The 72,089-nt window shown below is 41.3% G+C and overlaps 2 protein-coding genes, 5 non-coding genes and 3 pseudogenes across 10 annotated transcripts; 7 read left to right on the top strand and 3 right to left on the bottom strand.

The window, feature by feature from the left end:
* Nucleotides 1-2,306: 2,306 nt before the first annotated feature.
* On the bottom strand, nt 2,307-5,268 carry LOC133923757 (uncharacterized; annotated as a pseudogene).
* A 4,126-nt stretch (nt 5,269-9,394) lies between these two features.
* Nucleotides 9,395-10,342, bottom strand: LOC133923397 (probable small nuclear ribonucleoprotein G; annotated as a pseudogene).
* Nucleotides 10,343-16,813: 6,471 nt separating this feature from the next.
* On the bottom strand, nt 16,814-27,357 carry LOC133923859 (laccase-15-like). 3 transcript variants are annotated; one of them, XM_062369136.1, is made up of 8 exons: nt 27,228-27,357; nt 26,710-26,766; nt 20,389-20,549; nt 20,085-20,236; nt 19,622-19,869; nt 19,292-19,411; nt 18,148-19,203; nt 16,814-17,232 (listed from the first exon to the last, which is right to left on the bottom strand). In XM_062369136.1, the coding sequence occupies exons 3-8, from the start codon at nt 20,506-20,508 to the stop codon at nt 17,024-17,026; spliced, it is 1,905 nt and encodes a 634-aa protein (XP_062225120.1). In that variant the 5' UTR covers nt 20,509-20,549; nt 26,710-26,766; nt 27,228-27,357; the 3' UTR covers nt 16,814-17,023. The 3 variants fall into 3 exon arrangements, with proteins under 3 accessions (XP_062225120.1, XP_062225119.1, XP_062225118.1); XM_062369135.1 differs by having other exon boundaries at nt 20,389-20,539; XM_062369134.1 differs by having other exon boundaries at nt 20,389-20,552; nt 27,228-27,356.
* Nucleotides 27,358-49,231: 21,874 nt separating this feature from the next.
* LOC133923857 (uncharacterized) lies at nt 49,232-55,167 on the top strand. Of its 2 annotated transcripts, XM_062369132.1 has the most exons (6): nt 49,232-49,534; nt 49,631-49,733; nt 51,492-51,565; nt 51,693-52,367; nt 52,801-53,024; nt 54,644-54,780. In XM_062369132.1, the coding sequence occupies exons 1-5, from the start codon at nt 49,313-49,315 to the stop codon at nt 52,807-52,809; spliced, it is 1,083 nt and encodes a 360-aa protein (XP_062225116.1). In that variant the 5' UTR covers nt 49,232-49,312; the 3' UTR covers nt 52,810-53,024; nt 54,644-54,780. The 2 variants fall into 2 exon arrangements, with proteins under 2 accessions (XP_062225116.1, XP_062225115.1); XM_062369131.1 differs by lacking the exon at nt 52,801-53,024 and having other exon boundaries at nt 49,235-49,534; nt 54,644-55,167.
* Nucleotides 52,802-52,908, top strand: LOC133925691 (small nucleolar RNA snoR103). Its single transcript, XR_009910963.1, has one exon. It is a non-coding gene; the product is annotated as a small nucleolar RNA snoR103 (small nucleolar RNA).
* On the top strand, nt 53,141-53,246 carry LOC133925688 (small nucleolar RNA snoR103). The gene has a single exon (XR_009910960.1). It is a non-coding gene; the product is annotated as a small nucleolar RNA snoR103 (small nucleolar RNA).
* LOC133925689 (small nucleolar RNA snoR103) lies at nt 53,388-53,493 on the top strand. The gene has a single exon (XR_009910961.1). It is a non-coding gene; the product is annotated as a small nucleolar RNA snoR103 (small nucleolar RNA).
* Nucleotides 53,667-53,769, top strand: LOC133925690 (small nucleolar RNA snoR103). Its single transcript, XR_009910962.1, has one exon. It is a non-coding gene; the product is annotated as a small nucleolar RNA snoR103 (small nucleolar RNA).
* Nucleotides 53,957-54,062, top strand: LOC133925687 (small nucleolar RNA snoR103). Its single transcript, XR_009910959.1, has one exon. It is a non-coding gene; the product is annotated as a small nucleolar RNA snoR103 (small nucleolar RNA).
* A 433-nt stretch (nt 55,168-55,600) lies between the features above and the next one.
* On the top strand, nt 55,601-58,576 carry LOC133923856 (uncharacterized; annotated as a pseudogene).
* The last annotated feature ends 13,513 nt before the right edge of the window (nt 58,577-72,089 follow it).

The following is a 72,089-nucleotide window of genomic DNA, read 5'->3' as shown; positions in this document are numbered from 1 at the left end:
TGTTTGGAAGAGGAGGATTGTTCCAGGGGAAATTTTCAAATTCTAGTTTAAATCGAATTAGAGATTATAAAAAATATTCACTCAATTCAATATGATAAAACTAAAATCAATTTCTATCTCAATGTGCTTTAGTTTTATCTAGTGTGGCTACCCAAATCTCTCTTTATAGTATGATCAAAGGAAACAAACCTATCTACACAAGTGATCCTCTTAACATTATGATCACTTGTCTAAATGATAGATCATTATATCTTTATGAAGCTTTTTTTTTTACCTCAGTGTTCATCCCTTTGAAGTGTTTAGAACCCCAAATTTATCACATAGCATCCATGAGAATGAATCTTGTATACTAGCAAACTATGTTAGTCACATTGACTATGTTAACTTTAATCACTAAAATTATATTGACCTAATGCTAAGATCATTGATCTTTCAATCTCTCCGTTTTTGGTGATTGATGACAACATAACCAAAGCAAGAGATAAAAATAGAATTAAATCCAACTACTTGCTTGGATACATGATAAGAGCAAGAATTAAATATACCAATTCAAAATACAAATTTGAAATAATGCATATGCTCATGCTTACCTTGCTCCTACCTATTTCTTTAATCTTTCATCCCTCTTTTTGTTCATGATGAATATACGACTCCCCCTTAATCTATTGACCATTTCTTCTCTCCCTTTGGTCCCAATCATGTAAGTGCTCTTGATATTAATTAAAATGCCCCCACACCTTACTTGCTTTTGTCCCAAAAATTCTCCCCAAACACTGAAAAGTGAAAACATTAAAAGCACAAGAGAGACCTTCATAAATCATGATCCTTTGGATGTGGAAGGCATATGTAACAAACCTCAAGTACTTTATGCAATTCACTCAACGATGGTAGTAGATTTCACTCAATTACAGGGTACAATCTAGAGAGTAGCAATGGAATATAAGATAGAAGAAGCTAGAAGGTTATAGAAGAAGCAGATAGAGATAGAACAGAGCCAAGATAGAAGAAGAAGGCCGGTATCTTCTATTCTGTTCAATCCCCCTCGCTGATGTTGCTCTCCTTTTGTACGGTGAAGTCAAACCAAAGCAAGCCCACGGCCTGCATCGGCCTTGCCTCGTGGCCTAGCCCAGTCAAATACGTGACATTCCCCTCCCCTTAAAATGCGACTTGCCCCAAAGCCGTTATCGCCAAACCGCCAGGATCCCATGGTACTTGGATTCTCTGATTCTTGATGTCTCCTGTTGCTAGTTCCTTGTCCCTTATAGTGTATTGCTCCTCCGTGTCAGAAATCAATTCAGGCACAAACTGGTCAACCTCCCAAGATAGCTGCAACTCGGTGATCTCTTGTTGTGTAGCAAGGTAATATGAGTGGCACCGGATCCCATGGACAGAAGATATGGCAATAAAAAGAACTTCCTGATGCAGTTGATGCCAAGAATCCAGAGATATGAGGCCAAAAGGAATCATGTTATCACTAGGATCCCAAGGTAGCTGCATGAACTTATTCGGAATGGTCTCCCAGTGCTCAATATGTGTTCCCTGGTTTTACTTGTTCTTTTTTTTTGTGCTGAAAATGAGCAAACTCTTCTTGGACATTGCAGTAGCTGTTGTTAGCAAGCAACAATTGTTTTGTGGCCGAGAGCAATAGATACACTTCCCTTCTCTCGTGCCATGTGTTTTGCTCAAGTTCATGTAACATAGGAGCACTCAAGGGATGAATGAGTGCAGCACCGTGCCCCCACTGTCCAGCCCAATCATCGGATTCTTCACAAATAGCAGTATCACACATAACCCTGCTCAGGTAGTTCTTCTTTAGCCCATTTTGAAATTTTGCTCCAGAAAAATCAACAACATTGCACCATGCTTTCACAACAGCAAGAATGACCTCAGAATAGTTCCCATTGCTAGTGAACAACCCAAGAATAGACCACTTAAGCACAGAGGCTCGTGACATTTTCACAGTGATAGAACTGAAGGAATATAGCTCAACTGGCACCGTGCAATAAGAGGGATTTCAGAGTGCTCACCAATTAATAGTATTGCCCTCTTCTTAGTCTGAATTTCGCTAAATAATATTAGCTTCAGAATTGCCCTCTTATGCTTCCCCTGGTGCAGGGCCGTCTCTAGGAATTTGAGGCCCCAGTACGAAATACAAAATAGGGCCCTAAAATTAAAAAATTCATATAACCAAAGCATACTTTCACTTAATTATATAACTTCAAGACATGTTATTTGTTACAATACTTAGGAATATATCAAATATTAATGCTAAACAGTAAAAGTAGTACTCAAGCAATAAACTGACCTCATGTTCTACTGAAAAGCACCATCCTTTTAGTATTTCTTGAAATAAAATCTTCAATTATATCTTCATACTTAATCTTCTCCAAGATATCATTTTTAAGTGCTATTGTCGCCAATCCATTGAGTCTTTCTTGTGTCATAGTAGAACGCAAGTAGGATTTCAACAACTTGAGTTTAGAAAAACTCCTTTCCGCAGATGCAACAGTCACGGGAATGGTTAACAAAATTATGTATGCAATAACGGCATTAGGGAAACAGCCTAGCTGTTTCAAATATTTCAGAATATCAAGAGGGCTCATAGATTCCTTAATAAGATCCTGGATGAACTTTAACTCCATATACAATTCTTTTCCGTCAATATCTGAATGTTCTCCACTCTTAAGTGCTACCTCAAGATTAACAGAAGAAGAAAACAAACTCTTATCATCCAAGGAGCGTAGCTTATCTGAATTAAACAAGAAACCAAAAGTATTTTCATACCCCTGATATTGCTCAAATCTCCTAGTAAGTGAAGCTATAGCTTGATCAACAATAGCTATAAAATAATTAACCCTAAATGACTCATGTGCAGATTGTGAAGCAATAGATACATCATCATTGCTCTCATCAAATTGTCTTTTTCTTTTGATTTTACGCTTGGTGCGGAATTCTGGAGCAATATCCATCTCAAGTGCAATTTTTTTTTGCAGCTTCTAATGCATTTGAAAAGCCAGTTTCTCTATACTTATTGAACAAGGAAATCAGCCCCTGTACTTTCTCAATTGCAATATCAATAAGCATATCCTTTGCTTGTAGTTGCTTACTGACCAAATTAACAGCAGATAATATTTCATACCAGATGATTATTGCCACTAAAAATTCAAAGCCACTAAGTTCATTGTCCGCCAAGGATTTAGCTTCACTACTTGTCAATGGATCATTATCATTTTCAGCCACTTGTAGTAAAGCCTCCCTTATTTCTTGAATCTGAAACCTTATAGCCTTAACACTATCAACATGACTCTCCCAACGAGTAGATGACAATGACTTGAGAGTCAATCCTGTTATGTTATCTTTAAGAATTTGCCATTTCTTAGTAGAATTAGCAAATATTGTATAGATACGTTGTATAACTCCAAAAAAATCTTTTGCATTACCACAAGACTTTGCCATATCACATAGTGTTAAATTCAGACTATGACAACCACAAGCTGAATGGCTCTAGGATTTTTATCCAATAGTTTCTTTTGTACCCCTTGATGTTTTCCTTTCATATTTGACCCATTATCATATCCCTGTCCTCTCACATTGTCTACATCAAGGTCAAGATTTTTCAATTCATTTTGTAGAACATCAAACAATCCTTGCCCAGTTGTATCATTTACATCCAAAAAACCTAAAAAGGATTCTTCAATGCAAATAGAACCTGAAGATGCATCAACATACCTTATGATCAAAGACATCTGTTCTAGGTGGCTTGCATCAGGAGTACAGTCAAGGATAACTGAGAAATACTTTGCTTCTTTAACCTTTCCAATGATTTGAGACCTGATTGCAGCAGCTATCAAATTTATTAACTCATCAAGGATGCCAGGACCAAGATAATGAATATGAATTTCATCATTCGTGATGCGTTGAACATGCTGTTGGATAACTAGATCAAATTCAGCCAACATTTGAATCAATCCTAAGAAATTACCATTGCTGTCTTGGTACAACCTGCTATTACTGCCACGAAATGCTAAATTATGTTCTGCAAGAAATTTTACAATCAAGATAATTCTAAACAAAACCTTTCTCCAATGGTCCCTTTCTTTTTGAAGTTTTCGCTGAGCAACTTTATCAATTGTTTGATTCTTTTGCAACCTGAGACGCAAGTCATACCAAGTAGCCATATTCATAACATGTTCTGTACTAGTTTCATACTCTTTAAGTCTAGTGCCAAGATGATGCCAGTCATTGAAACCCTCATTTGCTAACTGACATTTTCCATACCCCTTTCTCAATAATTTGCAACAAAAACAAAATACTCTGTCAAGCTCTTTGCTGTATACAAGCCATTCTCTGTCACACTTTTCTCTATTTGAAAAGAACTCTAGTGTATGATACTACAGAAAACTTTCTAGAGAATTTGTCTTTAGGACCTTTCTCAATAGACAAATCTCTTTTAGGACCTTTTTGCACCAAAATATCAATCATTTTAGGATCAAGTGCATCCCAAGTTCTTGGATCAAATATATCAGGCTGAAAAGAAGTATTGATGTCATTGTTACTTTCAGTACTTGGTGATCTATCTAAGCTGAGATCAACTCCATCAGTATGTCCACTAACTTCATCGGCAATATTGGTATCGTCACCTTGAACAATTTCTGTAGCGTGAGCCTCAACTTCTACTGCAATCTTAGCATCATCACTATGAACCCCATCAACATTAGCAGCTGCAGTTTGATTTTCATAATTAAATTGAGATTCTTTCATAACAAATCTATCAAGAGCACCCTTTTGAGATTGAGCTGCTCCTTCTAGTCTTTGTTTCTTCTTACGCTTTTCATAACCAGAATCATACTTCCTATTTCTAGAAGACATGATGAGGATTGAGAAAATAAACGTCTTCCTATTTTATAAATCAAACAACACTAATGATTTAAACAGTACATGAATTCTAGACTTAGCAAGATAAGAAAAAGATCAAAAGAAAAGAAGATCGAACCTGCGTGGAACGTGCTGCCCAGCACTAGTTCGTCCGTCGGCGTACCGAGTTGGACAGTGGTCGCTGCCGTTCTCGTCTGTGAATCCAAGGGAATTTTTTAAAAATACATTGATGCATACCAATTGCATAGCCAAGATCGAATTTATTTAAACATGCAAGGATGCATACCAATTCTGTGAATCCAAATTAAAGAGCAACAACGTGCAGTTGAAGGCCAGGCGCCCAGGCCAACGTTTCTCCAGACTCCAGTGCCTCCCGAGCAGTCCGTCCAGCTTACCTGAGAGCAATTGAGGATTGGCAGCGTGGAAGTGGCCAAACACAACTCTGGTTATGTACTAGATAGATATGTGAGTTCCTATGTAGCAAGGCACTGTGTGCTCTATAAATTCAGCAGAAGATGAAGGAGGTATAAGTTACGCAGAGATATGTAAAAAATGAACTAATAAACCAGTAGTACCGACAGTTCAGTTTGTAATTGTTTGCCGTTTACAGCCAGCAGTACTTTCAGTATTTTCCAAATTCTACAGAAGATTTGAAAACATCCTTTATTCATAGTTTACATGTCCATATGATGGCAATGACTAGATACAACACGCATAATAGATGAAGAAACAAACGTATGCATGTATTTCACATATACTTCAGAATGCAAGCATGTAAAACAGTACTTGCAAGTTGCAAATGAATCATATCCGACATAAAAAAGAAAAATAGTACTTGCAAGTCGAAATCGAATGAATGTGCATGCTCACGTGATCACGTCGGCGACTCGGCGACGCCGCGATGGGACTCGGCACGGCAGGTGCGGGCGTGCGGCAATGCGGCTGCGGCGGCAGGGGCGTAGGGTGGCAGGGGCGCAGGCCGCAGGGCACTAGCCACTAGGGCCTCGACGACCTGGGAGACGGAGTGACGGACGATTGGACGAATACGAGTATACGACCAGTCGATCAGGCCCAGCCGAACAGCGCCAGCGCCCAGCGGAACAGTCGAGCTGCCGAGCTGAATAGAATTTGGGGGCCCCAATTATTTGAGGGTCCTGTGCGACAGCCCACCTCGCCCCTGCTACTCACTGAATCGTCTTTGTGCATTTTCTCAGACACCTTCTGTGTAAATTTTAGGAATTAAAGAAACACTAAAAAGAATTAAAACAGATTATTCCAAATTATTTTACTAAAGGAAACTTATTTTCTAATTATTTACCATTTTTCCATAATTAAAAACATAGAAAACCTATTAAAAAATTATTCTAGATTCTCTAAATCATTTTCATAATTAAAACATTTATTTTATTATTGAAAACATATATAAAAGATTAATAGAATTAAAAACATTTTATTTTATTTATTTCATCAAAGAAATCATTTTTAAAACCTTTATCTAAATTATTAAAGAATTTACATAATTTTTATATTAAAGAAAACCTATTTTTCAGATTATAAAACTGCTTGGGGTGGTTTTTGCAAATCAAAGTTACTGTTGGGGGGTTTTGCAACAAAACAAGTTATGGGGGAATCTCAAAATCGAGGTGACATATGGGGGGTTTTTGCAATTTTGCCAATATTATGAGGATGGATCAAACTATAAACACAATTAAAAACATCAAAGGTAAGAGATGAGAATAAAATACTTCTAACTATAACATGAATTGTAACTCATCTTTACCGACTTGTGTAGGATTGTTAGACCTATACAAGGGGTTCATGCTGACATTTACCACCCTCTAAACAGCTAAAACTTTTGCCTCAAGATAACATGACCTGAGGATCTTTCAACAGAGGAAGTTTGTACAGTCAAATTGAGGAGTCCTACCTATATCCATCCCATTCTCGGATATCACTTTCTCACTAGGCAGTGAAACCTAAAAACGCCCAAATGCAAGCCGTATGCTCTAACATAAATTTATTTACACAAGTGATGTTTTCTACACTATGATCACTTATCTAAACAATGTCTTTTTTTAAGCTCTTCTTTAACATCGATGTTCATCCCTTTGAGGTGTTTGAAACTCCAAGTTTATCACGCATTCATAAGACTAAACCTTATATACTAGCAAACCATGTTAGTTCTATTAACTATGTTAATATTAATCACTAAAATCATATTGATCTAATCTTAAGATTATTAATCTTTTACATGTAAAGGTCTCAACAGCCTCACAGTCATACCTACCAGCACTAGATAGTCCCTGATCGGGAAGCAGCTTGCAATTCAATTTTGCAACGAGGTTTGGCTGGTAAGACAAGTTAGAATAGATTATGGGAGCATCTGATTTCAAGCGTTTCAGTTTGATTGGCACACGAGGCCATATCTTTGTCTGGCTAGCTGCTTTGTATATGATCCCTTTTTATTCCTTGGTTTATCCGCTTCTCTTTGTTCCTGGACGATGCGAGTTCCGGATAACTTCTACCATTTCTCTGAAGTGCTTTACTCTGAACCTTTAAACGTGGCGTCCAAGTAGCTAGTGAACCAAACCGGTGTCTCCTTTTGACTGGGATCTTTTCCTGAGAGACATATCTCTTGAGGTTATTGAATCCCAGCCTGCTCTCTCAATGCTTGATGGAATCTTGCTTTTGCTTGATTGATCTCCAGTAGAACGAACCTATATATGCTGCGGTGATCTCCGGTTGACCGATGGAATCGATCCTTCCATTATATTTCCACGCTTTAATTTGTTGGATGGATCATATCATTATCCGGAACAGGACCTGATCGATGTTCTCTTCTCCTGTCCTGTCCTGCATGTTGAAGTGGCTCAGCACGGTGACGTGGGTTTGAGCAGGGAGAGAGAGGGAGAGAAAATGGGGTATCTACTAATTTCTAGTTGGACCCACCTGTCAGCCTTCTATCTCCTCTTCCCGTTCAGCTCGGTCAAGACCTGGATGCCATGCAGCCACCGCCAGTCAAGCACCACCCATGCCGGCCAATCAGGCCATTGTGCCCTCTCACCTTATCCCCTCCCCCTCCCAGCACTCTCACTCCCTCTCTCCCTCACTTTTTTGTCACCGAGCACAACAACACCCAGTGGAGCCGAGTCGTCATCGCTGAGTAGATCCACCATGCTGCTGACAAATCCATCGTGCCCGAGACCAAATCCAGCAAGCCCGAGCCGATAGGAGCACAGAGAAGTGTCTGGCGAAGCTTCTCTAACGCTCTTTTGCGAGAATCCGTCGTCTTTTCGAGCCGAATCGAGTTTCCACCATCTTCTTCCTCGCCTCTGGTAGGACGCTCCACCACCTCCCGTCGTGCATCTGCGTCTACAGCTCCTCCACCCCAACCAGAAGCTTGGTGAGCGTCGCCTGCTCTCCCTTGAGCTTTCGCGTGTGCGAGCTAGTCGACAGCCCGCCACCAGCGCGGCCATCCACAAGCGTTGACCTCAGTGGCCTCTCTGCTCATGCCGCCGACCACCGTCAAGTCAGGCTAACCATCTCGAGTTTGCTCTATTGTATTCCCCATATCACACTCGCTCTTTTGATGTTGGAGCTGGGCCGAGACATGGCCGGAATTGCCACCAGTGTTAGCGCCGGCGAGCTCCCTGCTGAGTTGACTAGGAACAAAGCACAACATGTGCTGATCTGGACAGGAGGGGGCAAAAACCACCTTCCACGTCAGCTAAACCGGAGTTCAAAACAGCCTAGGGTTAAAACGACCAAAAACAATAATCTCAGAGTTAAATAAACGGTTTTAAAATTCGAGGTTATCTGGACAACAGGCATAGTTCATGGGAGTAATTAAGATTTTTTTCTTTTTCTTATGATGGCTATTTTCTTTTTTTTTAAAAAAATAGTTTTTCTTTCCTAGCTTTATTGTTTTTTTAACTCAAGTTTGATCTTTTCTTTCCTAGCTTTTTCACTAAAGTTGTTCGCTTGGCTTTAGTTTTTTTTTTCAATTTTCTTTTCTTTACGGATCCCCGAAGTAGGAATAATATCAATTGCTTATCTTCTTCTGTTTCCTATTTCTTGTTTTTACAAATCTCCTCAAAGTAGGAATAAGATCCTCTCAAAGTACCAATAATATCGATGGTTATTTTCTTTTTTTAATTTAGTTTTTCTTTCCTAGATTTATTGTTTTTTAACTCAAGTTTGATCTTTTCTTTCCTAGCTTTTTCACTCAAGTTGTTCGCTTGGCTTTAGTTTTTTTTTTTTCAATTTTCTTTTCTTTATGGATCCCCGAAGTAGGAATAATATCCATTGCTTATCTTTTTCTGTTTCGAATTTCTTGTTTTTGCAAATCTCCTCGAAGTACCAATAATATCGATTGTTTATTGACAGTGTAGGCATAGGCATACGTAAGCAGGAAATTCTAGACACCAAGCAGATGAGCTTAATTGAGTTATTAATCCGTAATAGCTGATGAATACAGAACAGCAAGCACTGTCACGTGCAAACAGGGATCAACCTTCCACATCCAAAGTTATATTACTGTGCAAACACATTAGTCAAGGTACAAAAAGTTCACTGATATCAGATACATCAGTTTTCACACTGCAAGCGCTAGATCTACTGAAGCAGAACGATGCTTGTGAGTTCACTGCGACTTGGCAACAGGCTCCAACGCCTCAATCATGACAACACTGTTTCCCCTGATAACCTACAGATGATTTCAGGTTATCAGCATATGATGCATATTAACTAAAGCACTTAAAAAACTATATTTGATAAGTTACTGATTGAAACCAGCACTACAAACTGCTTCATACTACGTTCAAGAGACAATCTAAAAAAACCATCAGTAGTAGAAAACTTACCACCATCCCAATATCAGTCTTGTCATTTCCATTGACCTCCACAGTGTTGTCCACCACCAGATTCATGAACTGATTAAATCCTCAGTGTGCCAATCACAACACGATTTGCATTCAGCTTGACTGAAAAAGGTCGGACAGTGAACACATAAGCCACTATATTTCATCAATTGCAACATCTAAAACCCAACCACCATCATAGCCTCCAACATCATCTAAAACTAACAATGAAGTGGCAAAACAAAGAGTGCAGTGATATCACCGTTTCTAGCTACAGACTAGGCTTTTATAAAATTAACTCAACAATCAAAGCTTCATCTGGAGATAAATCCATAACAAAGTGTAGAAGATATACCAAATACTTAGAAACTTGGACGCTCAACATTGAACACTAGGTCTAGAAAATTGGGTGCCGCCCTAATAATCACATTTAGCATATTATCGTTAATGCTAGCCAAACTGGACACACAGGAATCCCCTTGCTACGATTAAATAAATTGGATGCACACAATAAACTCCTTAGAAGCAAAACTACAAGTACTTTTTATAGGGCTTTAGATTCGGAGTCAGAAATTTTGACTTTACTCTGAAGCTTCTTGTCCATGTACCTGCGATGCGCACAAAGAAAAATCGGAGAGCCCAAATCAACATGACAGCATCCAAAAATCCGGACGATAGAACAAAGAAATTGCGAGTGGAGAACGCAACAAGGCGAGATCTAGCGAAGAGCAGAGGCACATGGATGCGGATGCTTACTTCTTGAGATCCGGAGGCTGCCCCGATCGGCTGATGGCGGCTAGCCGGCTACCTAGACTCGAGCGCGAGAGAAGGAAGGGATCTCGGAGCTTCGCCTCGTCTTCTCCACGTGACGACGGGCGGCTTGAGAAGTGGAAATAAGCCTAACCAAATAGTGTCTAAGATGATTAAGTTGTTTCTGATGAAATATTGCTAGCTAGTTCTCTCCGATCAGACAAGTTTATTTCCGTAAGGAATTGAGTTTGACTCGGTTCGTTGATGGTGTGAATGTACATCTATTTTCAAAAAATGGTTATGTGTATTCTGTATATTTTATATCTTGTTAGTACAGAGATCGAAAGTTATATTTTTATTATCTAAAAAAATTATTTCTGCAAATTAAAACAAGCATGCATAATGTGCCTTTCCCAATATATAGAATGCGCAATCATAACTGCGGACCTGCCAACCAAAAGAAGACTAGAATAACAAAAAGCTAACAACTTTTTACCTTCCCTTGGGATCGATCTCGGTACGTTCCCCGCTCTTAATCTCTATGCTCTCGTTGTGCCGAGATCTGGTGGTTACCGGAATCGATCCTGCCATCCTTCCAGTTCTTTATTCTTGGTTGATTATTGGTGGGGTAGAATGAGATAGATGGGAATAACAAAAAGACCTCATCTTCTGATTGCAGAGAAACACAGTTCATTCAACTATCGAGTCTTGTAATCATTTCCTGATGTTTTGATATTCTTGCATCAGCAATGTGTAGCCTTGCAGCTGTCTGATTACCTTTTCAATTTGCTTAATTATTTTACTCATGCGCTAGAGTAATTGAACATGCACCCGTGTAATTTGGTCATCTTTCATAGTATCAGTTGTGAATCTCTCCTATTTGTGTATCCCCTGTGTGTTTGCTGATGCATGCTCTGCAGTACGTCATTATTTCCTGATGTTTTTATATTCCATACCGCAAGTTCACATTGCTGGAATATATTCTCTTTATGCCATGTCATAATGAGGATATCTTTATCGGCATGCTATGAACCTATGCCATTCCCTCCTTACTGTTGTGCATTCCCATTCTGAGGGATATGTGAATTGGTCCTTTAGACTCCGTTTGGAAGAGTTCTGGGAGCTGATTTCGCTCCGGAATCACTCCTAGCGTTGCTAAACGGGTTGGTCGGGGAGTGATTTCGCGCAAGAATTACTTCCCGTTTTGTATAGCGAGGTAGGAGCTGAAAAAACTAGCTTCCACCTGATTCCCAACTGATTCTTCTCGATTTCAACACAATATACTCTCAGGAATCACTTCCACCACTAGCATACCAAACGATTTTACAAACAGAATTACTTCTACCACAGAATCACTCCAACCCTACTTCCACCATAAAATCACTCTCACCACAGAATCAGAGTTCTACCAAACGGCCCCTTAAATAGAAAGAGTTTGGTTTTAGTTGAGATCAGTTAATTCTCATAACTAATATAATCAAACCCACTTTGTAACGTGAACGCGAAAGATTGATTGATATGCTACCGGTTAACTCACAAGATTGAGTGATGCCGAAATTGTTGCGTTAACTCACAAGATTGAGAACTGAGACCGGTTAACTCGTAGGTATATCATAGTCGTAGTAATTTAAAATTTCAATTGCGGAAGTTAATATTGCAGATCTCTTGTGTTGGTGTTTATATTCAGAAGAAGAAAAAACAGGTACCAGTCAATGGCATCTTCCACCTCTATCTCCTTTCTCACTAAATCACAGTGCAGTCACCTTCTCACATGCCATCGCTCTCTCTAGTGCGGAAACGGAGAAAGCATCTTTCCATTGCACTGTAAGGTCTGTAGACTTGCAGCTGCCTGGTTAGCTTTTCAATTTGCTGAATTTTACTCATGCGCTGGTGTACTTGACCCTGCACCCGTGTAATTTTCTGAGTCTGCAGCTGTAATATTCCATGAAGAAAATGGTCAGTTAGCATGTTCTGATGACATTCTGACGCCTCCTCTTAAATTGAGAGATTGCTCATTGCTAGAATTCGACTTGAATTCTAGCAATAGCTACCACGCATTGTTTTGGCTACCTTAGATTCAGGATATTAATATTGGAATGGGTATTACAAGTTGGTTTGTTCGATTTATATCATCTTTCATGGTGATTGCATATATTTTGTAAGTGATCTGACAGTTTGCTCATAGTTAGAATTCAACTTGAAGAGCATGAAAGTTCCACATATTTTTTGCTTACCTTAAATTCAGTATATTAATATCGGAACGTGTATTCCAGTTGTTTCGTTCTGTTGGTATGATCTTTCATGGTGATTGCCTATATGAAATAAGTTGTTTAGGATTGTTTCATTGTAAATCTCTTCTATTTGTGTGTCCCGTATGTGTCTGCTTGTGCATGTTCTGCAGTACATCATCATTTCATGGTGTTTTGATATTCCGTAGGGCAACTTCCTTTCATGCTTCTGCAATACATTCTCTTTGTGTCATGTCATAAAGAGAGGTAAAGCCAATATCTTTATCTTTATGCATGGAACGACATGCTATGAGGCAGCTGCCCGACATGCTATTCTGGATTGGTCATCCAAGTAGAAAGAGCTTGGTTTTATATAGTTGAGATCAGTTAACTCTAATGAGTAATCAAACCTACTCTAATTTGTAACGAGAATGAAAGATCGAGCGACATGTTCTTGCAGGTTTGAAGAAGTGTGAGGCTAAAATATTTGTGTGTTAAAATTTTGATCGGGCACAACGGTCATGAAATTTCTTTTCCAGAAATTAAAAATGTTTTATAAAGTTCAAATTTTGAGGGATTTGTAAGATAATCCTTCCTTTAAGTGCCTAGGGAGGGAAAAAAAACCCTATAAATTGCAACCTGACTCAGAGAAGAACTCACCAAAACAAAATATAAATAATGTACACCATCTACCACCAAAGCAAAATAGAAATACGTGTTTGTGTTTTCTACGTAGTGCGATCATCTTGCTATCTTTCTCCTTTGACACTGACCAAAGTATGCTAACCTGGGCTCATCCATTATTGCTCTCAGCACTATTTTGGGAATAGAAGGCAGGCAGGTTGTCCATGCCATCGCAGTCCTTTTACGCTCTGGTTGCAGTGATCTCCTTCCTCCTCTCTTTAGGGTCTTAGGTGAAAGGATCAGTAACGTTTTAAAAAGAGATAAATTAAGATACTTACAATTTATTTGACTCTAAAAACTACACAAGATAAATCTATATCAATATCTATCTAAATATGCTTTAGGTTTATCTAGTATGTCTACTCTACCAATTAAAAGAGTTTGTAACCTATCTAGGATGGTAAATTGTAAGAATATAAATACGGAAACGTAAATAAGGTAGATGGAGCAAACTCGACACAAAGATTTTTATCCCGTGATATTGATGACATAAATGCCACCCCTAATCCACGTTGGAGCTCCACAAAGGATATACTCTCAGTCAGCATCCGATCATGGCCTTTGAGCCACCAAGTTACAAAGATAAGATCTCCAACCGGATGAGCCACCAAGGTAAGATCTCACCACTAACGTCTCTTCCGGTTCCTCACCGTCGTGATCACTTCGAAACTTGAGTCACCAAGGCAAGAGTCTCTGCGTCCTTGTACACGTGTCTTGCCGCCACTCCACACCAAGTCGGAGGGTCAACAAGCTTGAGCAACTCCGGCTCAAGTTACCGGTGAGTCACCAAAACTCTAAGACACCGACGTACCAAGAGGTACAAGTTTGGATCACTACTTGATCCATTCTCTAGGCAGCAATCACCTAGCAACACTCTCTCTAGGCCTATAAGCACTAATCACTCACTAATCTTATGCTTAATCACTTTAGATGATCACTTTAAACACTTTGGTGGCTTGTATGTCTTCTCAGGACTCCAGTAACTTCAAATGACTGAGTGGAGGGGTATTTATAGCCTCAAACTCGCGCACTAGCCGTTAGCCCAACAGCTCAGAAAAGTTGTTAACACCGGATCATCCGGTGAGTACACTCTAACAAACTAGCCGTTGGAACCCCACGCAAGCCTCTGTGAACACCGAACACTCCGGTGTATACTTCTTCTTCATCACCGGACTTTCCGGTGAGTATACCCTTAGCCATTCGAGCCAACTTCTTCTCTGAGTAAATTACTCTGGTGTATTCTCCGGTGCTCATCACTTCATCACCGGACTATCCGATGAGTTATCCTCAACCATCTGAGATAATACAACCCTATGGAAATAATGCTCCGGTATGCACAACCTTCATTACCGGATCATTCGATGTCTTGAACTTCGTTCTACCTCTTTGCACTGTTCATTATCCGGTGTAGCATTGCTTCATCACCAGACCTTCCGACGTGTTGATCTTCGATCTTCCACGGCTGCAACCTTCTATGATGGAAATACTCCAGTGTGTATCTTCCTCTGATAACTGGACTATCCGGTGGGTTGTTCTATTCTGCCTTTTGGAGAGAAACACTCGATGTTGCCATGCTTTGATCACCGAACTATCCGGTAATGCTTAGCCTTCATTCTTTATCATGGCACGCTTCTCTGGAAGAAATGCTCCGGTGAGCACACTTGCTAATCACCGGACCTTCCGGTGAGGTCTTCAGGCCTCTTCCCCTTTGTCAAATATACTCCAGTTAGCTCAACATCTAGAGCACCAGACCATCTGGTGAGGTAAATCTTTTTAGGATTTCTACAATTCAGTCCAACTTTGTCCCGGCTGCGGTGACTTCTTCATGTATTGCATTTATGAGATATACTAATATATATTCTTGACAAATATATCGGAACTTCTGATGTTAACAGAGAGTTTTGGATCTGAAAATTTTCAACATATCAGAACATCCGATTAATTTTTTTTGTCTAGACTAAAGCATCAATGTTTGAAAATTGAACATTCCGACCATATCGAAACTTCTGATGTTAGCATCGGAATATCTAATAAATATTTTTAGTCCAAACCGAAGGCTCTATATTTGGAAAAATCGGACATTCCGACCATATCAGAATTTCCGATGTTAGCATCGGAACATTCGATTAAATATTTTTAGTCCAAACCGAAGGCCTTATCTTTGAAACAATCGGACATTCCGATATGACCGGAACATCCGATCTGAGTCAGATTAGGATTTTTGGGAAGAGATCGAGTTAAATTTAAATACGTGTTTTGATATATTCCGATTCGAAATGGGGCATGACAAACTACATAATTAAAGAAAATACCTATGCAAAGTACATAACAAACTACTCGGACAATTGAGTTTCGACACCTCACAGACTCTCTAACTTATACAATAAAGCAACTCATCGCAGTTTGATCGACTCAACGGGGATCAGTCTTATCCGGACGGTTACGTTGTCTTTCTTCTGACCGCCATCATTTGTGTCTTGTTACTCTCACCACAACCCCTCCCACCACAACAGAAATAACGGATGTATATGTAGAGACAACACATCCTCCTTTCGGCCCAAAGCGGAAGCACAACAGATAAAAAATTTCCAGCCAAATTTGCTGTTAACTGTCTAACAAGCAAACCACCTTGCACGATTTGATCCACAAATCCTGTACCAAACCAGAGGTAACAGCAACAACAGCACATGTACAATTGCATGAAAAAACAACACACACGCTTGACACTCGGAGGCACACGATGGCCGTTGCGTGGTGAGAATGGCCGGTGGGGGGACTATGGCTGTCGTAGCATGAATGGCCGGCGGCAATGTGGAGGAGAGGTGGCTCAGCATGGCCGGCGGCAATGTGGGAGGAGATGTACCTCGGGCACAACCGGAGAGGTGAGGTGGAGGAGAGGTGGCTCAGGCACTGCCGGGGCATGGGCAGAGCCAGAGGACGAGGTGGCTGGGGCCGAAGGATGAGGTGGGCTCGGACAGTGCCCCAGCGAGGTGGCTCAGGCATGGCCGGTCCGGGCCAGAGGTGAGGTGGAGGAGAGTGATGGGGATGGCAGCGTGGTGACAATGGTCGGGGCCGGGACGAGGCGGTGACGATAGCCGGTGTGGTGGCGGCTCATTGGTGAGGAAGCGCCGGCCATGTACGGCCCGGTCAGTGGAGAGGTGGAAATGTGTGGTTGTGGGAGACTTGGAGCTAGCAAAGCAACGCGGGGTAAAAATACACATAACTACCGGTTGATGTTACCAACCGGTATTGGTACCTTCAGTGCCGGTTGGTAATGTCAACCGATAGTGATGTATCTTTATATAAAATGCATGTTTATGGTACCAACCGGCAGTGATATTATCACTGTCGATTATTATATTTTCTGTAGTAGTGCGAGCATTTTGAGAGTGGCGGGATCATAGTAAACTTGTGCGGTGAGAGATTACGAAAGTTCTTGAAATATAGCAACAAAAGTCACGGATGAATGTCGTACAGATACAATTTGGATAAAAAAAAATATGCGTAGGTGAACATCATACTGATGAATATTTAGAACGGTTATAGTTTCATATTTTATTTCAAATACACGTTCATAATTCATAAGTTTATTTGGTTTATTTGAAAGCCAGTGGTCGAAATTATCTTCTAAACTCCATCTATGTTTGGGACTTCACTTTCCTTAGTTTGGAGGTAGAATTCGTTTGGCATAAGACCATCATTAGGGTCACATGTAAGAATATCTGCAGGCGGTGGGGGAAGGGATGTGTCCACTGTTGGCCCATCTTCTACGATGAACAATGCCGCCATGCCCATAGACAGATGGAACTCAAAGTGACAATGCATGAACCATATCCCTGTACACCATAAAAGACAAAGCATTAGGAATTGGGGGTGCTGCTTCGGCACTCCAACTACGACTAACAAATATGGATGCATACCTAAAGAAATCAATAGATTAAGTGAAATGTTAATAATTTTTTATACGTCAGCAAATAAGCATGAAATATTTTTCTTCAAAAAAGCTGTGGATATAGTCATAAAACCCTTTAAAATTTAGGCTTCAGGTGAAAAATAATTTGCTATGGATAATAAGTTTACTCCTTTGTTTCATTTTCCATTTTTTTTATTTGTTGGTATTTACAATTTTCTTATTTTCGTTCCTCTCCAAATAGATTGAGTTTAAGCTTGAAATTGAACCGCGAAGCGGGCCCATGTATTTTTTTATTTCAGAACTATTCATGTTGATCTAGACCCAATTATTGGGTGATACGTGGCATAACTAACAATTCATTTCAGGGATGGGTTAATGAAATGCACGGTTGAAAAAAATAAAGGAGCTAATAAAGTGACATGTATCATGCTATGAATAAGGTCTAAACTTCAGATGCATGAGACCAGCTGGTAAGGTAGGTTATTTTTCATCAATCTAGAGCCCAAACAGAAAGAGTTTGTAGGTTTCCACTGAATTTGTAGCTTTCCTGACAAATATACCGGACAAATAAATCTTCTATGCACCTGTATTGTCCGCGACAATTGACGGTGATGACACGTTCATAAGTAACTAACAATTAATTAAATTCAAGGATGGACACGTATAGTGCTGTGAATGATGTCTAAATTAACCTCACGTGTACGAGACCAGTGATATATTATAGGATACTTATTCATAGATCTACCGCCTAAACTGATAGAGTTTTCATGTTTCCAATTTATTTGTAGCATTCCTGACGAATATATATAACAGTGAGACATGTAAATCATGTACACACCTGGATTGTCCGCGACAAATCGAACGGCGACCCATCCGAGCCTCGGGACTTGCACGGTGTTCCTCGCTGGCGGATCCACAAGGTTGTAGCTCGCCACATCCTTGGCCGCGTCATAGTTGCCGTGACCTTGCGCGAGCACGAACATGTCGTGCCCATGTAGGTGCATTGGGTTGGACTCGCTCTGCATCATCGCCGTGCTCTGGAACACCACCTCCACCGATGCTCCCTGCCGGAACCGCCGTGCCATCGTGCCCTTGGACGTCGGCTCTAGCTGCGCCTCCTTGGGTCCCGACCGGATCAAAGCGCGGTCGGTGTAGTTGAAGGCCGTCGGTGGCCTGTCAGGAAGTTCTTGCAACGTGTCCTTGCCGCTGATGTTGTAGTAGTGCAGTTGGAGCAGTGGTGTCGTCGCTTCGGGGAGCTGGAAGGAGATGTTGTTCATGGTCGCCACGACCATGTAGTTGTCATCGTCGTCGCTCTTCTTGCAGGACTGGCCTCGCCGGCAGACGGAGCTAAGGCCAAGTGTGATGAATAGGCGCTCGTCAACTCGCGTCGGTACCGACGGGCGCCGCACGTTGGTCAGGTTGCCACGGAAGTAGAATGATGTCATCGAGTCATGCGTGTCAGGCATCTCAGGTGCCACTGCTGGCACATCGTCGGCTGGACCTCCTCCTCCTCCTCCTTCTTCACCGCGAAATGAGCTCAGGACTACTGCTGCGCCATTGCCAGGGATGTGGCTGTTGCTATACTGCACTGTGCCTCTGCTGATGAACACTGGGCTCTGGGGGTCGGGCTTCGGCGCCTGGCTGGGCAGGGCGACCATGTAGTATCTGCCGGGGTGCGCGTCGGTGACCACAAGGGCGTCCACCGTCTCACCGGGCGCGATCGCAAGGACGTCCGTGGTGTAGGGGCTGACATAGTTGGCATCGGCGGCGACGACTGTGAACTTGTGCCCGGCGATCTTGAGGTAGTACTCGGAGAAGAGCGCAGCGTTGATGACTCGTAGCAGGTAGGTCTTGCGGGGCTCCACGTCCAGCACGTAGCCATCTTCCATGGCGCCTGCAGAGTTGATTTGAAGCACTTGATTCAATGAAAAACAAAGCTTCGTTTTCAACATGGACATATAAATACCCAATAATTTGATTACCAGAGCAGTTGTAGGAATCTCCAAGCTTGCCATTGATTGTGGATGCACTAAAGTAATCATCACTCATATAGTTCTTCAAGTGGAAGCCCACCTGTGCAAGGTCCACCTGCCACCACTCCCCTGCCATTACCAAGATCACAACAACAACAACAGTTGAGCCAGAACCTATCTGCCATGCATTACCAAAAGCATATATAGCACGCCTGCTAGCTATGTATGATCTGTGCAACCGTGCCAGAGTCGAGAAATAGTTTAATTAAAAATCAGCATGCAGGCCAGTTTGCTTATATCTAGCTTAGACGACGGTGAAATGCAGAACAATTCTCGAACCTATAATGATGGGGATCTCCTTGTGCGGCATAGGAAACGGGTAGGATCCGGGCCCGAGTCTCGGCCGGATAACCAAGGCCCCATGCACGGTCGCCCGGAGACAGGGGACGTGAGCGTGCCACCACAGGGTGCCTTCCTGCCCGGCGACGTCGAACCGGTAGGTGAAGTTGTGGTTCGGCAGGATGGGGCATTGGGTAATCTTCGGCACCCCATCGGCCCAACAGTTGAGCCACTGCTTCACTCCATGCCTACATCACAAAACACAAAAGAAACTTTTTCTAAAAAAACAAGAACGGAATCATCAATTTTACTACACTAAGTTTCAAGCAAATGACACGCCGATCGGATCCATATGCAGTGAATGAAAATTGTCTTGTTTCAAGTGTAACAGCTAGGGAGCCGTTTTCTTTTGGAACAAAGGAATCATTCGAGTAATTGACTAGGTGCTTAATTGATTGATTACCAATGGATTGTCATGTTGTAGGGTGACTTGTTGACGACATGAACGGCCACTGAGTCTCCCTCTGTGACCTCTATCGTCGGCCCCGGGAGCTGCCCGTTCACCACGGCGACCAGCGTCTCCTTGCACAAGTGCGTCATATTCACCTGGCTCACCTACACATGTATACATGTTCCAACAAATAATCAAGCATGCATATATACAGTCTCGTTGCCTTGTTCAAATCCAGTATGCATGGATGCTGATTAACAGTATGCTGAAAGGATCAACGGTGGAGATCAAAGCCATGAAAGCACGTCATGCTTACAATGAAGGTGTGCTCGACGACGGCTGCAGCCGTCGGCGGTAGGGCCGCGGCAGAGAGGCAGAAGACGACTGCGGCCGCGGCGACCACTGCAGACGGCGCGGGGAGGCTCCGCCTCTTCATAGTTTTGCAACTTTGTCTGCTTTAATTTGCTCTGCAATGTACTTCTAGTAGTATATATTAGGATCTTGAGTCAGTAGGTAAGTGATATTAATGTTTGTTGCATGCCATCTCCAAAAACGAAAACGTTTGTTACACGTGATTGCATCGACGAAAGAAAAAGATGACAAGGATCTGAGTCACTCATTATTTCTTTATCTTTTTTCTTGCAAAGTCATCGATTTTTTTAAATAGTCATTATTTAATAGTGAATTACGAAAATAATATGGCGAAAATTGTATAATCCCCCCCCCCCCCCCATTTTTGCCATACGGTATTGCAACAATACTATTATCATCATAACGGGTGTCAAAAATTTGCCACATTAGAACAGCAGCTTTTCGCCACTCGATGGGATGACAATATTATTGTTGTGGTACCATATGGCGAAAATTGCTACGCTTTTAGGGGCCATGTTGGCACTCGATATTGTATCATTTTAGTGCCTAATTCTGTCAATTTACGGCTTGATTTGCAACATGATTATGCATTATTAAAGCTAATCTTGATGATTTTCGAGTATGTTGTCATTTTGAAAGCATTTTGCATAATATCCTCAAAAGGCAACAAAATGCACTGAAAAGGCTCAATTTGGAAGAAGCACGAAAGCCCAAGATCTAGCATGCAAATCGAGGTAGACTAGGCTAGGTGGGCCTAGCCATCTGGGGGCGACCCAGTGGCCCTGGCCTAGATCCTGCCGAGAAACCAACGTGAAAACCTTCCAGAAGCTATATGCAAAATCTCCGGAAAAAAAGGAAGTGTTTCCACCGAAATACAAGTCAATCTTTGCCGGATAGGTAAATGCTAACGTACGCGACTCAAACTCAAGTTTCCAGAAGTTTTCATGGTCATGGAACCTCAATTTTGGCATGGAATCAGAGTAGGGGATCAGAGCAACCAATCAGAAGGAGTCCCGAAGCGAAAAGACCCAGGTGGGCCCCACTGCCTGGGGACGGCTCCCCCAGGGACTCTCCAACCAAACCGACCTACTCCCCCTATAAATATGTAACAAGTCTTGGCACCAAAGCACACCAATTCACAATTTAAATCACGAAACCTATTATTAGAGCCACCTAGGGCGCCGAGTAATTAGAAGCCTCTAGTTGTCTAAATTAGTCGACTTGTGCTAGATTAGTCTAGATGGCTAATTAGATAAGCTAGGTAATTAACAAGGGATTAGAGCACCATGCTCTAATTATGTTCTAAGTACCTAGGTTCTAATTAGACCAAGGTTCTAGAGCAGCTTTGGATCTACATTAAGGTTTGTTCTAATGGTGATGTATCAATCTATCTTTCAATAAAGATTCTTATCTCCTGGTTATGGGTTACCTTTGATCTACTTGGTTTACACTTATCACAAGTTTTCTTCTTTCTTCGTCTAATTCATAGGGTAGGCGATAGAGCAGTATAGTTGTAATCGCGGTGATTAGATCTATATTGCCGACCCTTGCGATATTTAAGGCTCGCTTGTTAGCGTTCTTTCCGAATATGATGATAAGATTAGTCTACTTCCATGACAAGGTCGGAATGAAAAGTCGAAGCCCTAGGTGATGAATTAAGATAGATATATCGGTTTACATAGGCTAGAGTAACCTTGAGATAATCTTTCTTATGTTGAACCTCAACTAGTGGATCTTTATGTCTATCATGCGGTGAAGGCATTCTTGTCTAGTTTATCTAGATTTGCTAAGATTGGCTAGATTTTTTTTTCTATCTCTCGCTGTTGTGCTCACTTTCACCATTACTTTGCCTTCGCTCTCACTTTATATGCAACTGCTTTCATGCTAGGATCAATTAGATGGTGTAGAGTAGATTCTCTTGAGTTTGTTCTTTGTTAGTCTCTATGGATATGATAACCTTAGAATACTCTGGGTAAAAAGCTATAGCTGACATTGTGCGCTTGCGGTTCAAACTAAGTGTGCTTAGAAGTCACCAACAGGGCACCGCGCCAACTCCTCTCGGCTTGTTTCAATCGGCCGAAGCCGAGAGCAAACGCGGCGAGGAGGAGCAGAGGGAATAGGAGGAGAGGAAGAGAGAGGAGAGGAAGGGAAGAAGAGGAGAAGAGGAAGAGAGAGGAGAGGAAGAGGAAGGGAAAGGGAGGAGAGGGAGAAGGGAAGGGGAATTTTTGCTCGTGTTCGTCATCATTAATCGACATTCATCGGTAAAAGCTTTTTCCTACTATTTTGTTTGGAACATGGCAGGATACTAGAAATTGACTTTAGATTAGGGTTAGTGATTTAGTATTGCTTTGTAGTGTGCTATAGTTGTAAATGTAGTTTAGGGGTTTAGAATTTTGTTTAGACAATATCTTTGCATATGAAATAGTGATAGGAATTTTAAGGCATTAAATGAGTAGTTATTTTTAAGTACCTTTGTTGTCATTAGTTAGTAAAATATGTAGCGAACGCACGTATCGGTACTATTTATATACTTTGTCAAAATTATATAGAATGGAGGTTCCAAATAATGGATAATTATTATATATTTATAGATCATTCTCTGGTAATTTAGTGGATGATTAGTGAATGAACTTATAGTGGTTTAACTTGAAATATTTGCACATCTTAGATATGTCAAATTCAAAAATATTTAAAGTTTTTTATGGTCCTAGTCAAGTCAGACATGGTCCCTATTGGGTAGATTTAAGCAACTTTTCGGTTACTCATATTCGAGTTGAAAAGCCTTAAGCACATACTAATTAAGGGGAAACAAAGAACATTAATAGAAAACTATTTCGAATTAAGGGGATAAAACATTATATAGTAGTGTTAGAGGTATGTATGTTAACCGTGTGTTGTTGGTGGCTCATCGTGTTTGAGACCTTATCTTGGTGACTTGGTAGCTCAAGAGCCGTGACCGGAAGAGACTTGGCTACCGGGAGCATATCTTTTGTAGAGCTCCAACATGGACTAGGAGTGGTTTGTATGCCACTGATACTACGGGATAAAAGTCCCTTATACCGAGTTTGTCTCTCTACATTATTTATATTTTCTCATTTACATACTTGCAATTTACATTGCTATAGTAGGTTGCAATCCTTTTAAGCGGTAGAGTAGACACACTAGATAAACTTAAAGTATATTTAGATAGAAATTAAGATAAATTTATCTTTGTTAACTTTTGGAGTTATTAGTTTCTAAGTGTCCTAATTCACCCCCACCACCCCTCTTAGGACATCACTAATCCCTACACCGAGTAGACTTTTCAGAGTATCATTCATTCATACACTTATTTTATGCACCACCCCTGCTTATGCTTATAAAAGGGGACAACAACCATGTGGAGGGCACTCCCAACCTACTGAAACTATTTCACCTCAACATCCACTAACACAGACCATGGCCTCTTCTGGTTCCAGACGCCCCCCCCCCCCTAAGGAAGACGGTGAGAGGGACTGTTTCCAAAGTCCCAAAGTGGTCCATGTTTCAATGTGCTTTTGTAGCGACCTTTGCGTCGTGAAGGTGTCGCAAGATATGTCTTACACCTATGGTAGATGATTCTTCATGTGTGCCAACTAGGAGTACTCCCCTCGGAGGCATTCAAACTACAATGTACCCCCTCCTCATTTACTATATCCAGAACTCTATAATGTATGTCACTAATGGTTGCTCTTATTGGACATAGACTCCCCCACCACTTTGACTTTATGCAATGGATAGACCATGGGCAATCCAAGGCTCATATGGACTATGTCCTGTATGAGTGTGCATGGCGGAGGGGGGTATTCCAACGTCGTGAATATGAGCGAGAGCAGGAGGAGAAGCGCAAGAGGAACCGAGAGGAGGAACGCAAGACAAGGCAGGAGGTTGAAGCTCGCGCAGCGAAGGCACGTAAGGCAGATAAGGAGAGGAAGCACGAGAGGGCTTGTCGCGCTAAGGCAGCTAGACCTAAAGATCTGAGGAAGGGGATATATCCCCGCTACACTCAGTAGAGCTTCAGTTCCATCCCTAGGTAGTTACATTCCCTAAGATATATTAGGTTTAGCGTCGGTACATGGTTAAGTTACCCATATCGTGTATAATACATGCCATTGTAACTTGTGGTATCTTATTTAGGGCTAGGGTACATGGTCCATGCATGTTGCCATTTGTACCGTAGATGTAGTCCGACAAGGATGCATACAGATCCATGTAACCTACTCATGTCGTACTTTTCAGATGTTTCTGTTAATTCCAATGCCCGGGGTACCTGTTTAACTAATTCCGTCTTTTACAATGTCTTTCAAGGGTATTTTATGGAATATTGCTGTGATTTCAATATGCCAGGCCTAGCGTGCTACCATGTCTTCCGGAAGTGCTCCTTGTTGGACGAGCCAGCCGGGTGGAGTGCCAAACTGGCATGACTGTCCACTGTGTTGCTGTGGTGACCGAGTGCAGATGCCGACCTCATTCGAACCACCGACATATGGAAGGAGATTTTCATGTGTCCGAAACTAGACGACGATTTCAGGGTAACGTCTTCATTTCTCAATTTTATACATTACACTTTTAACTACTCTTCTTGCGCAATGGTAACACAGCCTTGTCATTTTCATCAGTGGATCGACCATGTTTGTCCGCCATACCAGCATGGTCAGGGTGGCCGAAACAAGAGACGATTATTTGCTTAGGATGCAGGAGAAACGTCAAAGCAGCAACTGAAGAGGCGGGAGGAGGAACTGAAGAGGCAGGAGGAGGAAGTTCAGAAGCGGGAGGCTCGCCTTCATCGCCGAGAGGAGCAGAAGGAGACCAACGGGAAATATCCCCAGTTGGACTCAAATGAATGTATCGACCATAATTTAAATTCCCCAAGCCATGTTTCTTGTATGTGCTACATGCCACTGCGGGCAATTTCAGTCTTGATGGAAACATTGTTGCTTCTTCCATTGTCTAGGATATAAAGAGCCTAAACCCGGAAGACACTAAAATGTTGACTTACGGCGATAAAAATATCCAGCCAACTATTATTGAATGCTTAAATACCTCAAAAAAAAAATCAATCAGCAACCTTTGTTGGGCTAAAAACAAGTCTGCTGGCCAGCGAATTTTTACTCTGCCGGCACCACGTCACCCGCCACATTAAAAATCTATCGCCCGCTGGGTGGACGAGGATGACTAGTTTTGTTACTCTTTGTTATATTTTGAAACAGGAGCCTAATTTTGTCATTTTATTATTCAGATGATATATTTTAAAAAATTCTCCTCGGATAGCCTGGTACGCCCGACAGTGTGGGAGAGTGTGTGTATGTATAATTGCAAGTTGCAACTGCTCCTAAATCCAAAACCCATCGCCGGCACAACAGCATAGCGCACCGCAAGCACAGAACAGGGGCCGCCGCCGCCTGCCACGCAGAGGAGGGCGCCCACGGAGCTGCGTGTGCGGCATGGCCATGAGCAACGGTGGAGGAGAGGCGGATCTGCGTGGGCGAGGTATTGTTCGCTCACCTGGACACCTCGTGCGCGGCTGGGCGCGGCGGCGCGGGCGCACCTCCACGCCGGCGTTGAGCAGGATGCGCTCGAGAAGCACCTCCGCAGGGCTGCTAGGCTGCTTGCGTACTACCGTCACTCAGCTCGTCACTCGGCAAGGCTAGGAAGATGTCTGATGGTACTAGTGCATTGCTTGCATGCTCTGTAAAATTAGAAACCGTTCCAATGTCGGCGGTGCAGGCTCACGGCCCGAGTGCACTGGATGCAATGCACAGCTTGTAAAGTGACGTGCGGCAGTGGCTCTGCATCACTCTGTCAATCTACAAGTCTATACGATGGAAAACGTTGAAATGATCGTTCCATTCCCGCCAAATAGCAAATGGTTATGGTCAGCAAACACATGGATCTGAATCTCTCTGAATAAATGGTAGGAGTAGTTGTGCAGGTGCTTGCTTCCTACTACTTCGCAGCTGCAAGTGCTAAATTAGGGTTATTGGGCTCAGAACCTAAAATTCAGCTATTTCTAGCATAAATTCATCACATAAGGCATCAATGGTCATAATCATCATCCAATTAAGCATCAAACCAACATGCATCCACACATTGCTCAAAAAATTGGTGATAGGTAGCTGCTCGGCAGGGAGTAGGGATTAATCGGGGATTAACTGAATTAATCTGTCGATTATTAATCGGTTGGTATACAATACTTATGTAAACATATATAAGATGCTAAGAATTAACTAGGATAGCAAGGTGTTACCTCGATGGTTTGATATCGTAGTTTTGATGATGAATGCTTGATTAGAAGACGATAAATCTGTAAAATAAATAACAATATATGAGTATTTCCTTCAAATATAAACTATAAATTCCAGAAAATTAGTAACAATCATTCTCATTCAATCAAACACATAAACAATAGACTCAAGAATATCAAATATAAATACCTGAAGCTGAGCGAGTCGTTTTGCGATTGAGTCAGGGGATTAATCGGCCCGTCAACCCAATTAATCGGGTTATCAGACTGATTAATCAGCCGGCCGATTTTAGAGCCAATAAGTTAATCTACTCGTCACCCTGCCGATCACCGATTAATCGACCGATTTTTTTTTCATCAATGCATCCACGTGATATGTTAATTATAGTATAAGACTATTCCAAGCAACAATAGGATTTTAGTAGCTAGCTAGATTACCTAAAGGAAGAACCAAATTAAGCGGGAAGTGCTCGAGAGCAGCTAGCTGATAGAAGGCACCAAAACGAGATTAGTGAACGCACCTCTTTACATGTTGCTCACCTCCATTGCTAAATTACTGGAGTCCAAGTGGAGGAAGAGTGCTCTTCCAGGTTCGTTTCGTTTCGTTTTGTAGGTAGTAACTTGATGATGGAGTGGGCTCAGATATATCGATGCCGCGCGCGCGATGGGATGTGATGGGATGGGATGGGACCCGCCCACGTGGTTTTGCTGCTGCATGCGCGCACGTGGTAAATGTGGCTTTGGCGTGGGGTGGTAAATGAAGTGGCATGCTGGTTTGGTGCAGTGTGGCAGCTGTCTGGGGTCGGTGCGTGCCCAGCTTCCGGCCGGTTTGGATTTTTGTGACTGGAGGAGGGTAGGTAGGCAGTCGACTATTTGGGTAGGTTGATTTTTGTTTGGCTATAACATTCTTCCTGTAACGATTAGGTGGCTAGTATTTATGTACTGTTTATTTGGGTTTCTATGGATTTTTGTTCTTCAATAGTCAGAAGTTAAAATAAATAGTTTATTTCTACATGTTTCTTACTGTGGTTTTTGAGAATTAAAAATAATTTTTATTACTACAGAAGCTTGAGAAGCTAAAAGTAAGTTTGAATATGCTTATACTAGAAGCAGAATTTTGGAGAAGTCACAGCTTATAGAAGTCTAAACAAACATAGTCTTATTCTGTAGCAACTTGATGTTGACTATATTACAAACTTCAGCACTTAATTTGTCATCTATGGGTATTGATGTAGGTGTTGCCAGCCTACTCTTTAGGAATGGTTTTCCCAGTATCGATGGGCTCTTGTAGTCAACATCCATCCCTTGCATGAAGAGATAATCTTCGATCTTCACTAGTACGTCCTTAGCAACTCTTACATGATAGCGAAGAGTTTGATCTGCTATCTCCAAATAGATAGACGTGGCTTGAGTTTTGGCAAGTTGAGCTTGTCAAAAATGGCCCTCAGCATGACACTAACATTCGCTCCTAGGTCACAAAGAGCATGCACAAGTTGATGCGATATAATTGAGCATGTAATATTTGGGCATCCATGATCCTTATTCTTCTCGAGGCTAGCATTGATAATGGTGGCACTGCACTCCTCAACCACCTTCACTAATTCAATATCCAGCAGGTTTCGCTTGTTTAGCAAAATATCCTTCAAGTAACCAGAGTAAGTGGGAACTTGCATTGCATCCAAAAGAGTAATGTTTACATAGAGTTGCTTAATCATTTCAACAAACTTAGAAAGCTATACGTCTTGAGAGTTCTTGAAGCAAGGCTTTACAAGAACACAGGAATCATCAGCTGGATAGACTTGCTCCTCAACCTTCACTTCTTCTTCTTAGGCTGAATTCTTGGCACGGTTCCTGCATGCCACTCTAGATCTTTGCATTGCTTCCCAGATCTTATTTCCCATAGCTTTGAATGTCTCCATCAATTTCTTTGGTTGACCTAGAATCTTGCCAACACTCTTAAGAACAGAATTACAACCTGAGTGATCTGAGTCTTTAGTATCTTGGTCGGATTAATAACTTGTTTCATTGACTCTTCGAGCTTGTTGACTTTTCCATCCGTCCCTTCTAGAACACGAACAACAATCTTGTATTTTCTAGTGACATCCTTGTTGATTTTGCTCTATTCTTCCATAAATTCATGAAGCTAAATGTGCAGAGGGATAAAGTTTCGAATAGCGGAACCTGCTGTGAAGCCAGTGTTACTCTTGTTTCCATAACTGAGATTTGGGTGACCCTTTCAATTGTACCCTTCTTTCTTCATGTAGTTTACAAAGTTAACTTCTTTGGGGCAGCTCTCCTTAGTGTGGCTGAACACACATAGTCTTCACAAGTGGAGAAAGCTTCAATAGCTTGCAATGTCTCGGTCTTGACAGCTCCTAGTGTATCCAGTCTTCTTGTAAGTGCATCAATCTTTCCAGCAAGAAGATCGAGATGGGGTCTTGTAAGATGCTCTTAGCTTTTCTAGTGGATGTAGGAGCAGAACGTTTTGACACCCATCTTGATTATCCACAACATTCTTGATGAGATTCTTTGCTTCCTTGATGCTCTTGCTGAAGAATGATCCTATAGAAGATGCATCCAAGTGACCACGTGAGACTCGGTGTAAGCCTCCATAAAACTTCTATAAAATTTGTCATTCTTGATAGCCATGGTGTGGGTATTCAGCTGTGTAGTCTTGAAGTCTCTCCTATGCTTTAGTTGTAGTCTTGTCGAGGTGCCGCATGAATCTGGTAACCTTGTTACACAGAGCTTGAGTCTTTCCAGGTGGAAAGAACTTGCTAACTCTCCTAGATGTATGTTGTCTCATTGGAAAGTGAATGAAACCACCAACGAGCTTTCCCAATGAGGAAGAAGGGGAATTAGCGCACGGATTTGGTTTTAATTGTGGTCCTTGATCTTTAAAGTGTTGCATACCTCTTGGAAAGGAGAATCTTCTAGGGGTTAGGTGTGCTAAACTCATTGATCTTCTTCTCTACCATGGACATCATGATGACCTCTCCTAAGGTTCCACCAGTGTCAAGTGGCTTGAGTGGAGTAGTCGATGTCATGCCTATCAGACCCTGATTCTGAGTTCCTCTGTGCCTCATGTATCAGTCCCTGGATCAGTAGCTGATACGCACAAATTACAATAGAATAGCATCATAGTAATTCTTACAAAGTAAATAATTTACCTAGGATCAACATTACATAGGTCTTAGGTCTTAAGATCTCCTGTATCCCAAGCAGAACAGTCAATTAGAAGATCATAGGAGCGGAAATGTAACGTAGACCCATTGTCATAGGCAACTCAGATGTCGATGCAAACTTAGCCTTCTTATTCTTCCTCATCAACCACTTGCTTACTTCCTAAAAACATCAATAGGAAAGTTTGAGTACGGAAGGTACTTAGCAAATCCTAACACTACACCAAGAGATTGTTAGATGCATAAAAGGGGTTCATCAAAGATAAGGCCATACGGCGTAGTTTTAGCGGAAAGCCAATTTTATGCATGTGTTAGGTATATCGTGGATAGTTTGAAACTATTCTTAAAACCAGGTTTGAAATCTTTTACATAGAAGTTGTTGGCCCTAGGGAAGAATTAACTTGTTCCCGCCAGTTCCTCAGATTTTTATAGTTGCCCTTCACCTAGCTCCTGCCAACTTCATGACATCCAGCCAGTACTTCCCAAAATACGAGCACACTGCTCACTCACACTTTGAGCTAATTGTTGGGTGCTATCGTATCGCGTCCTTGTGCGCTAACACTATTATCCATATAGATATACACTATACAGAAGTTGTACATTTTACCCATAAGATATGTGTCATCCAACCAAGGCCAGTGATGGAATCAATTATAATAAGGCTCCACACCCATTCAACAGAGCACCGACTTCCACCCACAGGACCATTCAACTCACCAAGGGCTCTGGATCTCTAAGGAATTTATATCTGGATCTTCTATGCCACTTTTGGTTGGAATCCGAGAGCATTAAGAGCATCTCAAAGCCAGACCTCCTACGCCCTTCAGGTCAGAGTCTGCTCCTGGTTGCTCGCTGCTACTAACAGCCTCTGAGTAAAACATCAAGCTAAGCTAATGGTATCTAGACCAAGACCTGCCCATACATGACTTGTGGTTGTACAGTAAACACTAGGTAGGATGTCGCAACAAAACTAGTCCTTATGTGACCGAGGCGAGCATCTTCAACACCACACTTCCACTTAGCCATATACTCATCAACCCCATTTATACACAAGATAGGGCCACCTCTGTGGGGTACCTCACTCGCCCTCATCAAATCAGACTTTTGGTTTCATTAACGCCACACAACTCTACCTACGCACACCACCAAGTACTTCACTTTTCACACATTTTACAAAAGCATGACTAAGTATTGTAAAATAACACATGTGATGGTAACGGGTCCTTAGCATACTAGTTCAACAAGGTATTCATCCAAACATTCAATATATGAAGTTGGGAATTTTCTAGGGCTCCAAGATTATTAGGTGAATCAGTTATCAAGGCATGGAAATAAACAAGTGGGTTATATCTAACACAACATTTAAAATTACCGAGCAACATAAACATGCATAGCATAAGTCAATTTTAGTTGGCATATTTATTATTTGCATAACATAGGCTGAATATGATAAAGGGAGTTAGGATTTGCCTGTATTAGGATTACTTTCGAATCTTTACTCATAATGTGGGTCTTTTGAGTCCTTTGTCGAAGTAGTCCTGTTCTTTAGTCTTTCCATCTTATCCTTTCTTGTAGCCTTGTAGCTCTAACCTACACATTTTATCATCGATAAGCGTGTGTTCCAACAAAACCCAAATTCAAATAAATAAGTAACTTTGAATCCAGATGAAAGTCAAAAGAAAATCCAAATAGGATCCAAATCAAGTAAAGATATTGTAGGATCGAGAATAACGACTAGAGGGGGTGAATAGACGCCTTAACAAATTTTTTTGATGGTATTTTCCTATTGTCACCCAATGCACCTCAAGAGAGAATCACAACAAAGCACAATACAAAACATAGCAGAAAACAGTTCTGGGAGCCTCGTAGAAGAGAGCCTCCTCCGGTCTCTTATGTTGTTGTAAAAGCGGGTGAACTTCTTCACAATCAACACAAGATCATCATCATCGAGTGCATCCACCTACTCCTCTGTGACAGAAACTAAGGAAGACAAAGCAACACAATTAGGTGAAGTGTTAGCATAAGAAAAACTAACTCTTGACTGATTGCCACCACTTGGTATTGAAACCAACGCCATATTCTGAGGCAGGGGTTTTCCAAGACCTATCCTTGCCACCTTGGCAATCCCGGTGGACTTGAGCTTGTTGAAGAGTTCATCACAACTAAATATGTCATAACTGGATGACTCTTCAATGCTTGAGATCTTTACTTTACATATACTACAGTCAATAGTATAAAGAAGCTTGATCACCCTCTTGTGATCAGAGTAGGGCAAAACACCAGTGGATATAAGGTTGCTAACAATTTCATCAAATCTAGCAAACATAGCATCCAAAGATTCTCTGGGTCCTTACAAAAACATCTGATATTCTTGATTGTATGTGCTTTGACATCTAGCTTTAATCTGATTAGTGCTCTCATGAAAGACACTTAGAGTAGACCAGATTTCCCGAGCAGTACGGAGGTGCTGAACCTATCAAATTCGCTCCGACTTAAACTTGTGAACAAGATATTCCTGGCCTTGTAGTTGGCCTCATATTGTTCAATTTGGATCTGAGAAGTGCGAACAACGGGAATCTCATAGTTGGAGTCTACAATCTCTCATATAGCACTTCCTTAGCTTAAGATATATAAGTTTCCATACGCACCTTCCATTATGAAAAGTCACGACCTTCAAAGAGCGGAATCTCCTCATGACTCTCCATATTGACTACAGATCACAAAGCTGGTTAAGGTCAACACATGATCAAACTGGCTCTGATACTAACTGTAGGACCGAAAATGACGACTAGAGGGGTGGAATAGCCGCCTTAACAAATTTCTTTGATAGTCTTTTCCTATTGTCACCCAATACACCTCAAGAGACAATCACAACACAACGCAATACAAAACACAGCGGAAAAAAGTTCTGGGAGCTTGGCGGTCAGACTGGGGCATGTGACGGTCAGACCGCGAGCATGGAGCAGAGCACCAGAACTCTCTGTTCCCTAGTGGTCAGACCGAGGGGTCCTGGCGGTCAGACCACGAGCCTAGCGGTCTGACTCCTAACAAACCGAGATCAAAACTTGAGATGAAGAACCAAAGAGCAAAGAGATGATCACTGGGTACATGAATTTTATGTCTCTAGCAACAAGAAGAATAACTCTAACACAAAGAAAAATTTCAGCTCAAACACGAAAACAAAAATCACTATTAAAAAAAGTAAAACTTGCAAACAAAGCAAGGGAGCCAATAGAGGGAATCTAGAAGTAGGTGAATCCAAGCATGAGAACGAAAATAAACTTCATTACTTCTAAAGGTCAGCTTTATTTCTGATAGATTACAAAGATTTTTCTCTCAAAAGCTCTCACCTAGTACATCGACTAAGCACTCATCTTTCTCTTCTCTAAAACTCTAGCACAAAGCTTTTATATAAATGGCTAAAAGGGCTCAAGTGGCTGGTTCAACCTCTCCCTAAGCCCTATCCCTCTATTTATAGGTATTGGAAGCTTCCTTGGATGCAAAGTTTTCTTATTCCCAAAATACCTCTCCTACCTACCACCCTCCAATATACTCCTACCTACCACCGAAGGTATTTTCTTCCATTTTCTCCTCTATCCATCGGACGACTGTGACACCTTCATGACTTAGCTTTGCCTCAACACAAGTTTCACGATGATACCAGGTGCATTCCATCCTTTTGTGGTTTTGAGGATAAACTGTGAAACCGTCTCGCACGCTTCTTAAAGCGTGACTCCCTGTCACTTGCTTTCACTTCAAGCAAGCATCCCGATGTCGACACGTGTACTCCGTCTTGCGATCTTGACCAACAACAAGTCTCTACCGCTCCCAATCTCTCAGGTCGCGTTGTCACTTGCACCGACATCCCCTTTGCTTGACTTTGTCAACACATCGTCTCCATCCATCTTCTCATGATTTACTTGGCCCTCATCATCCTGCCGTCAACCGCCAAGTGTTATCCATCACCTGCACATTATAAGATAAGCAAATACATATCTCCAAATCCATCTCTAGTTAGTCTAAAATCATAATTAAAGTACATAAATATGTTCATATAATCCAACAAATCATTAAACCTAAAACTAACAACCTTTTTAACCACTCATCATAAATAAACCAAGGTATATTTCAACTTGATTTCTCATACGCAAAGGCTACACGTTATATGGTTCTACGATATCTTATTAACCACTATTATGTAAACCTAAAGTATGAGGTCATACTTACTCTCAGTACTATGTGAATTTAAAGTATTTTTTTAATAAACTGGTGAGCTACCAATTATATTAATAAGAATAAGAGTCTGACAGGCTAACAACCACACAACGCTTGGTTTTTAAGGGAAAGCCTAGCTCAAAACCACAACAACACGGACAAACTACTTAGCTAAACTAGGCCAACAGCATCGCAATCACCTGACCATCTACCTAACTACACTAGACCTGTGATGATCAACACCACCACATAATAGCTCAAAGGAAGGACCCAAACCGACCACCACTCGAGAGCACGAGGAAGGAAACACCTAGATGACGCCTCCAAGGAGGGCACAACACCAACGACGCTGCCGTCGCCCGTCCGGAAGAACCAAAAATGGGTTTTCACTCAAAAAACCTCCTAGAGAGGCAGGAAACACCACAGCACCGCCTTCTAGGAGGGAACGGCACCCAAGGACGTCACCGACACCGACGTCAACAGGATGCCAAAATAGAGCTTTCGTCCGGTGTTGCCGCCCCCACCGTGTATTTAAAGTATGAAGATGAGGTTATCTGATTTTTACTAACTACTCAGGTTTATTGGAGAAAATCTGATTAAATCATTATAACTAACCTAACTGGATTCTACATGTTAACTGGCCAGATATAGGCTTATACGAGTTCGTGATGGCTCATATATGCATACATGCAGATGCGTATACATACGGGCTTGTATATGCATCAACTTGTGTAGGTGTATGTGTGGGTATACCCTCGCATATACGTACCACCGGGGAAGGTTAAGTATAGTAGCCATTACCACTTGATCATAAGGTTTGACTTATCGTTGAGCCTGATCGGTAACTGAAAATATGTAGTTATCGTGATAACTGTTTGAAATTTAATTAAAATTTATAGAAAAATTATTTGCTAAAATTTAAAATTTGATCAAAAATATGTCAGAATCGCCTCTCGGTAGGATCGGTTACCGAGTGATTTTCTCGATTTATCGAGCGGTTTTCTTAAATTTTTCGTATTGTCGGTAACCACTCAGTTTTATCGATTTATCGAGCGGTTTTCTGGATTTACAGTGAAGTTAAAAAAAATCCAAAAATTGACTCAATCTTGTAAAATTAATAACTAATTTTTCTGAGCTTCAAATTAAGTGAAATAAATTTTGTTGGTTTCCTTGTAACATGATCTACATGATAAAAGTATTTATACTAATAAAAAGTTGAAAATTTTCAGTGAAAAAATATATTTGTTAAACCAAGTTAAATACATAATTTACTCTTTACTAATAAAAATCATGAAACTAATTTTGTTAGTCTTCTTACATGATTCTATGTCTTTTAAAGATACATAAACTCATAAATTAGTTATTGTAACATGCATGATTGTGTAAATATGTTGCGACTAGATTAATTCATAACTGACTCATCACACCTCTAAAATTAGTGAAACCACTTCTATTAATTTATTTATACTATTTTTTATATAGGAAAAATAATAGTAGACATAAAAAAATTAATTACAATGTTGTTTCTTAACATATTTACTTTATGCTTATGCACTTTCAAAAAATTATAGAGAAATTAATAAAACTATAAATGAAGTGAAATCAATTTTAAAATCCTCTTAAGATATGTCTAAAAAAAATGTATTTGCACGTTAAGCTTTTCCTTAATATGAGTTAATAACTGAGCCGCATGTTTCAACTTTTTTCAGTTTTTTCAAACTTCCTTCCTATAGAATATGATGTAAACGATATTATTTTTTTAAAAACAATTCACAGAAGGTCTTACAATTGTCTCTAACTTTTTTGAATTTTTTTATTTTTTTAAATTTTTTGAATTCAAATTCGATTACCATTCGGTAAGCTTGGTAACCGCGAATTTTGACCGATTATTATCGATAAATTGAACCTGCTTGATCATAGCTATTATACCCCGGTGTGATGTGATACAGTGCATATGTACATGATCATGTGTACATATATGTGCGAGTACATACATATAATGTATACTATTGTGCAGGGTGTGTCATCTTTGCTATTCTAGAGGCTACACATCATTAATCATGCTCATACAACTAATTATATTAAAGACTGGATGCTATTATGATATACGGCAAAACAAGTAACTCCAAATAAAATGACAATTCGAATAAATTTCAAATGCTAAATGATATGACCTTGGAACTACAAGATTAGCACCTGTAGGTAGATAAGAGCTTGGGCTGGATTAAAGCAGAGGAATCATTTGAATTCGAGTGATATCAAAGCGTTACGATGGTTGGTAGGTTTCCGGGAGATGGATCGAGGAAACTAGGAATAAGGTAGGATATTAATCCAAAAATAGCTTTGTACATTTTTGGAAAAGAGAAATAGTTAAATATTGTTTAAAAATCATTTTTGAATGTCTACTGTACTTTTTGGGAAATCAGTAAAATATTATTTTGAAATTTAAAAAGGTTTTTTTTGTAAATATTATATTTTTAGTATTTTAAAACTTAAGGATATTAATATATACTAGTAAGTGTGCAAATTTATGAAATTCATGAGTACAAAACTAAATTCGATAAAGGGGTCTTGAAGGTGGCCGGCGACATGGAAATGGCAGCGGCGGCCATTGTTCTTGATGCTGGACTAGCTCGGTGCGAAGAGGGGAAGGACAGAGGGGCAAGGATGTATAAGTGGGTCTTGGTGAAGCAACCTGTGGGCTTAATTGAGCCAGAGATGCAGTGATGGTGGCTGGAGATGAGCCATGGCGGTGGCGAGTGGGGGCGCTCGGTGCGGGTGCCGCACGACCGGGGAGAAGATAAATCGAGCAAGGGGAAAGGACGAGGAGGCTAGAGGATGCTTACCGAGGTCTCGGGAGGCCGGGCAACGACCGGAGGCGAGACCTCGGCATCGGCGGTGGAGAGGCCGATTGCGCACATAGGGTGTTCGACGAAAAGCCGAACGGAGGAGAGGAGCTCGGGAGGTGGCTTTGGGAGAGGAGGACTGGGTGGTGGCGATGGGGATGGCGCGAGGGAGGTGCGGGCGACCCATTTATATAGGTCAAGGAGGCGGTTCAATCAAGGATTTACTCGGAGATTGCGGCGGCGGTTTCATCGGGCAGAGGATAGGGGAGAGAGAAAGAGAGGGAGCAGAGCAGAGGCAGCTTGCTGTCGGGCGGTGGAGCTCGGGGTTCTCGGCGAGGTGGTGACATGCGCTCGGGAGAGAGGCGTGGGGAGGAAGAAGAGCAGAAGGTGGGGAGGCGACTGACAGGTGGGCTCTGCGTGTCGGTTTTGTGAAAGGTGAGAAGACGGGGTGTCCAATTCTACGGTAACCGTTACACAAATCGTTTTGTGTAATTAATTAATAAATATTATATTAAAAGTTATAAAAAATAGTAAAAATATGATAGTGTAGAGTATACTATCATCTGCTATTTAATAAATGTTAAGCATAAATACCAACTTATATAAGGAGAGAAAAAGAGAAATTTTATCTGTGAATAGTATCTATGTATGAATTACTGAATTTTCTCTATGTATGAATTACTGAATTTTCTCTTTTTTTGCATGTACAAGTTTTTTGTCTGAGCTCAAATTTTATTAGATTTGTATTGAAATTTTTTACAACCCCTAGCATAGGGTTTTGGTTAGTTAGTTACACAATAGAAATTTTCATCAACCTGAGTCAAGAAATGGATATATCTAGCGAATGAATTGAAATCATTGAGTTGATCGGTATTTCAATTGAATATTAGAGAGGCTATATAACAAAAACTTTGAAAAAAACCCTTTTTTATTCATGGAACTGAATTTGACCCATTTGACCATCTAGTCGTTTTTAAATTGTGTTAGAATTTGATTTGTGCACATTAGGACTCAATGTATTTTCTTCGACCGTCTTTCAAAATTGACAGCAAGAGATCTTAACATCAAACACTAGATCCTAATTTTTTTAAAAAAACTCTATAGGAAAATCATTGCACCTGAGGATTTATTACGCTTCATCTAAAAAGCAGCTTCTTTAATTTCTTCAAAAGAAACCTCGGCAGTAAGTGGAATCCACTTTGAGGGATCATCGTAGCCGTTGCTAGCACTGGCAGCCGTCACATCACGGCCCTGGCTTGCCGTGGTCTCATAGCATCCGATGGTCATCAAGCAGGAGAACAGGACCTGCTTCAAGAACCCAGACAATGAAATCCTTTGTTGTGACTCAACCACCAATGCGTTATTGACCATGAATGCATGATGGTGTCGTACAACTCGACATCATAATGCATTCCATTATGTTGCTTTGCTGCCACAACATGGTAATATATTCACCTGTATGTTAGAGTACCCAATCAAAATTTAGTAGCCATGTTTTATCCTAAGAAATCGATAGATTAGTGCACATAACAGAAGTGCAGCAATGGTAACAACATATTTTTTCAGAAATTCAATCTTGTTTGAGCCCATGACGTTGTATGTGCCCAACTCAAAATGGTAGATGAATTGAGACTAACAAATCACTGAATCGTCTTTGTGGGGACCGTTGAAAGATGAATAACAAACAGGTACGAACATTAACTATGGTCTTAAATGTAGTTATATTGACAGAATCAATAGCTATATTCCTAGAAACTCTCTATGCAGGAAGAATCGCAAACAAAGTAATTCTGTAACAACAATGGTAAAGGTATTCCAGAAGGTGTACATGAAGAGATCATCCAACAAAACAAAACAAAAAACAGGCACAAAGCATCCTAACCTGCAAGATGGCATTGCTGCATCCATCAATGTTTCATACCAGATTAGATCCAAAAGCATACTGTGCAAAAGTAACAACCAAGACAGATTTGATATCATTCACAAATTGTATAGAAAAGGCACCTACCCATAAACTGCAAGAAAATGGCACAACTAATTAGTACTTAGACATGATCTGGATATCATAGTGTAATCTGTAAATATAAAATACATAGCCATGCTACCAGACGTAAACTCCAGTTACAAAGAATATAAATTCCTAATTTGTTGAACAGAAAGCTGAGAAGGATGAAAACATACCTTCATTGTCTCATCTCATGCTATTATTCCAGTGGTTGCGAAAAAGGCACCTCCTAGGAATCACATCTATGTGATAACAATAACAGTCTTGATATCTGGCAATTAGTAAAATAGACTGCAGACCGGTAATGGTGAAGAAATCAAGACCTGCCATCATGTCAATTCGTTTGATCTTGATCGTAGGAGGCAAGTCCTGGTAAATGATGAAGAAGAAACAATGTTGTCCTAGTGCAGGGTGCTAACCATCACTGACAAGCAAATAAATAGCGATACATTTGATCAGCATGTGCAACGTCTTCAATCTGAAATTCCTAATACAACCCTTGACAAATAAAATGTAAACGTCATTCATTCGCTTCTTTTTTTAAAAAAAGGCTCTAGACAGCATCAACAGGAGCAACAGATGTAACTTATGATCATCAATCACACAAAGGTCAAGCATGAAATTACATGGACATTAAATCACAGGAAGAGAAACAAAGAACAACATTTTGTACACAGAGGAACAATTGTTCAGACCTGAAACTACAATACCAATCGTAGGAACAATAATAACAAAGACTAATATTTTCTCCTCCACATGAACAAACGATTTAGACAATGTGGCCGCACAGATACAAAAGGTACGTGAGTGCCCATGAGAGATTTGTTGCTCGTCATACCTTCTGAAGAAAATAATTTCCAGGACAGCAGTTGTCAACATGAGAGCCTGATGCATGATTTCAGTAAAAGAAATCTAGATACAGCAGCACAAATTGCCGATTCCACAAGAATTTATTAATCAACCGGTAAACAAACGGAAGTCCATCACATCTATACTCCTATAAAATAAGACGAGTTGTGACAGATCCGAACGATCTATACCGTACATCTTACACGATCAAAGTTGGTCCCCCGTCGCCCTTTTTTTTAAGGAACAAGAGGGGCATACCCCTACTGATTATCATATATTTAAGTGAAAAAAAGAGTTTGATATACAGAGGAGAGAACCAAAGAAAAGGAAAAGCAAAACAGGAAAAGGAAAAAGAGCAGAAAGCCCAAATTAGTCTAAATCTTGCAGCCATTGAGTTATTGCTGGCAGATAATGTGGCTTTTCCCTATGGATAACCATGAAAAATTCAAATTCAAAATTTTCTTTTTAATCTTCAATTGTTGGCACAATTTGATTGAAGATCAAGTTGCTTCTCACGCTCCATATGCTCCAGCTGAGCAGAATGATGACTTCAATGAAAAAAGGAACCACCAGTTTATTTTTCATTTTCTCTAGAATTTGGAAGGGAGGGAGCTATGCTGGAATTTGGAGTCTCACAATATGCCAACATTCTTTCGCAAAGCTGCATTGCAAAAAGAGATGTTCTAAAGATTCTTCCTCTTGTCGATCACACAAAACACAGTGATATGACGACAAATCCATATGTTTTTTTTAGAAGTTTTCTTGTGCTTAGTCTGTCCTTCAGAAGTAACCAGAAGAAAGTTTTGTGTTTCAACTAACAGCAAGATTTCCATAGCCATTTATAGGAAGGATATATGGGTGTCTGGCCTACCATTAAACGATATGCTTTGACTGACGAAAAATACCCATTTCCCCAAATATATGTCCAACAATCTCTCTCCTCTGAGCTTCTATTTTGTTGAATAAGAGATTCCAGCTCTTGATATTGTGTATATGCCTGGATAGATAGAGGCAAGTGATAGAAGGAGCTAAAGTTTGGCATTTGAATGGTTTGGTATAAAGCGATAGCCTTATTCCTGGAATAGGACATAAGCTCAGGATATCTCAGACTGGACAGTTGTCCATGCCAGATAGCATGCCATAGCATTATTGTTTTTCCATCCCTAATAGTGGTTGCAGCAATACCTTTATATTGATCAAGAAGCTTGAGCACATCACGCCACCAGAAAGAACCCTTTTTGTCCGTACCAGGTAGCCTGCTAGTATGATAATGATTATTCCAAAGCAATTGAACCCACGGAAGATCATCTCTGTTATAGAATTTATGCAAATTCTTCAGAAGCAGCACCTCATTTTGCATTCTAAGGTTGATCACTCCTAGTCCACCTTGCATCTTTGGTTGACAGACCAGTTTTCATGCTACCTTCGGTGGTGCTTTGGCATTGACATCTGCTCCTCTCCAAAGGCAATATTTCCTATACTTATCAATTTGCTTAATTGCAGTGATTTGTATCTTGAGAGTGCACATATAAAAAGTTGGTAGGGAGACCATCTGCGATTTTCTAGCTTGCGAGAGGAGCATGGAAGTGCTAAGAAATCTTGTTTCACATCGGTTTACTAGCGGTAAGAAATCTTCTACCTTTGGTTTTGTGATCCCAAGAGGCAATCCAAGGTAAGTGAAAGGTAGTGATCCAATGGAGCAACTGAAAGTTCTTGCTAGATGCAGCATCTTTATTTGAGATACATTAATAGGGACAATGACTGATTTATTATAGTTTACTCTTAAGCCAGTTGAGTCAGCAAAGGTTTTTAGCAATGCTTTCAGACAAAAAAGATGTCGTGGGCATGCTTCCATAATCAAGAGCGTGTCATCAATATATTGAATGATTGGGAAGTCCGAACCTCCCCTATCAGCAAGCGACAAATTTAGTAGGCCTTGTTCTTTTTGCTTTTGTTCACCACAGATTGCAAAAGGTCAGTTGCTAAGATAAATAGTAATGGGGATAAGGGGTCACTTTGTCTTACTCCCCGTCTGTAGTGAAAAATGTTGCCTGGCACACCATTAAGCAAGATTGAGTATGTACCACTTCTCATGATGTTATCCATCCAACCAAGCCGTCTCTGGCCAAAGCCCTTTGTCTCATGACTTGTAGTAGTACTTCATGTTCTACTTTGTCAAAAGCCTTCTCGAAATCTATCTTGAGGATGAAAAATTCCTTCTTAGATTTATGACACAAGCGAAGATATTCAAAAGACCAAGCTAAACAGTCTTGTATTGTCCTTGATTTAATGAGTCCATACTGATTTTGGTGAATTAGCTTCCTGATAACTTTTTGAAGTCTATCAGCCAGGATCTTTGTGATAAGCTTGATGGAGGAGTTGAGCAAAGAAATTGGCCTGAATCAGAGACATTTGATGGGTTATCCTTCTTGGGTACTAAGGTGATGTGAGAACCATTGATGCTCTGTAAACAAATTGAACCATGGTAGAAAGCATCATAGAGGTCATAGAAATCCTGTCGAATAATATACCAACGTTTCTTTAAGAAATCCCCATTGAAACCTTCCATCCATGATGATTTGTCATAGGGCAGGTTCTGTATTGTTCTGTATATTTCTTCCCTAGAAAAAAGGTTCCTCTAGGCTATGTAGATCCTGAGAGGCATGTAGTAGCTCATTCAGATTGAATGACATGTTTATGAATTCAGCTGTGCTCATACGTTCTTTGTAGGCTTCTCATAGGAGTGAAGCTTAGCCTTCATGTGAGAAAATATTATCAACAGTCTTGTTTTTTAGAGAAGTGATCAGATTTCTTCAGTACTTGATTGTGGCATTGGCATGAAAGAACTTTGTGTTTTTATCGCCAAATTTGACCCACTTAATGGCGCCCCTTTGCTTCCAATAGACTTTTTGCCGATTTAACAAGGAGATGAGATGCTTGTTCAATAGATCTATGAAAATCCAATCTTCTAGAGAGAGGTCCCCGGCTTCCTCCAAAGCTTCCATGACATGGAGAGCTAATTTTGCATTTGAAATTGTAGCTTCCAGATTAGCGATCTGTTTCCGCCATACCCTAAGCACTCTTCTCAGGTTTTTGAACTTAGCCATCAAGTTTTTTGCTTTGTCTACTTGATTTGTCGGTAGAGACCAACCATGTTGTACCACTTGTAGAAAGTGGTCATGCTCCAGCCAATAATTTGCAAATCTAAATATTCTGGTCTTTGGAATGCTTGTGCTAATTGATATTACGCAAGGGACATGGTCTAAGGTCTCACAGGTTAAAGGCCATACCATTGTGTTAGGGTAGTTGAGAGTCCAAGAATTTGAGGCGAAAAACCAATCTAGACATTCCAGCAAGGGGTTGCGTTGCTTGTACCAAGTAAAATCTCTACCTTTTAAAGGAAGCTCTACTAATCTCAAAGCACTGATTGCCTCATTAAAAAGAAACATCTCATTCATACTATCTCTTGCTTTGTTCCGATCTTCAGGTTTTCTAATAAGATTGAAATCACCAAGTATTAGCCAATCTATGTCATCTGGCATGTCTATGTTCTTGAACCATGCTAGAAAATCCCTTTTCCCTTCAGTCGTACATGGGCCATAAACATTAGTGAGAATCCAACTATCCCCATTGTGTAGAGAGGTAAATTCTACTGACAAAGCATAATCATTTTGGAAAACCAAATCGCCATTGAATCTTGAGCCCTGCCAGATAACAATACTACCACCAGAAGAACCAACCGAGGGTAGATATTCAAATTTATCAAAACTTCTGGGGCAAAATTTCCTCACATAACTAAGATCAAAATGTTCTCTTTTTGTTTCTTGGAGGCAAATAATGTCACACTGAGCCTCCACAATTTTATCTCTAATCAGGCTCCATTTCTTGTCAGAATTCAGACATCTAACATTCCAACACATTACTTTCCAGGATTTAGTATTAGTGTAATTATCCATCAATCCAGGGGAAAAAAGAGTGATAGGTGGCACCCACATCCATAGCAGTGGGGCTAGAAATCCAAACATCAGCAATCAGTAGGAACAGGCTAAAAAACTCTCCATCTAAAAGAGCACAACTGTGCCAACATATAGTGCTTGAAGCTCCAACTATCAAGGTCCATTGCCCAGGAAAGTAATAGCAAATGCCTAGAAGTCACTGAGATACATTTAAAGCTAACCAAAAGAAAACACTGAGAGTACTGTCGAAGACGAAGAGACCAAAATATGATGAAACACCCTCCAACCTCCCATCCTGTGCTGTTTTCAAAAATTGAGCAGGGACTCTTATTTTCTGGGTTTCTTAGCTGGCTTATCTTCATCACAAACTTTCTTGGGTTTGCTGATGTTGCTGTTTTGCATTACTTTTTTCCCTTTGCCCATCGGTTTAGATGGCTTTTTCTTGGCTTGCAGAGCAGCATCAGATAATCCCTAAGGGGTCATCTTACAGAAAGTGGATCCTAAATTCTTGATCACTAACTTTGACAGGGTGGGAGGTTCAGCTGCGTGGGCAAGGCAATTTCTGTCTTTACACATTAACAACTTGTGTCCATTGTTTTGGTCTCTGATTCTTAAACTTCGTTTCACGTGACTTTCAACAAGAGGAGTACTAGTCTGCTTGGCATACCTTTTCTTGACATGGATAGCTGAAGTACTAGAAGAAACAGCTCCTACCATTAGATGAGGAGGGGTGTAGGGTTACTCATTAACCAGAACAGCCTTGCCTTTCTGTGAAGGAGAGGAGGTATGGCAACCTCTTCTTCTGTGGATAGGACTTGGGTAGGGAAAAATCAATTGAACCAGATCGAGATCATGCGGTTGATATAATATCCCAGGCTTTGGAGAGTAGGAGGTTTTTTGCCCAATCAAAATTGTTTGGGGAGAGAAGCCTGGCAGTTAGGAAATCCACCCAATTATCAGGTATTGCAACTACATCTGGGCTTCCTTGTAGCGGTGCAAAGAATTTGGCCCATAGCCGAATAGCATCAGCATTGTGTTTTGTTGGAGAGTCAGAGTCACAAAATCAGGTTTCATAGACTGGATTAGCAGTATGAAAGTGATGAGGTTCCACCATCCCAACTTGCAAATAACTTGTTGATCATGCTGAAATACATCATTGGGGTGGACATCTCCCTGTTTTGGCAGAATTTCCTCAATAACAATGTCCTCCGGCAGGAAGGTAGCATGCTGGACTTGTGCTGGCAGGGCTAGGATCACTAGAGGCTGGACATTATCTTGTACCTGTTCTAGTTGCATATCAATTTCCATGTTCTATACTGATTCATCATATGCAACCAAAGAAGTAGAAGCACTAGGAAGGCCCATTAAAAGTGATACACTGAGTTGTAAGCCATTTCGATCGTTCACCCCATGAACCAAATTGTTGACAACATCCTGAGGTTCAAATATAGCTTCTCTAGCTCAAGGCCATTGAGGAATTGGGGCTAGAGGGATTTGATCAGCAACCTATTCCAATGCAGCTGCATTAAGATCAGGCAGGCCTATCTCCTCACCAGGTAGAGCATTTAGATTACGAATTCCTGCAAAAGAATCCCTAAGGTTGATCATCTAGTTGTAGTTCTTGTCCTGGCTCTTGCTCATCTGCTACTTGTGCTACCGGTGCTGCATGAGGATCTGCAGCGTGCTACCAAGGACCAATACCCTATTGTTATGTTGGCGATTGGGACTTGGGACCATTGTCCGGTTGAACTTGAGGAATATGAGGGCCTTGCCCATGCTGGCCAAAACCAAAAAAGTCATATGATGGGTTATCGGGACCTCTAATATCAGGTATTGGGTCTTTGCCTGCTGGCAATCCACCTAGGAGATCTTGTTACAGAATCTCACATTGAATAGTCCAGGACTGCCCTTGGAAACCTTCTCGTTCAGAAAGGACTATGAATTTGGGTATGTCCTCCAAATCCGTAACACGGGCTCTAACAATGAGCCTGTCAAGGTGGGTGTAATCCATCCCCTGTCTCCTTTCCTTCCTTCCTTCATCGCTCTATTTGAGAACCCAAAATCCTTAAATTTATAAGGATACGATTACTCCACTCAAAATAATTAGAACCATTTAATATGAGTGAATCTATGTGCATTAATCCATTAGTCGACATGTTTACTCTCTACGTGGTAAAACCCTAAAAGAGAGATTTGGCTCTCATACAAATTGAAAGGATAATGATGTTACCTAGAGAAGAGTGAATAGACATTTTTGAAAACTTCATCCTCTTATTCAATAGTTGGTCTAAACTTACAGCGAAAATAAACTAACGGATTTTTTACAAGTGAAAAATCTAAATATGCTAGGCTCAACTAGTGCACAATCACCCTAAACAAATGTGAAGGTTACAATCCTAAGATGATAAAGATTATTCAATTCTAGCAAGATATGCAAGAAACTCTAATCGGAAGTTCCGATGCTACTGATCAGATGTCCGATGCAGGTAAAAACAGCTAGATAGAATATCACAAATTTAACTCAATGCACATACATAAAAACATACAAGCAGGAATATCAAAGTAATGCACAAGAGTAAAGAGATATAGAGACAAATAGTTTATTACCGAAGTTCGGATATCCACTGATATACTATATATCCATTGAGGAAGCTCGGTCACACTTGAGCCGGATTTCTTTCAACCATTTTCCTCACGAGGTTGCACAATGCACTCGTTGTCTCCACTATGACCAACTCTTCCTCCACTATGGAAATAGTGAGTTCCACTACCACTTTCGGGTTTCCTCACAATCTTCACTTGAGGAGATCGTCGATAATCCACCACTAAGGCGTCTAAGAGACGGTGTTCTTCAAGAGTAACAAACTCCCGAACTCGCATATGATCAACGTCAAGTGCTCAAACACACGCAACTAATGCGCCAACTGTAGACTACCAAAGCATCACACCTCTCTCTACTCACTAAACCACAAAAGCCTTGGATATCACGAAGCAATCCTAGAGAGAGAAAGAGATCGCTCAAAGGTGGAACACCAAGTTCCAATACCTCTCAAGCCTTTGCAAGCACCAAAAAATACCTTTAAACCTCTCCAAAGACTTGCCCCCACGCAAGGAGGCAAAGGGGTATAAATACCCTAACTCTAAAAACTAGCCATTAGACAGACTCTGTACTGATCAGAACATCCGATCCTTTGAATCCCAACGGTCAGATCTGGGACACAGAGCACTCCCAGACCTGGGAAAAACAGCACATCGAAACATCCGATATATGTATCGGAACATTCAATCCAAAACTAACTCGAACCCGAGAACACCAACTTTCTGAAAATTGGATGGTCCATCAGAACATCCGATTAGCACAACTGACACTCCAAAAAACAGGGATAACTTTTAAACCTGATGTCCGATTTCAGTGATCTCAGACCCTACGATAAGCTTACTTAGAGGGCTACACATCCCAACTAATTTTATGATCTCAACCACATTGGATCAAAACTAGAAACACTCTAAAATCTGATTCAGACACTTCCACCTATTGTACAAAGCTTAATCCCCTAAGATTAAACTAGGTACTGCATGAAACATGCCAAACATTACCAAGGCTTGGCCACAACTACTTTTAGTCACTAAGGTAGACAACAACAAAAGGGTTAAATCTAAATACCTTTTAGGTACCCCGGACTTCTAAAATGAACTCTCAACACAAACCGATCCCGCACTAAGCATATGGTTTGAGCACTTGACACAACAAATCGAGTAACGCTTTCGGTAGCCCCTCTTGATAGTATGCCTATCGATCCTATAACCCAATCTCCCACCAAACTCTTTAAGACCAGCAAAACTAAAAAACCTATTCTAGTTATACCTTTGCCTTGAGGTAAAGGTTTCTTGATGACGCTTCTCATAGCTCTTGAAGGCTTATCATCAACTCCTCTTCTTTTGATGACAATGCTCATCCTCGCTTCCATCTTGATCTTCACTCAATCTCTGAAAACTAAATGAAGTTCTCTTGATAGCTTCCTAGGCACTAAGCATAGGAGATTCCACTCTTCGCGTCATCTTCATTTGGTTCACCATCAAGACATGAACCGCAAGCATTAAGCATATAAGTTGTCCACTAAGCTTATCTTGATCTTGCTATTCCAACTTGGTATATTGAATATCTCAATTCAACTCATGTTTTCTTATGGAACCTAATCCCAATTCACTCTTAAGCACAAAGCATATATGATAGTCCATAAAATCTAATTGACAATTTTATACCTTAAGTCACTTGATCTTCACAAGTAACTTGGCATTCACTCTCATTGTCAATCTTCATATAGAACCTAACCCTACTCACTCTCAAGCACATAGCACATGGGTTAGTCCATAAAACTCAATTGATAATATCATACTTTTAGTCACGTAATATCCACAAAGTGACTTAGCCTTCACACTTATCATTGTTCTTCTTGAGCTTCTCCTTTATCTCATGAGCATCACCTAGAGCTCAATGACATCGATGCATTTCGTTGATCTTATAGAATTCCTCAACGAATCTATGATTTATCACTTATGCATCTCATATGGAACAACCTGTTAACAATTCTTAGCATAATTGTTAGTCCATAAGTATTATCACCACCTATATGAGTATCACCTAAAGCTCATTTATCTTGATGCATCTCTTTTGATTACATGACATTTCTCAATGAATCCATAATCAATCCTCTATGCATCACCTACGGAACAACTTACTAACAATTCTCAATACAATTATTAGTTTATAGGTATTATCAGTAATTACCGAAATCATACTTAGAGACTAGATAAACCTTCAACGGAGAAAAGAGCCACGCTCAGCACGCCAGGATACTTTCCTCGTGTGGCCGTGATGACTCACTCGCAAGGGTCACGAGGACCGCCTTCTTCTCTGCTCCCTCGCTCGCTACCTCCTCCGTCCTCTTACTCCTCTAGCAATGGAACCTCTCCGGCGAGGTGAATCACCTCCTCCTCTTCTGAGTTTCCTCTCCTGGGCTCCACACCTGAACTTGTCCCTCTCAGATCTCGGCGACATGACAGAGATAAAGAAGACGAAGGGAAGACAACGCCAGAGGCAAAATGCCATTGGTCGGTGCTCCACCGCGCTGTCCAGATCCATGTGTGCTTAGAATTTGTGGTCTAAAGTCTTGTCCACTCGTATTCTCTTCTTTCATTTGTTCATTACACATATGCTTCGCTGATTTGCTTGCTCATGAACATCATCACCACTAATACAATAGAAAAAAGACTTAATCGGCTTTGATTATCATGGAGGTTGATAAAGTGTGTTGGGGGGAGAGAGTTCAAAATTTCCCAGCAGTGGCAGGGGGCCCCCACAAAACGGGTGAAACCTACCTCGCCTCCCGCCGCCGCCTAGATAAGCATCCAACGGTCGTCTCCCCCCCCCCCCTCATACATGAATGAGGTGGCACCGCATCTCACACGAAGGAAAGAAAAAAAAAACCCAAACCCCAAACGGTCATCCCCTCGCCTCCCTCTCTTTCTCTCTCTGCTCTCCCATTCGAATCAATGGCAATGGGCGGCAGCGGCGGCGCGGCGGCGCCCCCGCACGGCCAGGTCTATCTGTCCGAGTGGCGCCGTGCGTTCGACCGCCTGGTGAAGATGCTGCGCCAGACGCACGCGCAGGCCGAGGCGCTCGCGGTCGAGCGCGCACACCTCTTGACCGAGCTCGAGTTCCATCGCTGCGGCCGGCGCGAGCGCGAGGACATCTTCCAGGCCCGCATCCAGAAGGTAGGGGTCTCGGCCTCGGGGTTCCTCTCTTGGGATGTAGCTCTCCTCCGCCGCTGACGCTGGCTATGGTTTCTGTTTCGCGCTTGGGTGTTCCAGATCTCGAGGGAAGAGGCGCGCAGGAAGAGGGCCGAGAAGGTCGAGGCGGCGAAGCGTCTTGGGAAGAAGGAAATGGAGCTTTGCTGCTACCAGAAGTTAGCAGGTAAGAAGAGGCCCTAAGTTTCGTGGCGCTCGCTTCGCCTGTTCCTGTGGGGGAAATTTGGGGGCGGTCTGGTGGGTGCAAAATCTACCCTTTTTCTTGGGATTAGAGTTCTTTTCGATGACTCCAGGTTCTTGTAGCCGTAAAGCTGTGATCTTTTTGACTTGTAGATGCGCTCCTAAGTATTGTTCAATTATCTCGATCCCCTTGTTTTGGCTTAACTTGCGCTGCTCCTAGGGGGAAGTGTCTTCTAAAGTGGTATTTCTGTCGGATTTAGGTTTTCGTTATCTTGATGCTTCTTCAATCTTCATAGCGGTTTGCTTTTATCGCTTCTCACGGTTACTTTTGCTGCTACCGGTGGAAAAGCTGCCATTCTCGCTGGTAGTTTGAGTTCCTCTGCGTTCTTTAATAATTAGGGTTTCTGTAATGGCGAAAAGTTCGTATCTTTCTTTGTGTAATTGCACTCCCATGATTGTTGAAGTTAAATTTCCCTCTTTTGGTTGTATCCTGTGGCGATTTCGTTCTTCTGCTTCCATGACTATTCGTTGGCAACTGCCCTTCCTGAGCCTGCTTTTGCTGCTATAAGCATGAAAATGCTTCATATTTGTTTTTGCTGTACGATGCGTAGTTAAAACCCTTAATGTTCTGTGCATGCATAACTGACCTAACCTTTTGTTGTTAAAAGCACAATGATAGATTAAATCATTGTTCCACAAATAGTGTAGTACTGGGTTAGTGTATTTTCGGAATCTACCTCTACATTATGGGGGTAATTGACTATTTGCACCCTACCGAATGGCGCACCGCCAAATGCCATCCTACCAAAATTCAACTCCCAAATGCCACCAGGCCTGTTGGCAGTGACACGGATGAACAGTAGCTGCTAGGAAAGTACTGAGAGCAAGAAAAACTTGTGCAATTCAAACTAAAACTTATGCAAATTCAAACTAAAAAATGCCAAAAAATATGTCGATTTTTGTACATACTCTATAATTCATAAGCAACTCATTTTAACTGGATTCACCTAAAAATCTTGTGTAGAATTCAAACTAAAATTCCCCAAAATGTGCTACTTTTGCAACTTCTAGCAATTTTTAAGGCCTCACAAAAATTCCCAAAAAATCTGAAAAAATTCACTAGTATTCCTAATATTTATATCATTAGCACTAATAAATGTGCATTACAAAGGAACTCACTTTTTCATCTTATAACCTAGGGTGTAAGATAATTTTATAAATTAGTACATTACATTATAGGAATATTAGTGAATTTTCCAGATTTTTTGGTAATTTTTGTGAGGCCTTAAAAATTGCTAGAAGTTGCAAAAGGAGCACCTTTTGGGGAATTTTAGTTTGAATTCTACACAAGATTTTAGGTGAATCCAGTTAAAATCGGTTGCTTATGAATTATAGAGCATGTACAAAAATTGACATATTTAGTTTGAATTGCACAAGTTTTTCTTGCTCTCAGTACTTTCCTAGCGGCTACTGTTCATCCGTGTCACTGCCAACAGGCCCGGGTGGTATTTGGGAGTTAAATTTTGGTAGGATGGCATTTGGGCGTGCGCCATCCGGTATGGTGGCAAATAGTCAATTGCCCCCTACATTATGCCCTACACTAGAAGTTAGCACCTTGTATGTTTACTACGTCTCCATGTTACTGTTTGGAATTCCATTGTTGTTACTTTCGTTGTGTGCAACATTGGTTTTTACAATAAATTTGTGTTGCTACTGATATCATTCCACTGCGTGTTCAAACCAGAACTCGCAGAGAATGATTTGGAGGATTTCAGAAGTTTTATATCCACTTTGGCTGCTGAAAACAACGAACTCAAGGTAGTTACTGAAACATAAGTTTGGTATGGCTGGCACATTGTGGCTTTCATAACTCACGCGTGTATCACTGATCTTCTTAATCATTGTCTTATGGTTTTGCCTCTCTGCACGTTTCTCATAATGCTAGATAAAACTGAAGGAGATTGAAAGTCAGGCAGAGCTTAGTGAAAGCAATGTCAGTCACCAGCACAGCGCAAAAGATTTAAGGGCAGAGTTAAGGAAACTAAAGCAAGCTTACAAGACCCTGAGCTCAGAGAAGGACAAGGAAATTTCTGCAATACGTGCAGAAAGAAATTTTGTGTGGAACCAGCATAACACAATGGAGAAGGAGTACAGAGAAATCTGTAAGAAAAAGACCATAGAGGCGAAGCAAGCTACTGAAGCAGCAGAAAAGCTTCAGCAGAATGTAGATGAGTTGAAAGTGGCAGCCCAACAGAAGGATGATGAAATCAACAGACTGCGAGCAGAGGTGGTTAGTGCCAAAGAGAAGATGATAAGTCTTGAGGATGAGCTAAAACAAATGCACTCCATGGTCAAGGGTAACTATGTTGAAACTGATAAACATAAAGATGATCAACCTGAGACTAGTGGAAAGTGTAAGCAGAATATTAATGAGACAAACAGAAAATCTAAGTCTGAAGGTCCCGTTTCAATGGAAAAATCAAGCAATTCCCAGGCCACATCAGTTAAGAGAGAAGTGAAGACTTCCAGAACGCGCGTGCCAAGTGCAAAAGAGATACAAAGTCAATCAAGAGGGCAATCTGATGCTAGTCAAAAGCGCAAGCGTGGCTTGTCCTTATATGTAAGTATTCTATTTACAGGTGTTTAGTAGGCTCGTATTGCACCTTATGATCTATGACTAGTTCTTGTTTATCGACCCTTTATATTTGTTATCCATGTATAGTCAATGGACAATATTGGGCTCTGAACTGTTTTGCTCATGTGCATCAACAAATAGACTAAATGTGTTTTCTATAATTTATCTAAAAAAACTCTTGGTAGGCTGTATGCATGAGTTTTGTCTTGCTGTAAATACGGATAGAGAATAAAGCGAGGAATTAGGTTTGCTCTCTATGATTCCTAGAATATATGTATAGAACCATCAGAAATGTGCATGTACTGGACTGGAATATGTATTGCTAACCAATTTATCACTGTGTTCTACACTTATATCCTGTACATAGTAAATATGTACCTCTTGTTGCTCTTAACTGTAATCTCCTAATTCTTGGCAGGCTGCATGAATTGAATCTTTCTGTAAATATGGACAAAGAATAAGGTTGATGAAATTTAGATGAGTATTAAGTGAGTTATAAGTGATCATGGGGGACCATCATGCATTCACTCACAAGATATTATTAAGAACCTGGCAGGATACATTTTTCTTCATCCTTGACTACCAGCCTTTACACTTTATATCACTTGCAAACTCACTGTTAGTGTTAACCTCATGCTGCTGGTACGTTTATTTACTGGCAGAAACAAGCATACTCTGCAGAGTTAAATATTAACATTTTAATGGTATTGTAGCACTTTTTTTGCTCCTAAATTACAATGTCCTAATTCTTGGTAGGCCGCATGGATTGTTTCCTTCTGTAAATATGGACAAACAATAAAGTTGATGGAATTTAGGTGAGCATTATGTGAGTCATGGATGCTCATGAAGGACCATCACACATACACTCAAGTACTTAGAATTAAGGATATGGCAGAACATGTGGGTTATGTTTCATCACCTAAAGTGGCTAGTAAAATATTAAATTTCTATGGTATTGTAGCACTTTCTGCTCCTAAAATTTCAATGTCCTAATTCTTCGTAGGCCGCATGAGTGGCGTCCTGCTGTAAATATGGACAGAAAATAAAGTTGATGGAATTTAGGTGAGCATTATGTGGGTCAGTGATGCTCATGAAGGACCATCACATACACTTTGGGGATTGGAAGTAATGATACTGCTGAACACTCGAGCACTAGAATTAAGAATATGGCAGAACATGTGGGTTATGTTTCATCACCTAAAGACGCTAACAAAATGTTAATTTTTCTATGGCATTGTAGCACTTTCTGCTTCTAAAATTACAATGTCCTAATTCTTGGTAGGCCGCATGAGTGGCGTCCTGCTGTAAATATGGACAGATAATAAAGTTGGTGGAATTTAGATGAGCGTATGTGAGTCAGATGCTCATAAAGGACCATCACACATACACTTCGGGAATTAGAAATAAGGATTAGAAGTAGGGATACTGCTGAACACTCGGGTACTAGAATAAGGATATGGCAGAATATGTGGTTTATGTTTCATCACCTAAAGTGGCTAGTAAAATGTTAATTTTTCTATGGCATTGTAGCACTTTCTGCTTCTAAAAATACAATGTCCTAATTCTTGGTAGGCCGCATGAGTGGTGTCCTGCTGTAAATATGGACATATAATAAAGTTGATGGAATTTAGATGAGCATTATGTGAGTCAGAGATGCTCATAAAGGACCATCACACATACACTTGGGGGATTAGAAATAAGGATTAGAAGTAAGGATACGGCTGAACACTCGGGTACTAGAATAAAGATATGGCAGAATATGTGGTTTATGTTTCGTCACCTGCAGTGGCTAGTTTGGTAGCTTATGTGCATAGACAATATTAAATGCTGTAACTCTTGGTGCGTTGTATGAATTGCATCTTTTTGTACATATGGACAAACAGTAATCTTCTCTTAGTTTCGATTGCTCATAAAGGAACCGTCATATAGTTTGTTGGTAGCTTTCTGATTTAGTAGTGTTTGTGCATTGAACTGAATCACGATAAATATTTGAAATCTACCATGAACTTGTGCAATCCCTTACTTGATGATTGATGTCTTTGAGCTTTTAACAAAGCGTTATTTTGCATTTCTTGAACTGTCATATACTCCTGATGAACCTTGCGCTTTGATCTTTTCTACTTTTGACCCCATTTTATTCATGTAGCCCTGATATAGTTCCGATCAAAGTGCTCAAAGCATCGCACATAGACGTTCTGGCTTTCTCATAAATTCATTGATAGGTATTATTTGTGCTGAAAGTATGTCATCACTGCATGCAGGGTCCCCGACCTTGTTCCACAAGGCTTCAAGTTAGAACCCCCGCGTTGCCCATGCTCTTCTCCCCCTGTTTCACGGTTCCAAGGCTGGAAAGGCCCCAACTGCCTAGCCCGAAGCCTCTGTAGCCAGATATCCTGACATGTGCAATTGTTCATACACACCCTTCTCTGACAGTATTTAGGCGAGGCTAAGCTTATCAGTTGCTACTCCCGCGCCCAGCTCGACGCGAAGCGGCAATGGATGATTGACTGTGTTTGTAACTTATGCTTCTTTTTAACTCCTTCTAAGAGTTTTTGCGTGTGTTGGTGCCGTGCCAATGGATGTTATTTATGTAAGCCCCCTGCTGGTAGAATCTGTGGATGCCCTAATGTCAGATTGGTTGGTTTCTGAGAGTTTGTTGGGGTTGCATGTTTGTACCACTACCATTGGCCGTGTGTACTACTGTGCTTGTATATGAATGGATACTAAAGTATTATGTGTGGCTTTGCGAGTTCCTGGTGGTATGAATTATTCAGAAATTTGTTGAGTTTTGCCATTTCAGACTTTTTGTGACATGTTTGAAAGCTCCAACCGTGAGCTGGGAGGGTTCATATGGATTTTCCACTATGATTTTTTGGGATTTGAACTCATAATTGTAGATTTGTGAAATTTATGTTCATCACGGTGGTTAAGGGCAGCTCTAATGGTTAGAGCTGAGAACATAATTTTCAAAATTTATATTCTTAATTCTTCTTCCACATCTGTAAAATAAGAACTAGCAGTTTACTTTTATCTTTATCTCTATTTACTTCTCCTCTCTTCACATCTATAAAATAAAACTATAAAATAAAACTAACATCTAACCATCGAAGCTGCCTGCCCATGTCCCCTATCCTTCGAAATAAGTCAAGTTTGTAATCCAGGTTCCTTCTTGCGCTCAATGACACGCGGGTCCCACCTTATACCTCAGCCGGGCCCGCACTCCCGTCGACGGCCCATAATAGGCCCACCCTTCTTCCTCCTCTTCTCCGCCACGACGAAGACGACGCGCCTCCTCCACTCCCTCAAACCCTCGCCGACTCAGATCCCGTCGCCATGCCGTTCACCCCGGGCCCCTACTCCGGCGTCAGCACCCTCGCCCTCGTAAGTCCCCTCACGCAACGCTTCCTACTGTCGCTTCCAGAAGCTTCTGATGCTTCCGGATCGGATCTGACCCTCTCTCATCCCGCTTCCTCGTCTTGTCTCTGCAGGTGGCGAGAGCGTCGGCCTTCGGCGTCGGCGTCGTCTACGGGACCATCAAGCTGTCCATCCTCAAGGTAACTCGTCTACACCGCGGTGATGTGTCGATTGTTGAATCCATGAATTGGGCTGCGATTTAGCGCAATCCGGTAGCGTCGGGACGAAATGGTTCGATTTCCACAGGACAGGTTTGGTGCGGATTAGGGTTTAGGTGCCAGACGCCGGCTAGGTGCAGTTCTAGGATTAGATTGGATGCGATGCTGTGTTGGTATTCGTGGTTCTGAATGATATGAACCGAGAGCTGATTAGAGGCTGGAGAATTGGGTGTAACTGGAGTTTCTGGTAGAGTGGCTTCAATTGTTCTGCTGGTTCTGCGGCTGTCACATTTTCTATCCCTGATTCTGTGCGTGCTATTTGTCTCCCTGGCATGTTTAAAAGCCTGTACCTATGTTGGTGTGCTTAGTTGAACTGTAGTGAGCAGTATTGTTTTTATGCATGACTGAGTAGTTCCAAAAGGTATCAAGTATCAACAGAACGATTTACATTAAAGAGAAACTTGATGAAGTGTGTGTGCAAGTTAATGCTTGTTCGGTCACGACTTGTTCGTTCTGGTAGTACACCACAAGGCCATGGCTCCTTTAGGTTTCTTTGACTGGATTCCTGCTTAACTGTTTTTTCTTCAAAATGTGGTTTACAGTTGATTCCATCTCCTAATGATACATAAGTTTCACAGCTTGAGATATTTAAGTGATGTGAGTATATTTGGAGTTTCTGGTAGCATGGCTTAATTCCTAATTCTTTCTGGTGATACTGTGACTGTCACATAATGATTGATAGCTTTATGTTGGTGACAACTGTTTTATGTGTGCTGTTTGTCTCCCTTGTGTGTTTATGGGCCTCTACCTATGTCCATGTGTTTAATTGAACTTTTTTTAATCGATGTGTTTAGTTGAACTTGTTTAGTATAAATTTATTTATGACTGAGTAGTTCCAAAAGATGTTAGTTTGACCCTGAATACAAAATGTGTATGTAGGTCTATGCTGGTTTGACCTTGAGTTGGCACATTCTGATATTAACCCATGGGCCGATAGGTTCGAATGCAGGGTTACACGACGATGTTTAAGATTTCTCAGATTGATGTATTTAACTAGCACGTATTCCACTACTTGTATAACCGAGCAGTTCAAGAAAATGTGCTCCTAAAAGTTTTGCATTGAAAGCCAAGCATGCATCTATTCACATAGAGATATTATGATCCTAGAAGGTTTATGGAATCTGTTATTGCTATATTGTCTTGACTTTTGAATCTTGATGGAATTCATTAGATGGCAAGCAATTTATTTATATGGTCGAGCCTTCTGCTGCCAAATTGTTCAATCTTAAGCTTCTAGTTCCGCCTGTACCAGGCATCAGTATTTAAAATCTGATAAGATTCTATTTCTTATATGGAAACTATATATTAGTGGGCCACTTATACTTGGCAGTTGGCACACAATTTGTTTTGCTGCTGAATGTTGTATGGGTTCAAATTTGTTTTCGTTCATCTAGTACCTGTGAGTTTTACATTATAAATGCACCACATTGAAAAGCTTAAGTTTACTTATGTATTACTCTTTTATTGTGAATATTTTGGAGTTTCACTATTCATGGAGTTCCTAGGATCTAACTATCTTCTCAATGCAAGTATGAATTATCCTGAAAAATAATTGTCTGATCATGTTATGCAACTGTTGGCATTTATGTCTAAAGTATCTTACCAATTCTTGGTCCAAACCATTACAGTGATTTAATTGATATGTTTGATGGTACTTTAATATTTAATCTACCAATCTATTGCCCTTTTATGTCACTCGTTTGATAAATGTTGATGTTGGTTCTTTTTAACCTTCAGAATTGTGTAAATCCTGTACTAATTAAGCATCTTAACTCATTCACATGCCTACATACCTTGATAGTGAGCTGTGGTTCAGTGGATCTTGTTGCCATGTTTATAGATTGAACTGTTCTATACTGATGAGTTTGATTTCCCCTAATTTTTTCCCTCTGTAAGTAATAAACATATTTGTTTCCAAGTGTGATAAATGCATGTTGTTGGTTTCACCTTACTGTAGTGCAAGTAGTTTTTTTATCACTTAGCTTTCAGATTAGTTTGCATGTCCATTGAAGTTGTAAAGATCTTGTTATTTTGTTTACCTATTTTTTCTTGAATTAGTTTCTTCAGTTGTTAGTTTTTTGTGATTTGGTGTTCTTAACGATGCACGATTTGTCTCCAGGCGACGAAACCAAAAAAGGAGGAAGCACATGCTCATCACTAAGGACAGGAATGCGACATGGTAGCTCCAATGGAAGGATGTCCTAAATTGGCAGTGTACACCTCCTCCATACGTGCATTTGGATTTATGATTTGTGGACCTCTTGTTTGAAACCCATCTGGGAGTTTACCTTAGTTTTTAATAAGTCCACAATGAAATGACCTCAAATCAGGAAGAAAGGGAAAAAAAAAGACTTCTTTTTTTGGGCGAAATTGTGTGAATCAGAACATGGTCCTGGGCAATTCTGTTGCGAGGCTCAGGTGAAGTCTAGCATGTTACTGTTCTGCACATCTAGTTTTGTTGCGACACTGTGCAATGGATGGTTTGTCCTAAATGCTGCCAGATTTTTTTGGCAAGTGGGTCACAAAATAGCTATGACGCCCAAGGTCAGGTAGCTTGTTGTAGATGTTGTATGCAGCTCTGTACTATTCGTTGAGTTGATCGCCCGGATGCTAGCGGCGCTGCCGGCAACCAATGGCGCCTTCTGAGTGTGAATTGAAACTTCCCATCGAACAGAATCCGACTCACATATTTTTGCCTAGTTCCAGCGGGAGAACATGAGGAGAGATAAAAGTTGATTAGTAATTAGTAAGTCTCGTCCGCTGGGTCGATGAAGTCGACTGGAGGTTATGTGGTCTAGTACAACAATTACACTGTTATGGCCCATGACAGGTGGGACTTGCGTCATTCCTCTTGAGCTGGTCATGAGTCTTCGAGACCCTTCAGGAATTGTGTCTTCCGGACCCTCGAGAGCTGAGACCCTCTGGGTCTAATACCCTCTCAAAAGCCTGTCTTTAGGGCTCCTGGGGGTCGTCCTGTCGAGTCCCTGGATGATGTATGTGGTTCTTCAAGAGTCTTTGTATTTGAGTAAATTTCATAGAACCACAATTATACCCTCAGAATTATGTGCCGTTTGAGCGTATATTACAGAATCAATAGAAAAGACAACGAAATCAAACATAATTGAACTTCACTAGAAAAGTGGTAAACATCCACCAGGACATAGGACGTGGGAGGCCCGACTCAGGGTGTTGCCGCACGACACTGGGCCTAGTGCCGCTTGACACTATCCGCATGGGGGCCTACTCGACAAATCCAAAGGCGATGGCTTTCCTCTCGCGCAAGTCATCCATAAGCTACCACAAAAGATGGTCAAATGGACCAGTCGTGTCGGCTCGGCACGGCCTGGCTACGGTACGGTCCGATAGGCCCAGATACTGTAACGGGCCGTGTGCTGCGCGCACGGTACGGCCTGTGAAGCACAGTACCTTGCCAGGCCGGCCCGGGCACGGTTGCAGCACGCCGGGCTGTGCCGGGCCGGTGGACGGTGGGGCCGAGTGACGGGGCGGGGAGGGGCCGGCGGCCGTGCCGAGGGCGGCGCGACCGAGCGATGGGGCGAGACCGGTGGGCAGCTAGGGCGGGGCGGAGCGGTGAGGCGGCGCGACCGGGGCGGGGCAAGGCTGGCGGCCAGGGTGGGGGCGGCGCGACCGAGCGATGGGGCGGGGCTGGCGGGCGACCGGGGCGGCGCAAGCGGTCGGTGCGGGGCGGGGTGGGCCGTGCCCGTGCCGACCTATCTAAACCGGGCCGTGCTGTGTCGGCCCATCGTACCGTGCCGGCCCAGCCCATCTACCTTCGTACCTGGGTCGTGCCTACAGTGCCGTGTCTCAGGTCGACCTAGTAGGTACGGCCTAGTTGGTCATCTACCACCAAGAATATTCTAAAAGCATAAATGTAGAATATGGAGATCTTTAGTGATGTGGACACCTCTTCGAGTCTACCCTGTGAAGATTAACCTGTTGAAACGTCCTTGGTGGACTACAGTTCTTCTGTTAGCACAACCAACCTTAAAGTCTTCTGGGGCTTCAAAGTGTTTTCTAACTTCTAGTCTACTTGCCTAGATCATATTCACTAAAAATGAGGGAATTGACCTACCCACTACGTGATAGGAATAAAGGGATTATTCTGAAGGCTTTGTAGTGATAATCGAGAAAATTTATATATTTAAAGATGCTTCGATTATATCATGTAAAAATATCTTTATAGCTAAGAATTGCAACTAATAGTTACTATTGGGATCGTGATCATAACATAGTGAATAATAATGTATAATTGCTGGTGTAATAACTGTTCCTTTCTTATTATTATATCAAGTGAGTGGAGGTATTTATAGGCATACCTCAACCACTCCCATCGTCATTACATCTTTACCCACTACGTGAAAAAAGCTCAAAAGTGACAGGTCATAATCGTTATGGGTGACAGGTACCACATCCGTCACTCCGAATGCATCACTGATGACTAGTCATAAGTGATGGGTACCCGTCACCAATAAGATAATTGGTGACAGATCAAAACTTGGTTCGTCACTTATTAAGGTCAGAAGTGTTAAAGTGACGGATCATAACTGTGACCCATCACTTATTAGAAGTCATAAGTGACATGTCATAATTGATTTACGTTTTTTTGCGTTTTTTGACAGAAAAAGTAAAAAATATATTTTTTTTCATCCAAGCCATCCCAACGTATGTCTATCACCACTGGTCACATGTCACTTCTATTTTTTAAGCACTATTTTCAGTCTTTGCGTCAAGCGGGAATCGAACCCGTCACCTCCCCTCGCGTGCGTGTTACCACCTCAGCTATCGTGTGTTTGTGATGTGCATTAGATATTTTATACTTTTACCTTCTTTGCCGAAGGCCATAAGGGACGGGTCATAACCGTGACTCGTCATTTATAATGGTTATAGGTGACGGGTCGTAATCTTGACTCATCACTAATGACTTGTTTTTTTTATTTTACATATAAAATTTGTATTAATATTTACATATAAAATATGTATTAATATTTACATATAAAACTTGATAGGCGACTGGTTATAATTTACATATAAAATTATATTAATATTTTATGAATTTCTAAATATCTCGTGCAAATGATCGCAATTTGATAGGTGCCTCAGAGTGTATCTGGTAAAACGGATATAACTTTTGCATACAAACTCTATTTTCAATTTTTTTTGACTCTACAGACATCTACAGAAAAAGTTATATCCGTTTCTCCCCCATTTTGTTGGGTTCGATGAATTTTTCGAGGCCAAAAATAGCTTGGAAAATTGAGTTCTCGCCCCTCGAAGTTTCTGCACCATTTTCGGAACGTGCGTTTGTGTCCATAGCCACCACCCCTTACATCAAACTTGAGCAAAAATTATATACATTTCCTATTCTAATGCTGCTTAGGTAATAAAAAATAAGAAAAAAAAAATAAAAAATTAGTGAACTAACTATCTATGACTATTATCATTAGTAACAGATCACAATATTAGATCATAAGTGACGGGTCACAACTTAACCCATCACTTATAAGTGCTCAAGGTGACCGGTTACTTATTACTTGTCATAAGTGACGGGTCACCTTGGGCTAGTCATAAGTGACGGGTCAAACTGTAACCCATCACTTATTACTTTTCATAAATGAAGGGTCACCTTGCATCACTCATAAGTGACGGGTCAATTTGTGACCCGGCACTTATGACATGATATAAGTGATGGTTCATGTTACGACCCGTCACTATTATCATAAGTGACGGATCATGTTACGACCCGTTACTAATTCCGTGTCTCATTTGTCTATTTTTCACGTAGTGACCCCTTATCCACAGGAATATTCCTGCTAACACCAGAGAATGTCCTAGAGTATCCCAGGGATATTACGGTCATTATCTACTTACATTTCTCTAAACAACCAAATCCTGACATGTGTCCTGGGGACCACACTGAACCCTCCGTCGAGGCTACTGACGATCTCCCTTCGGCCATTTCCTGATCAGGTTCCAGCTAGCTTGTAGGTTCCTTTAGGTGAGCCTTCGCTCTATTACTGAAGGTCCTCATGCCGCCTTCCTTCGACCTCAGGACTTCGCTGCACCCTTCGTCCTTCAGGCTTCGCCTCCGAGATTCCTCCCTTAGGCTTTGCTATGCTTTCTCGAGCCTAACCCCTGTAGAGCATAAAGGGAACTATCCCTACCTTGACATTAGCCTCATTGTTTCGATTTTTGGGAATTGATCATTATGGCCGAAGTCAACGAACAGGGGCCCACGTGGTTCCATTCCCCTAATAGCTTCCAATATAGACTTTAATTAATATCTAGCTAAGACTTGTTGTTCTATCTGTTGTATATCTGTTATCCACCTGCCTTCACACAACCATTGCATTCGTTCCCCCATCCCTTATGCAATCACATCCACGAATAGACCTAGTCTGTTAAAATAAAGTAGTTACACTTATACGGTTTACTTGCTGATCCTTGTGGATACAATAATAGCTGAATGCTCTAGGTGAAAGGCTACAAACAACCTGTGGGTTTGCGGTAGTAATATTGTGTGCGTAACTAACGCCAACACGAGGTTTCCACCGGCTCCTGGGTGAATCCAAGGCAGGGACCGACTCAAGGACTAGGCCACCTTGATGACTTGGTAGGCCACTCGGCGTTTCATGCCAAGTCAAGAAGAGGAGGGCCGCCTGATCCAACTGCCTTCCATCCAAGGGTTGGTCGATGCTCAAGTGTAGACTGCCGATGTGGATTGCGCCGCTTAGCGCACCAACTTAGCTCAACTGTCGTCCCAATAAATAACCCCTCCATTTCACTCTCTCATATCATCAAAGCACCATCAAGGCACTCTCCACTTTGTTCGATGCTTCAAGAATAGTGTAGGAACAGTGTAAGCAACACCGTGAGAGTCGAGTCTAGAGTTGGGCATCTGAGCCCAGGTTCTAGAGAATTCTTTTTCAGAGTATCGGCACGAGTCGGATCCCTTGTATCTTTATCTTTCTGATGTATGAAATACTTTTATCATATTTAAAAGGTGATATTTTTAGTATTTTACCCTTGTCAAGTATTTAATATTTCCTTAGCGAATATAATTTATCCTAGTGTGTAGAATCAAAAATGGAAGCTAACGTATACATCTTTTGGGTGAATCCTCGGCATTGTAACTTTAGACTAGGTTCCTTGTCTAACTCATAGTAGTGCCTAGAGCTTAAACAACGGTGACGTCAAGTAGGGTAGCATAGCACGATCACCATGCTGGAGGCAAGTAGGGTAGCATAGCACGATCACCATGCTGGAGGTGTCAGCAATAGGTTTGATTATCTCAAATGAAAGTGATCATCATATGCTATGAGAAACACTAGATGTATGTCTTGATGCTCCGCAGAAACCTTAGAGTCCAAACAGTTGTGAAATAACTGCTGATACCCGGTGTCAATGCCATTGAGTGTCCTCACGCCTGGATAGTCTTTGAGTTAAAGATGCTTGGGTAATCCTCGAGCAGGCCTATAGAATTATGTGCAGCCAGCAATGTTATTCCGGACTTAGATAATTAATGATGTTTGGTAATGCTTGTACTCCTGCAGTAGGGCTCGACTGTAGGTCATAACCAGTAGGTCCTTTGGGACCCAAAAAGGCATACCACTAAAGGTGAGGCTAATGTTGTGATAGCCCTTGGTGAAGGTTTTGTAATGGGTTACTTTCAATGTACTTTCACACCTTGACATATGTTGCAAAATATCGTACTCTCTCTGGTTGTAAATATATGTCGTTTTAGCATCCTCAACTATTCTTTAAATATAAGTCATTCTCGAACTTCTATGCATTTTTTCTCTTTTGTTCCCGTCTTGCCCTTGTTTAATAAATACTATTATTCTCACAAATAAATGAGTTATCTTTTCTAATGCAGAATAAATAAAGGGCAACAAGATTATTTGATGTCCTTTTTTAATCCTTATGTACAAATCTAAAACGACCTACATTTGTAATCGAAGAGAGTACTAAATATATGGCCACTAGATTAGAAACTGTAGTACTCTGACTTAAATATCGTCTATTGACTAGCTAGCTCTTTGTATCTACCTTGAATGCATAGGCATGGATGATGGTGTCCGTATCCCTATTCACTCGTTATTTCTAACTCCTATTAGGAATAGTTGATAATTTCGATACTTGTTGAAATGTATATCCTAACCTAGAATATTGCTTCTCTAAGAAATAAATATGATACCTGAAATACTCCAAGGTGAAATAATTCAACAACAGTGACTCCGTGTGCTTGCGGATATTAATTTGTGAGGCATGTATAAGAACCGCCAACAATATGTCTGTTCGAATTTGATAAAATATTTATAGAAACACCATCCCGTGTCAAAATCATGAGGTTTTGGATATTGACACGGTCCTAAAACATGGAATTATTGACACTGTATCTATATGTATGCCACAGATTGACATGCACTCTCTCAAAACATGTAAAACCTCAACATAACTTTTATTGATTCAGAAATGTTACACAATCGTGTTGATACATAATCGAACAAATGAAAGCACAAACTGATCCAAATGAACAATGCACAACATGCGTATCGTTGATACGCAACGATGCACACACATGCATGCTCCGCGAGAGCTACAAGAACTTCCTTTTATTTTTATGTGTGCTAGCTTCTCGAAGTGGAGGCACAATATCAGCTAGAACAGATGCATGCAAATTAACAGGTTATGCATAGAAAAGCCACGAACGAGCATGAAATGCACGCATGTTCAGCTTAGAATTACTGATTCTACTTGCAGCCGCTGCCGTCTTCGCAGAAGGGCTCTTGGGTGTCGATGTTGGCGGCCAGGACCAAATCGCGGACGAGGCAGCCGCAACCCAGCTGGCTCGCGAGCTTCTTGCAGCAATCCGGCGAGAACACCTTCCCCTGGTTGTTCTTGTTGTAGTCCTCGATGACTTGCTGAGCGCAGGCCTTCACCTCCGTCGGCACCCCGCACGTCATCGTCTCAGCTGCAGGTCTGGTCGCCACCGCCGCGGCGACCAGCGCCAGGCACAGCACCGCCGCCAGGTGCACCTTCTTGTTCGCAGCCATTGATAGATTCACCTCCTGGTTTGGTGTCAAGCTTAGGCGTTTGTTAGGGCTGGCTTAGCTCTAATTGCCGCCGGCGTTTGATGGATGGATGTCACCGGCTCCGGCTAGCTGCGCTTTTATAGGCACACAAGGCGGGCAGGCAGGCAGGCGATCGACCTGTTTGCATCACTGAATCCTGCACAGTATCTTCTCTGTATCGTTATCTGATTTGGGAGTATCATTCGGTTGGCAAACTGATAATTATCTATACCTGCGTCAACGCCTTGCGATCAGCAGCATCCAATATAAGGACCATCCTGAACTTCGTGCTTAGCAGTCAGTACTTACTAGTATGTCATGCTAGGCCACAAATTAATTAAATGCATCATTTGTTCTTTGTTTAGTGAGCACATGTACGATTATCCCAATTCAAATATCATATCAGGTCCAGACAGCAGCTAGAAAGTCTCTTCTAACAACATATATAGCTTTGATTGACCCTGCAATATTGTCATGGATCTATAATTCATTTTTTTTTGGTCGAGATACTATTCTTAATTTTGTTGTATGTCACAATTAATTATTTTTTTGCTTAAGACTACTCCATGTCATAAAAGTATCAAACTTTTCTCTTGATAGCTTGGTCCAGATTAGTTGCGGTAGTTAGTCAGCTGCACTCCAAATCTGCACATCAACGCAAATAGTAGGCGCCAGCGCAGACCATCAAATTTGCCAATCCAGATATGCATTCCTTTTGCATACTTTTGACCAGACCAAGGATAATGGCAATGACTAAACAATACTACATTAAAGGTTGTCACTGCCAGTTTAAAATTGATATTACCGTCAGTTTTTGAACCGGCAGTGAATAAGTGCCAGTGATAACATGAACCGGCAATAATTGTTCATATTATTGCCAATTCATGATTGTACATATCACTTCTGATTCGTAACACAAACCGACAATGATACAAGCTATTACTGTCGGTTCTTGATCTTACTCCACTCAATTTGTATACTTATCATTGTCGGTTCGTAGCTGGAACCGATAGTGATACTATATCCAGGAAAAAAAATATTAATAGTGATACTTAAACAAGATTAGTATTACTAATTACCATATTAATAGAGTTCATATTATACTAATTACACCAAAAGCTACTATCATGCATATGACTGCGCACAAAACCCTAAACCACGTGCAAAAACCCTAATGCATGCATCGACTAACCCTAAGATAGCTAGCTACCTGCGGCCGAGATGATACTCAACCCACGAACAGAAGTTGTCATCCTCGTCCTCGTCCTCGTCATCACCGTCGTTGTCGCCGTCAGCATCATTGCCATCACCGAGGTCCTCCTCTTCCTCCTCCTCCTCCTCCTCCTCCGAGCTCGTTCGGACATTCTTGGCATTCAGCTCGTCAATGAAGAGATCCCACACATCGTTGTCCGACGAGGGGGTTCCTGGCGAAATGCTGGAGTCCAAGGAGGTCGGGGGCGCCTCGTCCGACGACCCACCCGACAAGGCCTCCTCCTCCCCGGACGAGGTCGCGGGTGTGGGAGGTGTCCCAGGAGAAGGCGATGGAGGCGGCGGTGGATCCAAGGATCGCGCGGAGATGGGGGCGGCGGTGGAAGGTGGCGGTGGGCGAGAGTGAGCGTGCGAGAAAGAGAGCAAGCGAGAGTGATAGAGCGAACGAGCGAAACTGCGAGAGTGAGCAACATTTAAAGTCGCTAGGAGAAGTTGAGTAGCCGGGCACATGAAGCCGAGCAGCGCGTGAAGACATATGGATTTTTAAGTATCACTGACGGTTCGTAAACACAACCGACAGTGATAGCCATTATCACTGCAGGTTATAGAAAGCACGTCTTTTGATGAGCTAATATCACTGCCGGTTCGTGTTATGAACCAACAGTGATATATCACTACAGGTTCTTAGCTACAAATGGCAATAATAATTTGAATACCATTGCCGGTTTGTAACAAGAATCGGCAGTGATGTTGTGTTAATAATGGACATAGTTAATCACTATCATAGTCGGTTCTTGTTGGATCAGCTTTTTATGTGCGGTTGAAGCTTTCGAACAAGCAGTGATATGTATTTTTGAATCGGCAGTGAAGAGGAGACGCGAATGACCCTTTTTTGGTAGTGAAAGTACCTATTTTCCAACTTGTCTGTAGAAGCTAGCTCCATATTATTGTTGGAGCTGATACATATGATCCATTGGAGCTAGCTACTGGAAATAACAACCAGGGTTCGGCTATTTCTCGGCAGCCAGAAAGTGTCAAGGACAACCGCCAAAGATTATTTTGCTGACAGCAAATAGCTCGTGTGAAAAATGCAAATCTGAATCAAACTCAATAACAATAAAAAATGCATGTAACTTAGTTTGAGTCTACAAGTTTTCAAAGAAGTATATAGAACATGCTCCCTCCCACATACTGTAACTTTATGCAGTCCTTGAAAACTTCCTGTTCGCTTTCCTTGGTATTTTCACAGGATCCACATTTTCACCCACACATACAACAATAAGATAATCCAGCTACTTATTCATTCACTACGTGAAAAACAAATAAAGAAGACACGAAATTAATGATGGATTGTAATATAACCCATCATTGACCCGTCACTTATTACCAGGTATAAGTGACGAGTTATCTTAGGCCAGTCATAAGTGACAGGTCATACTTGGTCAGTTATAAGTGACGAGTCAAGTTATATCCGTCACTTATTAGCAGTCATAAGTGAATTGACGGGTCATTCTTGGTCAGTCATAAGTGCAAGTTGTGATCTATCACTAATGACTAGTTTGATGAAACAGAGTAGGTGAAGAAATTTTAATTAATCAATTATTAGATGTATTAGTCAATCAGTTTCCTATCACAACTTAATTTTTTTTCTTATATAGTAAATATGTACATAGCATGATGCTATTTTTCTCTCTTATTTTTTCTCACCACATGAACACTAAAATAGGAACCACTATACATTTCTGCTTAAGTTTGATGTAAGGGGTTACGACTATGGATACAAATGCGCATTTCAAAAATGGTGTAAAACCTTCAGAGGCAAGAACTCAATCTTCCATACCATTTTTGGTCTAGAAAAATTCGTCGAACGCAACAAAGTAGGGGGAAACGGATGTAACTTTTTCTGTAGATGTCTGTAGAGTCAAAAAAACATCAAAATCAGAGTCCATATATAAAAGTTATGCCTATTTTACTGAAGGTCACTCCGAGTCACCTATCAAATTACAATTATTCAAAAAACAGTCATAAGTGACAGGTCATAACCGTGACCTGTCACTTATGACTACCAATAAGTGACGGGTCATGGTTATGACCCGTTACTTATGACGTTCGGCAAAACATGTTAAAAGGAGAAAATATCCGGCTTCCTTTAGAACACAAGTGAGGGAGAGGTGGTAAGGGCAACGCATGCGAGCGTAGGTCATGAGTTCGATTCCTACGGAACTCAGAGTATAAAAATAGTGTAAAAATAGCATGTGACATGTGGCAAGTGGTGATGGCCCCTGGTTGGGATGGCTCGGGTGAAAAAAAAAATTGAATTTTTTCGTGTCTGAAAAACACGAAAAACGTTCTTCAGTCATAAGTGACCGTCACTTATGGCCTTCATTAGTGACGGGTTAAGTTGTAACACGTCACCAATGATCTCATTGGTATCGGTTCTTACCTGTCACTTATGACTAGTCATCAGTGACACGTTCAACGTGGCAGGTATGAGATCCGTCACTCATAACGGTTATCACCTGTTATGACTAGTCACCAGTGATACGTTTGGGGTAACGGGTGCGAGATCTATCACTCATAACGGTTATTATTCGTCACTTATGATTTTTTTCACGTAGTGATTCTTGACCTGGGAGGGGAGTGATGTTCCTTCTTTGTTGGTAGTATCATCAGAAGCTTGTCAAAGATGTCACCAGGCACAATGTAAGAATCGTTCCTTGCAACTGCTTTTACAAAGACGGAATATAATTACGGGCAAATAGATTCACTAATCTTTAATTACCAAAAAGTCCCTTATTCGTCAATAGCTTTTCTCAGCACGGACCTTTCCTTGTGGTTTGTGCTCTAGCAGACTCATCTTCATCTGCTCCAGTCGTCGGCAATGGTGGTGAGTTGGTAAACTTCTCTGGTGCAGCGGAGTTAGAATTCGGGTTTTCAGATGTCACAGAAGTATCAACCTTAGCGCACAAACTTACCTCAGCTGTCATCCCAATAAATAATCCCTCCATTTCACTCTCTCATATCACCAAAGCACCATCAAGGCACTATGCACTTTGTTCGATGCTTCAAGAGTAGTGTAGGAATAGTGTAAGCAACATCGCGAGAGTCGAGTCTAGAGTTGGGCATCTGAGCCTGGGTTGTAGAGAATTCTTTTTTGGAGTATTGGCACAAGTTGGATCCCTTGTCTCTTTATCTTTCTGATGTATGAAATACTTTTATCATATTTAAAAGGTGATATTTTTATTATTTTACCCTTGTCAAGTATTTAATATTCCCTTAGCGCATATAATTTATCCTGGTGTGTCGAATTAAAAGTGGAAGCTATCATATACATCTTTAGGGTGGATCCTCGGCATTGTAACTCTAGACTAGGTTCCTTGTCTAACTCATAGTAGTGCTTAGAGCTTAAACATCGGTGATGTCAAGTAGGGTAGCACAGCATGGTCACCATGCTGGAGGTGTCCGCAATAGGTTTGATTATCTTGAATGAAGGTGATCATCATATGCTATGAGAAACATTAGATGTATGCCTTGATGCTCCGCAAAAACCATATATAGAGTCCAGACAGTTATGAAATTACTACTGATACCTCATCTCCACTTCCTTTGACAAATGGTTGTGAGTATATGTGGGAGATTATGTCCTGAACCTCATCTCCACTCCCTTTGGCTTCGCGCTACAAGCCTTAGCATAGCTAATTGTCTAATAGTATTTCCCCTCAATTTTTACCATAATTATTAATATGGGCTCATAATTCAGGTTGTCCACAAAACAGGATAACACGTTCTTATGGTACTTATCTAGTTCCTCCAACTCACAAGTGTGCTCCCGGCACAGGCAATCCACTTTCTTTTGAAGGTGTGCACCTAGCACAGGCAATCCACTTTCTTTTGAAGGTGTGCACCCGGCACAGGCAATTATCATTCACACACTTCACATTATACTCCTTCATGTTGTATGTCACAAATCTAAACAACCTCCAAAGAGATGCCACCCATTTAACCACATCATCCTTGATGTCCTGGATGTTAACGTACCTAGCCTCCCAGCACACCTCGTTCTTATTGTACTCCTGCGGCACATGGTAACCTTCATTCACAACTTGGTTTGCAAATTCTTGATTGTTCCACTCCACATGGACATGATTACTGTACTCATTATCCAAGTTGTCATCTTCTAGAGCTTGCTTGTACTCCTGATCCTCCAGCTCTATTAGTTTAACTATATCAGAAATGAGTTTCCCCTCATATACATCTTTTGGGTGATCCTCGGCATTGTAACTTTAGACTAGGTTCCTTGTCTAACTCATAGTAGTGCCTAGAGCTTAAACAATGGTGACGTCAAGTAGGGTAGCACAACATGGTCACCATGCTGATGGTGTCCGCAATAGATTTGATTTTCTCGAATGAAGGTGATCATCATCATCTGCTATGAGAAACACTAGATGTATGTCCTGATGCTCGCAAAAACCATAGACATGTATAAGAACCGCCAACAATATGTCTGTTCGAATTTGATAAAATATTTATAGAAACACCATCCCGTGTCAAAATCATGAGGTTTTGGATATTGACACGGTCCTAAAACATGGAATTATTGACACTGTATCTATATGTATGCCACAGATTGACATGCACTCTCTCAAAACATGTAAAACCTCAACATAACTTTTATTGATTCAGAAATGTTACACAATCGTGTTGATACATAATCGAACAAATGAAAGCACAAACTGATCCAAATGAACAATGCACAACATGCGTATCGTTGATACGCAACGATGCACACACATGCATGCTCCGCGAGAGCTACAAGAACTTCCTTTTATTTTTATGTGTGCTAGCTTCTCGAAGTGGAGGCACAATATCAGCTAGAACAGATGCATGCAAATTAACAGGTTATGCATAGAAAAGCCACGAACGAGCATGAAATGCACGCATGTTAAGCTTAGAATTACTGATTCTACTTGCAGCCGCTGCCGTCTTCGCAGAAGGGCTCTTGGGTGTCGATGTTGGCGGCCAGGACCAAATTGCGGACGAGGCAACCGCAACCCAGCTGGCTCGCGAGCTTCTTGCAGCAATCCGGCGAGAACACCTTCCCCTGGTTGTTCTTGTTGTAGTCCTCGATGACTTGCTGAGCGCAGGCCTTCACCTCCGTCGGCACCCCGCACGTCATCGTCTCAGCTGCAGGTCTGGTCGCCACCGCCGCGGCGACCAGCGCCAGGCACAGCACCGCCGCCAGGTGCACCTTCTTGTTCGCAGCCATTGATCGATTCACCTCCTGGTTTGGTGTCAAGCTTAGGCGTTTGTAAGGGCTGGCTTAGCTCTAATTGCCGCCGGCGTTTGATGGATGGATGTCACCGGCTCCGGCTAGCTGTGCTTTTATAGGCACACAAGGCGGGCAGGCGGGCAGGCAGGCAGGCGTGCGATCGACCTGTCTGCATCACTGAATCCTGCACAGTATCTTCTCTGTATCGTTATCTGATTTGGGAGTATCATTCAGTTGGCAAACTGATAATTATCTATACCTGCGTCAACACCTCGCGATCAGCAGCATTCAATATAAGGATCATCTTGAACTTCGTGCTTAGCAGTCAGTACTTACAAATCATTTGTTCTTTGTTTAGTGAGCACATGTACGATTATCCCAATTCAAATATCATATCAGGTCCAGATAGCAGCTAGAAAGTCTCATCTAACAACATATATAGCTTTGATTGACCCTGAAATATTCTCATGGCTCTATAAATCATTTTTTTGGTCGAGATACTATTCTT

This window comes from Phragmites australis, chromosome 7 (assembly GCF_958298935.1).
Source record: "Phragmites australis chromosome 7, lpPhrAust1.1, whole genome shotgun sequence".
Classification (NCBI taxonomy): Eukaryota; Viridiplantae; Streptophyta; class Magnoliopsida; order Poales; family Poaceae; genus Phragmites; species Phragmites australis.
This window is presented reverse-complemented; position numbering and strand designations above follow the sequence as displayed.

Bases quoted from the DNA above. Each gene is read 5' to 3' on its own strand.
- LOC133923857 (XM_062369131.1), top strand. From the start codon at position 49,313: ATGGCAATGGGCGGCAGCGGCGGCGCGGCGGCGCCCCCGCACGGCCAG. The intron at 49,535-49,630 runs GTAGGGGTCTCG...TGGGTGTTCCAG, and splicing joins TCCAGGCCCGCATCCAGAAG to ATCTCGAGGGAAGAGGCGCG. The intron at 52,368-54,643 runs GTAAGTATTCTA...CACTGCATGCAG, and splicing joins AGCGTGGCTTGTCCTTATAT to GGTCCCCGACCTTGTTCCAC.
- LOC133923859 (XM_062369136.1), bottom strand. From the start codon at position 20,508: ATGAAGAGGCGGAGCCTCCCCGCGCCGTCTGCAGTGGTCGCCGCGGCC. The intron at 19,870-20,084 runs GTAATCAATCAA...TTTGTGATGTAG, and splicing joins TACAACATGACAATCCATTG to GCATGGAGTGAAGCAGTGGC. The intron at 17,233-18,147 runs GTGTGTACATGA...TATGGTGTACAG, and splicing joins ATTTGTCGCGGACAATCCAG to GGATATGGTTCATGCATTGT.